The 71,521-nt window shown below is 49.3% G+C and overlaps 1 protein-coding gene and 2 pseudogenes across 1 annotated transcript; 1 reads left to right on the top strand and 2 right to left on the bottom strand.

Annotated features, from left to right (window-relative positions):
* The first annotated feature begins 37,892 nt into the window (after positions 1 to 37,892).
* LOC149356642 (uncharacterized) lies at positions 37,893 to 38,423 on the top strand. Its single transcript, XM_089576396.1, has 3 exons — positions 37,893 to 37,916; positions 37,997 to 38,170; positions 38,385 to 38,423. The coding sequence occupies exons 1-3, from the start codon at positions 37,893 to 37,895 to the stop codon at positions 38,421 to 38,423; spliced, it is 237 nt and encodes a 78-aa protein (XP_089432522.1).
* A 7,251-nt stretch (positions 38,424 to 45,674) lies between these two features.
* LOC149356641 (uncharacterized) lies at positions 45,675 to 46,676 on the bottom strand (annotated as a pseudogene).
* Positions 46,677 to 47,537: 861 nt separating this feature from the next.
* LOC149356640 (uncharacterized) lies at positions 47,538 to 48,727 on the bottom strand (annotated as a pseudogene).
* Between the last annotated feature and the right edge of the window lie 22,794 nt (positions 48,728 to 71,521).

Genomic DNA, 71,521 nt, shown 5'->3' with positions numbered 1-71,521 from the left:
CTTCCAATTAATGCATGCATGTGACAAATATACATCTTAGTGAAGTCTTCACACAGGTGCATCATTGAGGAATCCACCAATTTGTGTTTGGCGTCACTAACACCACAACCACTTTGTGTACTGCTTTTGCGATGAAAGTGTTCTCAGTGCAGTAGCCTATTGAAATGATGAATTCGCATTTCAGGGCATCCCACAATTAGGCCTTCCAATCCTTCTGTGAGGGATGAGCTGGCAACACATGCTCTCGTGTTTATGCTGGCTGGGCTGACCACACGATGGAAGCAGGCAGTTGCCTACCATTTTACATGTAAGCATGTCATTTGTTTTAGTGTTTTTATTATAGCTTTTCTGTTGATAGTGCATTAATTTAAATTTATTTCTCAGCATAGATGCCATGAAAGCTAAAAAGAAGTCTTAACACTAATGCTGTGGGCTAAATGTGGAACAGAGTACATTAGTTATGGGATTGCATTTTGGTTCAACTTATCGTTGTCGTTGTGTTTTGTGAGTTACAATGTCTGCCTTTTCTTTAACAGCTTCTTCTTTTGATGCACAACAAGTAAGAGAGTGCATCTTTGAAGTCATAAAGAAAGCAGAGGCTGCAGGCATCACCGTCAACGCTGTGGCCACTGACATGGGCCCAGGAAACACGGCGATTTGGAGGCTCTGTGGCATTCATGCTACTAAATATGGCAAGCCCCAGACGTCATGTCCCCACCCCTGTGGCAGTGGGCGAAAGCTGCATTTTTTAGCAGATTCGCCTCACCTGCTGAAGAATTTGAGAGGCCATCTTGTTAGGGGCCAGGAGATCATCCTGGATAAATTGACTGTGGCTAAACATAGACTACCCAGCAACAAGGTCAGTCTGCAGAGTGCATGTTAGGTGTTTAACTGAAAGCATGCCACTGTGAGGGATTGTCGCGGCTTCAAATTACTGCAACATGCTTGCGTGCTTCTGTGTATCCTTAGGTACCTAGTGCAGGTCTTTAAATGTTTCTTGAGCTACAAACTTTTTTTTCCATTCTTGCAGGTCTCTCTTGAACATGTACGGCTGGCCTGTGCTATAGACGATAAGCATAAACTAAAATTAATGCCCCACCTAAAGACACGTGATTTGGACCCGAACCATTTCGAGAAGATGAACGTTGCCTCTGCCCATGCACTGTTGCATCATAGCACTGATGCAGCCTTAAGGTATTTGGTGTCCAAAGCGCTGCTGCCAGATTCGGCTCTCACTACAGCATTTTTCATCGATAAAGTGTTCTTCTGGTTCACGATTATGACATCGAGGACTAGAAAGACCGCTCTGAGTGACCTTTGTCCCTAAAAAGCTGATGACGCAAAGCAGTTCCTACTAGACTTCATTGCTTTGTTCTCGGGGCTTGCGATTGTAGACAAGGTTGGCAAAGGAGCTTGGAAACCAGTGCAAACTGGTGCTGTTTTGTCTACAGTTTCAGCATTAGCTTTGAGGGCATGCTACATTGCCGAGCTAGGCTTTAAGTTTTTGATGTTGAGCAGATTAAGCCAAGATGCACTGGAGAATTTGTTCAGCTCCATCAGGTTTAAGACACCTGTGCCCCGTGCCAGAGAGTTTAAATCAACATTTAGGGTTATTGTGCTGGCCCAGTTCTCCCAACCCAGTAAGTATGGCTCTTACAGTACTGACGACGCTCAAGATCTTTTGTTATTTCTTAGAGGTAAAGGTCTCAACGCTGAGCTTAAAGAAAATGCTGACGAAGTTGTTGATGCTGATGATGACATATTCGAGCTCTGTCAGGAGGAGCAGGAATATTTCTCTGGCTATGTTGCATATGCCGTGATACACAAACACAAGTTGTGCCGAGTGTGTCAGTTGAGCGTTATTGATGCAACTAGGGAAATTCCAGAGCTGGTAGCATTGAAATGTTATGCCCAACAGGGCCGAAATCCCCTGAAAGTGCCATCTCAGCCTCTAGTGAGGTTATTGCAAGCTGGTGAGAATTTGTTTAGAGCAAATGAAGCCAATCTGCTAAACTCACGGTGCAATTCCCAAAGCTCAAGGAAGCTGTTTCGGGGAGAGCTGATCTTCTCCAAGAATTTCCTACATGCCACAGCGTTGCGGAAAAAGCTTTGTCACATTTTTTTCTTTGTCGACTAAGGTTCGCTTTGAAACAAAGGAATGCGCACCTTCTGTCTACACTTCGACAGTCTGGGAAGGGTGGCTCAAAGAGCATCGGCATGCGTGTACTGAGTCAAAATGTTGCCTAGTGTAACACTGCTAAGGTACTTGATGTATTTTAGGTCAAGGTTTCCGAGACAAGGGTCACAATGCTTCAGAAAACTCTTCCAGTTTCTGAGGCGGTAATGATCATTTTTGTATTATTTATCTAAGTCATGAGCAGAAAATATTTGAAGCACACTTAAAGGGACACCTCATCCTTACATATAATCTTTGATGTTGATGATGGATTTTTATGGCGCAAGGGCATCTGTGGCCAAAGAGCGCCATGGCACAGGGCATTTTTGTCTTCTCAAGGTGGGGTCAAAGACCCATTTCCCAAGCATTTCACCCTGAATAAGCCAAGCACCAGGCAGGGAAAGCTTGTACCCATTGTGTCACCGGTGGGCACCCGGCGGCACTGGGGATCGAACCCCTTATCCCCCGCATGCGAGGTGGATGCTCAAACGACTAGGCCGTTGCTGCGGTTCACATGTAATATTTGGTTTTCCATGTGTTTGCCGGAGCGTTATTTCTCCTTCGCACTTTGCAGTTTAGAGGTATTAGTTCACTCCAGTTCTATTACATTTGTGATGTGATCAAAATTGCCAATGACTTTGTCTTGTGTACCCTTTATAGCATATGTCTCGTTACAGCTGATATCCAATATTTTGTTGCTGTCTGCATGCTGCTCCGCACTTCACTGTTGTCTCAGTTGTTTCTATGCTGTACTTTCTGTTGTCATTTACCTTGCATTTGTTTATCAGCTTTGCCATTTCAGAGAGCTGTGCTTCATCTGTTGGATTGGAAACCTTCATATTCTGATTGTGCTAGATCATCGTCATCATCACAATCATCATCATCAGCCTGACTACGCCCACTGCAGGGCAAAGGCCTCTCCCATGTCTCTCTCCAATGAACCCTGTCCTTCGCCAGCCACGGCCACCATATTCCTGCAAATTTCTTAATCTCATCCGGCCACCTAACTTTCTGCCGCCCCTTGCTACGTTTGCCTTCTCTTGGATTCCACTTCGTTACCCGTAAGGACCAGCGGTTATCTTGCCTTCGCATTACATGCCCTGCTCAAGCCCACTTCTTCATCTTGATTTTGACTAGGATGTCATTAACCAGCGTTTGTTCCCTCACCCACTCCGCCCTCTTCCGTTCTCTTAAAGCTACACCTATCATTTTTCTTTCCATAGGTTGCTGTGTTGTCGTTAACTTAAGCAGAACTCTCTTTGCTAGCCTCCACGTTTATGCCCCATAGGTGAGCAGTGGTAGGATACAGCTGTTGTATCCTTTTCTCTTGAGGGGTATTGGTAAACTGCCATTCATGATCAGAGAGAACCTGCCATATGCGCTCCACCTCATTCTTATTCTTCAAGTTATTTCCCTCTCATGATCCGGATCTGTGTTCACTATCTGCCCTAAGTAGACATATTATCTCACTACTTCCAGTACCTTGCCACCAATTGCTAACTGCTGTTCTCTTGCTAGACTGATGCGCTAGGTAAGGTCTCTCATCTCTTGTGAGAGTTTACTGAGAGTCCTTCTCAGGTTCTTTGCCCTCTGCTTCTAATATGGATTGTCTAATTCTGGTGAAGTTCTCATTCATTGTCTCTATGTTATCTTCCATGCTTACATCTAGCTCAGCAGACTTGTTACTAAATAACAGTCTGAACTCCTGCTCTTTCTTGCTATGGCCGGGTTTTTAGGAACATGTTGATGGACTGTACTCTGTCCTTTCTCGTATCGCGCTGCGTGCAGTGAAGGCTTACAAACTTATCAGGCTTTGTGACAGCTTATAGTGGCTATTTCGGCCTTCATCACGGCTAAACTGGAACTTCTTATTGTAGCACTTGCCTCAGCTGTGGTGTGCCACAAAAAAATTACAGTGGAGCGCTAGCAGCCACCTCAAGGCATAGATACGCTAAATTGCTCCCAACCCACTTACACGCAGTAGGAGGCGGCCCTGTTCAGCTCATAGCCCCAGGGCTGGCGAGAGCGGCGGCGGTTGCCATTAAGGCACTAGACTAGGGGCTCCTACCTGATTTATTCACAAATGAAAATTGGGTCACTGACCAAGTCGAAAGATGAAAAATGACGTTTCGGGTCCCGTACGGGGCCCTTGTTCACAATAAGGCTGTCACAGAAGAAGGGATGGTTATATACGCTTCAGAATCTTCTGCAATCTTTTCACGTAAATATGATGTAGCGTGCCCTGATTCTTGTTTAGCGTGTTGGCCGTTGTCTGGATGATTATGGATTCTAGATGAAGTCTTGCAGATAGGTTTCTTTCCGTCGCCAAGATTTCCACCTCATCCCAGCCTATCTCGTGGCCAGTGGACAGCACGTGCTCTGCAACTGCATTTTTTGCTGCGCGCTTGTTTCTGACGTCGCCCTGGTGCTCCTTCATGCGCCGCTGGAAGTTCCCGGTTTCCTCAATGTAGACGGAGGGGCAGTCGCTGCAAGGGATCCTATAAACAACGCCAGGGAACTTGGCACGTGGTAGCGGGTCCTTCACGTTGACCACATCGGCTCGCAGTTTGCTGGTTGGCACGTGTGCAATGTGCACTCCGTGTTTACGGAAAATCTGTTCAATAGAATCCATTGTCAGGTTGGCAGCCGTGACTGAAATTGACGCTCCCATTGCGGTTCCGAAGATCTGCTGTTCCGAAGGTCTGTGTTGTCAGGCTCCTACCTGACAACACAAAAAGAAAAAAAAGTTTTCTCTTTCTCCTTGCACCTTTAAGCGCCTTTATCTAGATGAATAAGTGCACTATTTACTGCCTAAAAGTTCAGTCTCTAGTACTTGTGACAATTTTGTTGATGATTTGCCAAGTAACGTCTGCTTGGGGAGTTAAGCCAGCTCAAATTTCGACAGGCATTTTCCAAAAAGATTGCAGCAGTTTTGAAACAGCTGGTGTATACTTCTCTGTGTGGCCTGCTCCAGTGTGTCCTACTTCTGTCTTTTCTGAATGCTTGGTTGCCATGCGGCATAGCGTCATAAATAAATCTAAGCATACTTCTGCTGTGCCTGTTTTGTGAATTATCTTGTCTGCAATAAACATGAGATGCTGTGATGTTCTCATTCAGCTAATAGGCCTGTGTGTTGTGTTATTTTGGTATTTAACTATGCAGTCTTTTAACATGCAACACCTTACAGCAGTAACTGTTGTTCTTTGTACCATTACTGAAGGGTCTGTAGGTAAGAATACTTGAACAGACATCAATTTTCACTCAACTGCCCATTACATCAAATATGGTTCAGGTGGAATTGCTTGACTCACAGCAAGATGCTTTTGTTGGCTGTGCCTTCACGGGTGGAAGTTAAAAGGCTACTGCAAGTTTCCTGAATTTTCGCAGAAGAGTGCAAGCTGTTAAATTTATGCAAATGTCACTGGAATTGCCAGTTTTTTGCATGGAATGCATCACACTGCCTTTGCACAAAGTTTTATAGAAAAGAAAGTTGATATTATTTTCCAAATAATGCACCACTTGGGATGTCGACACATTGCAGATCACCACTAGGTAAGGATATTTAAACCAGTATTGCTTTTGTGAAGCATACAGTAGAGTAGGTAAATTTGCCATGATGTAAAATATAAGAATTTTACTGTATTTTGCTTTATTACATAGGGCAGCTATAACTCCTTTTTGAGAAATGAACCGCAGTTTGCTACCCTCTCGAAGGTTACATTTCGAATCACCACAGTTGAAAGGCACCCAAAAAAATAACATTCTTGAAAGTGTGGCTGTGATACCCTGTGCCTGCTGGAAGGTCGATGCAAGGTACGTGTCTGTAGGAAATCTGAAGGTGTACTTGAGTTTACTTACCATTGGCAGTTGGTCATTGATTCATAAGTGATATGATCTCGAAGAACCGAGATGTTGAGAGCTGGTGCACATAATTAGGTGTAGACCTCATGTATAGTACAGTTTTCTGTGTGAAAGAGAGCATTAACTAGGTACAGCTCACTAGATCAAAAATCTAGTAATATTGCGCTGTGAGCATGTTTTGTCAAAGTACCCGCACTTTATTAACATTTTTTTTTGCTAAAAGTTGCATCAAGATTTCTTTACCAAAAAGAGGCTGTACTTGCGGCTCTGCACTTCATCGTTTACACTGTTTAAGCGCTAAAATAGAGCTCCGCGCTGCTCTGCGTATTTATCTAGAGTTACTGTATATGCTACCAAATTTATCCTTGGCATAAAACTTGAATGGCAAACAATTTTCAAGCTACGGAAAACATGTTTAGGCATCCAATTGTTTACTTCAGATGCTAACATTCATCCAGTTTCGAGTAAACTATATTCTTGATTTTATACTGTCTTTTTATAGTTCGGGCTCGTAACTTTTTGTAGGAGCTTCAGATTAAATAAAGGCGACTATAAACAGGTTTTTTTTAACGCATGTCCGGCGATTAAACGTTGCCGCAAAGGTGAATGAATGCTGCATTTGTACGGCGTATCTAAAATACTGAGTCTGCGCTTTAGTTATCACGTAAAAAGTTCGGGGAACGAGTCTGTGTGAATCGCCTGCTACTGCAGCTCACGCCGCGCGCTAGAAAGAGCAGCGCTTCTTCTAACAGATTCTTTAACGCAGATCCGGCGATTAAACGTTGCCACAAAGATGAATGAATGCTGCATTTGTACGGCGTATCTAAAATACTGAGTGGGCTCTTTAGTAATCGCGTAAAAAGTTCGGGGAAGGAGGCTGTGTGAATCGTCTGCTACTGTAGCTCACGCCGCGCGCTAGAAAGTGCAGCGCTTCTTCTAACAGGTTCTTTAACGCAGATCCGGCGATTAAACGTTGCCGCAAAGATGAATGAATGCTGAATTTGTACGGCGTATCTAATGTACTGAGTCTTCTCTTTAGTTATCGCGTAAAAAGTTCGGGGAAGGAGGCTGTGTGCATCGCCTGCTACAGCAGCTCACGAAGCGCGCTAGAAAGAGCAGCGCTTCTAACAGGTTTTTTAACGCAGATCCGGCGATTAAATGTTGCCGCAAAGATGAATGAATGCTGCATTTGTACGGCGCATCTAAAATACTGAGTCTCCCCTAAATTGTCACGTAAAAAATTCGGGGAAGGATACTAGGATACTATGCATCGCCTGCTACTGGACCTCACGCCGCGCGTTAGAAAGAGCGGCGCTTCTTCTTTTCTTTACTATAATTCTTAATTGTGTTAAACAGACAGATGTTTCGATGCTCTTTGTTTGCGATCAAGCGAAAAAGTGACTTACAAACTTTGGAAAAGCGCCCACGGTCGATCGTTGATGCGCTAGGCATGTCGCCTGCGGAAACGGAGTGCGGCTTCGCCGCATAACTCGGTTGCTTGACAGGCAAGATGGCGGACCTACGCGCAACTCTGCTACCTTTGGTAGCATATACAGTAACTCTACACCCACGCAGTGGCTGCTGCTGTTAAAAGCACAAATCGCGGTAAGGAAGCATGAAGATGACCGAGGCGAAACATCTGAAGTGCATGAGAGCCAACAATTAACACGCCTCTCATGCACTTCAGATGTTTCGCCTCGGTCATCTTCATGCTTCCTTACCGCGATTTGTGCTTTTAACACTTTTAAAAACGATTTCTGCCCACTGCTTGTTACGCAGAAAAAAGGGCAAGTGAAATAATTTCTTCTCGCTGCTTCTTGTAATCTTTTTTCTTTTTTGCGGTCTTGGTCACCTGTCTACTGTATGCTTAACTCGAACATTTTTTCTTGCTTGTGGCTTGACACGTGCTGTTATTTTAGTTTTACCTTAGTGGGCGGTTCCTTGAGGGTATTTATGTAGAGGTTGGCGCCTTTCTCAAATAAAGTTGCTGTTCAGCGCTCGTGTGTGTGTTTCCTCGTCTTGTGTCCTTGTCTAGCATGCGCTGTTGAAATTATTATGAATGACCAACTAGCCCGTGAGCTCACCCTGGATGAAAGAACAGATAAAATGAAAGCTATTAAAGGGCTATTAAGCGGGAAGGTAGAGGAATTCAGAATGTCGCTGCAAAACAGATTTTCCGCTTTAACTGAAGAAGACGACCGTAGTGTTGAAACAATAAATGATAATCTTACAGCTATCGTTACAGAGTACGCCGCAGAAGTAGGTGGTAGGATTGTTCGACAGGATACCAGGAAGCTATCTCAGGAGACTAAACATCTGATTAAGAAACGTCAAAGCCTGAGGACGTCTAACTCCACAGACAGGATAGAACTAGCAGAGCTATCGAAGTTAATAAATAAGCGCAAGGTAGCCGACATAAGAAAGTTTAACATGGAGAAAATCGAGCATGCTCTACGGAACGGAGGTAGCCTAAAATCAGTGAGGAGAAAACTGGGCATAGGTAAAAACCAGATGTATGCGCTGAAAGACAAACAGGGCAATGTCATCAGCAATATGGATAAGATAGTTGAATTAGCCAAAGAGTTCTACAAAACTCTATACAGTAGCGAATCTAATCATCAAGTTACTGAGGGAGGCAGTCGAGCACAGCAATGGGACATCCTGCCAGTAACGAAGGAGGAAGTAAAGAAAGCCTTAGGAGCAATGCAAAGAGGGAAAGCAGCTGGTGAGGATCAGGTAACAGCAGATTTGTTGAAGGACGGAGGAGAGATTGTGCTACAAAAACTAGCCACCCTGTATACGCAATGCCTTGTGACTTCGAGAGTACCAGAAACTTGGAAGAACGCTAACATTATCTTAATTCATAAGAAAGGAGACGTCAACGACTTGAAGAATTACAGACCAATCAGCTTATTGTCCGTTGCCTACAAGGTATTTACTAAGGTAATCGCTAATAGAGTCAGGACAACCTTGGACTTTAGTGAACCAAATGATCAGGCTGGCTTTCGTAAAGGATACTCGACAATAGATCACATTCACACTATCAATCAGGTGATAGAAAAATGCGCAGAATATAACCAACCCCTATATATAGCCTTCATTGATTACGAGAAAGCATCTGACTCAGTGGAAACCTCAGCTGTCATGCAGGCATTGCGGAATCAGAGTGTAGAAGAGTGCTATGTGAAAATATTGGAAGATATTTATAACGATTGCACAGCTACTATAGTTCTCCATAAAGTCAGGAATAAAATTCCAATACGGGAAGGTGTCAGGCAGGGAGACACGATCTCGCCAATGCTCTTCACTGCCTGCTTACAGGAGGTATTCCGGGGACTGGAATGGGAACAGTTGGGGATAAGAGTTAATCGAGAATACCTGAGTAATTTGCGATTCGCTGATGACATTGCCTTGCTAAGCCACTCAGGACAAGAACTGCAAAGCATGATCAATCAGTTAGACAGGCAGAGCAGAACGGTGGGGCTAAGAATTAACATGCAGAAAACCAAAGTAATGTTCAACAGCCTAGCAAGGGAACAGCAGTTCGCCATTGCTAGCCAGGTACTGGAAGTAGTAAGAGAATATGTCTACTTAGGGCAGGTAGTGACTGCAGATCCGGATCATGAGAGGGAAATAACTAGAAGAATAAGAATGGGGTGGAGCGCATATGGCAGGTTCTCTCAGATCATGAATGGTAGCTTACCAATATCCCGGAAGAGAAAAGTACACAACAGCTGTATCGTGCCGTTACTCACCTATGGCGCAGAAACGTGGAGGCTAACAAAGAGGGTTCAGCTTAAGTTAAGAACAACGCAGCGAGCTATGGAAAGGAAAATGATAGGTGTAACGTTAAGAGATCGAAAGCGGGCGGAGTGGGTGAGGGAACAAACGCGGGTTAATGACATCTTAGTTGAAATCAAGAGGAAGAAATGGGCTTGGGCAGGGCATGTAATGCGAAGGCAAGATAACCGCTGGTCCTTAAGGGTAACGGAGTGGATTCCAAGAGAAAGCAAACGTAGCAGGGGGCGGCAGAAAGTTAGGTGGGCGGATGATATTAAGAAGTTTGCGGGGATACAGTGGCGGCAACTGACAAAGGACAGGGTTAATTGGAGAGACATGGGAGAGGCCTTTGCCCTGCAGTGGGTGTAGTCAGGCTGATGATGATGATGATGATTAATTTGCGCCAGTTATTTTCCTTTCAATGCGAAACCTGAGAACAACCTTCCCACCACACCCTTGCCAGCATCCCCCCCCCCACCGCCTACTTCCGCTCTACGCAGTGCCACCACCCACAAGAAGACCACTAAACAGCGGAACCAAAAAGCGGCGGCGAAGTCCAATTCAAAGAGGCAGTTCAAAAGCCACTTGCCCTCCAGTGGCACCAGCCACCTCTCCATTTCACCCCATCTAGCTAGAAGCTTGACATCCCCGACATATTCCCGCCACCTGCACATTCCAGAAGCACCACCCGCCTTCTCCCAAGAAAAATCCTGTCGCGTCTGTGATGCCTTGAGTAGAACTGTAAAAGCATCAAAGCAGCCACAGGGGGTACACCCAACTGTTATCGCCGCTTCCCTGCTTCAGGTTCATGATCGGCCCGTCAATTTTTCCTCTCGTGCTTCTTCCCATTTGCGCCGTTTTCTACCGCTATCATTAATCTACATCACCTGGTCTGAAGGTATGCGTTGCAAAGCTCTGTGTGAATTTGACGGCTCGCTTCTCAGCAAATCTGGCATCAGCCGTAATCGAAGCCACCAGATCATAAAACCACTTTCCTCTCCCAGGATTATACAAGCATTGGCAGAATTGCACGTGAGAAAGCAGCACTTGAGACGCTGCTCTGAGAGTTCACGTGCAGTCCAGACGCGACAGAAGTGAAGGGAACAAAACATTGTTTGCGAGCAGTCCTGTCGCTGGTAATATGACACGTATGCGCGTCCTGATCAATAACAGTCGCTTAATTTTGGCTCAGGTGCGCATTAATATGCCTCCGACCAGAGCTGTATAGAGAGCTACACGTAAATGTTTACTCACACCTTATGTCACAATTACAATTTTAAAATAAGATTTTTTTTGTTGTTCGAGCAAGAGATTTCGGGTGTTAATCATTTTAGGGTTTTTTAATCGTCCGTAAATAATGTCACGTAGTGGTGACTGCAGTACGGCGAACAGGAAAACAGCGAGAACGTCTTCGAAACGAAACTCTTTATTCGGGCTGACTTGCGCTCGCAAAGAACTGAATAACTCGGCGGCGGCGTATCAACAAGCCTGCTCGGCGGTCGTCGAACAGAACGCCCGCCGCTGTCGGCCGTGCTCTTTTTAAAGCTGATAGGGAACATTCGAGATAAACCTTGGGAAGTTACTAGAACATTCTGGCACAAAGTAGAATCGGCTCCGCCTGGATGCGATCAGTCGAGATAATTCTAGGCGCGTCTTGCGCCACAAACGAAGCCATAAAGCGGCGTGCCAGCAGCCTTGAAGCATCAACAAATAAACACAACAAAAAACGCTATAAAGATTCGCGGCATTACTCCCCTCTCAAAGAAGCATCGACGCGATGCTTTAGAACATAATGCGGCTATAAACATTTAAAAACGGATTGTGCAAAAATAAACACCGAATGTGGAAACACGGCGTCCTTTAGCGTGCATGATTGGGCTTTAGGCGTACCACATGGACTACTTCTGATCGTACGCGGCGTCGCTCGGATGCAGTCATTTGGTCCGGGACAATTTCATAGTCCAATTCACCTAGCCGTCGAAGAACCTGGTACGGGCCGAAATAGCGGAGCAAAAGCTTTTTACTCAATCCTCGGCGGCGAATGGGCGTCCAAACCCAGAATCGGTCTCCTGGCTTGTATTCCGCGTTGCGTCTTCGTAGGTTGTAGCGTGTGGCGTCGGACCGCTGCTGGTCTTTGATCCTTAATTGGGGCAAGTCTTCGGGCTTCTTCTCCGCGTTGTAGGTATAGCGGCGACGTCGACGTTATCTTCCTCGGTAACGTTCGGCAGCATGGCGTCTAGCGTGGTCGTAGCCTCTCTGCCATGGACGAGTCTAAAAGGCGTCATCTGGGTGGTCTTCTGCACTGCGGTGTTGTAGGCGAAATGCAAGATGACGTCCCAGGTCTTGTGTTCGGCATCGACATACATGGCGAGCATATCGGCGATGGTTTTTTTGAGGCGCTCGGTCAGTCCGTTGTTCTGCGGGTGGTATGCAGTTGTTCTCCGGTGGCTGGTTTGGCTGTAATCGGGGATGGCTTGCGTCAGTTCCGCCGTGAATGCTGTTCCTCTGTCAGTGATGAGCACATCGGGGGCGCCGTGTCGCAGAAGAATGTTCTCCACGAAAAATGTGGCGACTTCTGCTGCTGTTCCGTTCGGTAGGGCTTTTGCCTCGGTGTAGCGGGTCAGGTAGTCGGCCGCTATAATGACCCACTTATTTCCAGATGTTGATTTCGGGAAAGGGCCAAGAAGTACATGCCGATCTGCTGAAGGGGTCTTGATGGGGTTCAATGGGCTCAGAAATCCTGCTGGTCGGGTTGGAGGGGTCTTTCGTCGCTGACAATCTCGGCAGGTTTTCACATAATGTGCGACATCGGCAGACAGTCGGGGCCAGTATTACTTGTCTCTAATGCGGCGGAGGGTGCGAGAAGACCCGAGGTGTCTAGGTGTCGCCTCGTCGTGTGAGGCCTGAAGAACTTCTCCGCGCAGACTTACAGCTACAACAAGAAGGTAGGCTGTCTTGTTCGCTGCAAAGTTTTTCTTCACGAGAACATCGTTCTGTAAACAGAACGAAGACCATCCTCGCTTGAAAGAGGCGGGGGGTGAAAAAACCTTGCCTTCCAAGTATTCGATGAGGCATTTTATGTTGGGGTCCGAGCGCTGCTGTTGTACAAAAGAGCTGGAGCAGATGGGTCCCAGGAACGCGTCCTCATCGTCGTCCGGCGGCGGTGCATCTACAGGGCCTCCTGACAGGCAGTCGGCGTCAGAGTGCTTGCGTCCGGACTTGTAAACGACGGTTACATCAAGCTCCTGGATCCGCAGGCTCTATCGAGCGAGGCGGCCAGAGGGGTCCTTCAAACTGGCGAGCCAGCACAGTGCGTGGTGATCGCTGACCACCTTGAACGGTCGGCCGTAAAGGTAGGGACGGAATTTCGAAGTAGCAAAAATGATGGCAAGGCACTCCTTCTCAGTTGTCGAATAATTAGCTTAGGCTTTGGACAGGGAACGGCTAGCGTACGCGATGACCTTCTCCACTCCGTCAATTTTCTGAACGAGAACAGCGCCTAGGCCCACACAACTTGCGTCGGTATGAATTTTAGTCTCGGCGTTTTCATCGAAGTGCGCGAGGTTCGGTTGGGTCTGTAAACGAGGCTGAAGTTCCTTGAAGGCTTCCACTTGCGGCGCTTCCCATTTAAATGGCACGTCTGCCTTTTTCAGGTGGGCCAGTGGCTCGGCGATGCGCGAAAAGGTCTTCACAAATCGCCGGTAGTACTCGCACAGTCCGAGGAATCTGCGCACAGCTTTCTTATCGGCCGGTGGTGGAAACATTGCGATAGCAGCGTTTTTCTGCGGGTCTGGTTGTACTCCCTCCTTGCTAACGATGTGGCCTAGAAACAGCAGCTCTTCATTCGCAAAGTGGCACTTCTCTGCTTTTAAAGTTAGGCCGGACAATTTGATTGCGTCTAGTACTGTTCGAAGCCTTTTTAGGTGTTCCTCAAAGTTCGAGGCGAAGACAACCAGGTCATCTAAATATACCACACAAGTCTGCCACTTCACGGCTTCCAGCACTGTGTCCATTACTCTCTGAAATGTGGCTGGTGTGGAACAGAGACCAAATGGCATCACCTTGAACTCGAAGAGGCCATCTGGAGTGATGAATGCGGTCTTCTCGCGATCTCTTTCATCGACCTCAATTTACCAGTAGCCACTCTTGAGGTCCATCGATGAGAAATACCTGGCGTTGCAGAGCCGGTCCAGCGTGTCGTCGATGCGAGGGAGGGGGTAGACGTCCTTCTTTGTGATTTTGTTCATGCGCCGGTAATCAACGCAGAATCGAAGTGCACCGTGTTTCTTTCTCACTAGAACAACAGGTGCCGCCCAGGGGCTCTTTGAAGGCTGAATAACGTCGTCGCGCAGCATTTCTTCCACTTGGTCCCTGGTGGCTTGTCGTTCTCGCGGCGACACTCGGTAGGGGCTCTGGCAGAGAGGTCGGGCGTGCTGGTCGGTTATAATGCGATGGTTGGCAATCGGCGTTTGTCGGACCTTCGGCGATGACAAGAAGCACTCGCTGTAGCTTCGAAGGAGATTGCGGTCCTGGTCTTGTCTGTTCCGGGGCAGGGCTCGGTTTATGTCGAAAGTGGGCGAATTCTCTTGGTCAGGCGAATCTTCTACGGATGGGTCGGAGAGCGCGAAGAAGTCTCGTACGTCGGATATTTCGTCGAGGAATGCAATCGTGGTTCCTCTGTTAACGTGCCGGTATTCTTCGCTGAAGTTAGTCAGCAGTACTTCGGCTTGATCTTTGCAGAAATTTGCGATGCCTCTTGCGATGCCGATTCCTCGGTCGAGAAGCAACTGCATGTTCCCCTCGATAATGGCTTCAGTGTTATTCGCTTCCGTGGCAGCGACGCTGATGATGACGCTTGAGCCGGGTGGGACACTCACTTGGTCCTCCAGGACACTAAGCGCAACGTGATGTTCCGGAGTTCTCATCGACGGGATGCCCTCGTCCGTGGATAGTGTGATCATCTTGGATCGCAGGTCGCTGATCGCTTGATGCTCATTAAGGAAATTCATGCCCAAGATCACTTCGCGGGAACATTGCCGTAGCACTACGAAGGTCGCGGGATAGGTAGGTCGCGGGATAGAGCGGTGACTTTCCGGCCGTCGATAACCGCTTCTAAGTCGGATGTCCTGGTTCTGGAGTTGCACGTCGTCCTCGGTGTCGGGTTACGGCTTCGTCGGGTATGTGAATCGGCGATGGGGCGTTTGGTCGAAGCTTTTCTTGATGGCGGCGTCGTTTTGAAGGTGGTTCGCGTCGTGGTCGAGGTTGTCGTTGTATACGGCGTCGGTGTAGTGGGTGCGTCGTCTTCATGCGGCGTGGTAGCTGGAGGATCTTCGTCGTTTCCTCGGCAAGCAACATGACCTACACACGTTGCTTCATTTAGTTTTCCCTACGAGGGTTAGGGGACCTTCATCGGACAGCCGCGGCGTAGCTTCGGCCCGATGATGCAAATCGTGCAGTGGACGGCGACGAGGAGCGGGAAAAACGGCTTGAAGACACGTACTCCCCTCTACGCAGGTAGTCGTCAATTTCCCGTGGTCGCTGGCCGGGGAGCGGTCGTGGGGCGTCGATGGCAAAACCTCGCAGGCCGATGCGCCTGTAAGGGCAGTGGCTAAGTATGTGAGGTCTCGTCGGGGCGCAGGACTGCGTAGTGCGGTGGCATGGGTGATGGCTTCAGCTGCCGATGGTGTCGTTGGTGACGGGGAGCCAAGTGCATGATGTGCTTCTTCACGGATGACGTCTGTGAGCGACGCCACCTGTGTCTCCTGTGTCGGCTGTGTTGGGGATGGCAGCAGTCGGCCAAGTTCTTCGCGAACATTTTCGCGTATTATATCTCGAAGGTTATCCTCTCTTGTAGGGGTGTCTTCTGGCAGGCTTGCCGACAGCACGTCATGTCGTTGGTTGTAGTGACGGGTCCGGGCTTCCAGGGACTTTTCGATGGTTGAAGCTTCGGCTTCAAACTTGGCGACGGTTTGTGGAGCATCGCGGATCAGGCCGGCGAAAAGTTGCTCCTTCACGCCACGCATCAGGAAGGGCAGTTTCTTTTCTTCAATCATGTCGGGGTTGGCGCGCCTGAGGAGGTGTTTCATGCCTTCCACATACGCAGTCACGGTCTCGTTTGGGCGTTGAATTCTTGACTGCAGCAAGATCTCCGCTCTTTCCTTACGTACGACGCTAGTGAAGGTAGCCAGTAGTTGCTTCTTGAATGTCACGCAGGTCGTGAGGGAAGATTCGTGGTTTTGAAATCATGTTCTGGCAGGGCCGTCCAATGCAAAATAAACGTTGCGAAGCTTAGCGCTGTCGTACCAGGTGTTCTGCGCTGCCAAACGGTCGTACAAGTCCAGCCAGTCTTCTACATCCTCGTGTGGTTCTCCACGGAAAGACGGAGGCTCACGCGGCTGGCGAAGCACGACGGGCGTTGGCTGTTCACCAGGTTCCATCGTGAGGGGCATAGCTGGATAGCCTGTCAGCACCTCCACCAGATGTCACCTAGTGGTGACTGCAGTACGGCGAACAGGAAAACAGCGAGAACGTCTTCGAAACGAGACTCTTTATTCGGGCTGACTTGCGCCCTCAAAGAACTGAATCACTCGGCGGCGGCGTAGCAATAAGCGTGCTCGGCGGTCGTTGAACAGAATGCCCGCCGCTGTCGGCCGTGCTCTTTTGAAAGCTGATAGCGAACATTCCAGATAAAGCTTGGGAAGTTACTAGAACATTCTGGCACAAAGTAGAATCGGCTCCGCCTGGATGCGATCAATCGAGATAATTCTAGGCGGGTCTTGCGTCACAAACGAAGCGATAAAGCGGCGCGCCGGCACCCTTGAAGCATGAACAAATAAACACTACAAAAAACGCTACAACTATTCGCGGCAATATCCTAAGAGTTAAAGTGTTTGCCGATCGTAAGGGGAATGCTCGATTAAGGTTAGTCATTTGAATTTGAGATATATAATCGAGACCAAAACCTTGCCTGAAAAAATGCGTTGTTCTATGTTTTGCACAATGCATCGCCCGATTTCACTGCCAAACATGACAGTAAATGATTTTTTTCTTTTTGTCCTTTAGGTTCAAAGGCTAGCTCGGCCACACAGACTTCCTTTTTGTAAATATTGTTTTAATTATAAGCGATATAAAACTTCGTCTGGGCCTCTTAACTGCCTTCTTGATCATCCTTTTCACGTTCAGCACAAACTGCAATGCCCGGCCGACTGTCGTGCCCAAGTGGAACTCTCTGCATTGTCACTATTTACCTGTGTATCATTGTCGGCGGTGACAGACGTACACGCGTACAGCAAAGAAACTTGTTCGTGACAATAGGGGGAAGACAGCAAGGCATGAAAGTGTCGAGACGCGATTAGCTAGAAACCTGAACACAGCACAGAGTAGCAGAAAGCCAATGCGAATCGCTGCCAGCCATGACAGAACCAATTATTTCACTCGATACGCAAGGTCACAACCTTTCTGCCGCAGAAAGCAGTTTTAGGTTTCCACATCTAGTAACATATGTAACCTGTCAGGATGCACGCAAACTTGTGGATGCAAAGTATGTAATACACGTAATCAACTCCATAAATCCTGCCCCCACATTTTGGGATGATTACACGCTAATAACCAAGGTAGGGAGCGCAGAATTCATGAGCACTTCCGGAATTCTTTTGCTTCGCATGCAGTTCGCTCCGAGATGCTTCATTCCGCTGCATGGTCTTTCTCTTACAATACCGGCTGGCCGACCGGTGCTCATAAACAGTGCCGCTGAAATTGAAAGCAACAGAGGGGTGCTCTTTCACGAGCTACTGAGTTTAGATGCTTCTTTTGCTCTGTCCAACATTCAATCGAATATCAGGTATCACTATTTCGACACGTATCTTCTAGCTGCTGGTGCTTTTATGCACGTCGTATTAACGTAAGTCCGTTACACCTCTTCATAGGTTGTATATATAGTGCATTTCAAATGTATACACCGTGAGTGTTCGAAGGTTGAGGGGAAAATTTGTATTTTGGTGCAACGAAATTTTCTTTTTTTGGTAGGATGTGATAAGCGAACCATGCCGCAAACGAAAATATTTTACACTATAGTCCATGCTTTACAGGTAAAATGCCAGGAACAAGATTTACTTTGCAACATATGAAATTATCGCTCCTTATGTTAACTGCACTGCTCTTGCTGGTATTCATTTAACTTTGAGCAACTCTGCTCAGAGAAGTCCTGGTCGACTTCGAATTCTTCGTACACACTCCTCGGCACATACTCATGCCACCTAAATGCACCTACTAGCCTGGTCACTTAGACACACCATCCTCCTTTGGAAAAACAAACAGGCTAGTTCATAGCAAGAGAGCAGCAATTATGAGGCCTTGTCTTAAAAACGAAACGAGAATTCCGTGCCCAACTGGAGAGCATGTTGCACATTTTATTGGCCAGGGCACGGTCTCTCTCTTCTTGTGAGGCCGACTTCGCGCTTCCAGAGAGAGAAAAAGGGAATCAGCTCCAAGAGTGCTTGGAATGCGGCGGCGGGCCCCAATTCAATATTTATTTCACTAAGCTACAAGGAAATAGAAAATACATCACGGCATGCTACAGGAAGGGGAAAACCAGCGCCATGGCTTCCTCGCTATCGCGAACACCAATCCAGAGCGTGGAAGCTAGGTCACGCGGCTGACTGTACGACACCTGACGCTGACTAGAGCAAGCGCCGGAGTCCAGGTGGGATTGAGCCTGCAACGAAGTGTGTATAGATACGTCCGACGGACCCAGTCGTTTCTCATTAAACTAACCGCGGACGTCGCTGTAGGCTTTTGGCTACAGTCACGTCCAAAGTATGCCGGTCAAGTTGTGTGCTATGCGCACTTTCCGGCAGCGCTATAGTCGCTACTTTCGAGGAGCTGCAAAAATAACTTTGATCGCTCATTCGTACGTCTCCGCACTCCCACAAATTACAAAAATTCGCGTCTTCACGCCCTGCTGAGCGCGGTGATCACTACTGATCGTTGCATGCAAGTGACAGAGGCGGCTCTGGCGACGCGACGTACGCTCGGTGCCTTCCCTTCTCACTCAATAAACTGTGTCACAGTCTCTCACCCCCATCTGCTGGTAAACGAACCAAATGACAAGGTACCGCGCTACCTGCGGTTCTGCACCTACCTCTGAAGCGCAGATATTGGGGATCGAGCACTCGTACTTTCAGAGCACGCATCTGCCCGTGCAGAATTAAACCCTGTCTGAACGTAATCGTTAAGAAATGTTATACCAGGTCTTCAATACCCGCTAGCAGAGCAAATACAATGTTCATCATTAAAATATTTTTTCGACCTCACACCGGTGACAACACCATGTCGGATCTTAAGGAAAGTAATACACAGCGCAAAAAACAGCGACAGCAGAGAAGACACAAACAACAGGACTGGCCTTCTCTTCTGTCCCTCTTTTTTGCGCTATATATTACTTTCCTTAAGATGAGCCACCGGCGAGCCCATGCCGAAATTTTGATCTATTTGTGGCCTACGCTGATACGGCGGCGACGACCATGCTAGCGAGCCTGCCAAGGAGAATATGTGGTCCGTCGCAGTTTACGAGAGACCAAACGGAAAGGCAGAGGCGTGCATGATCCGCATCCGGGTCGATGATGCTCATAGGAGACGAGGTATGCTCCGAGCCCGCAGCTACGTCTCCTCGCGGAAGCTAACGAACTAGAGTTTCATGAAACGCTCATGGAGCGGAACCATCGAGGCTACGTCTGAACGGCACCCGCTCAGCCGTCGCCACGCAAGAACTGAGGTGTGGCGGGCTCTAGACTTGCACCGGAGAAAACGACTCGCCGAGAGGGAAGCCTCAACGTTCCTGCACTGGACTTCGGCAGACGGCAGAATATCCCATTTGTCCCTTACGTTGCCATGGAAATAGATTTTGCAGTTCGCATGCGGCAGCCCAACCGAAAGACATGGTGTTTGTCATTCGCGTAGCAGCACAAGCTGTTCGCCCTTGTTTGTGAAACATTTGGAAGATGTCCGGCACATAAGCGACTTTCGACGAGCTTCAATTGGTGGAGTTCGACTATCTCGTGCCTTCGCTCAGTGATGCTGCTATGACGAAATTACGTCGTCCGCTCGTTCCTTGCTACGAAAACCAGCGCGTATTGCTATTATATCCAAGCGTAGTGAAACATCCCTTGCGCTCCCAAAGAGGTCGGCGCATTCGTACGTACACCAGGTAGTGCGCGGCGAGTTCCGCAGACAGCAGTTCCGCTCATGCAAACAGCAGCGGCGGCAGCTCGCGACGCCACCAGGGATGTGTATTCGCTCGGTGCCTTATCTGCCACCTCATTCTGGTCGTAATTTAAGCAAGCTGACAGGAGCGGTGAGGTGTCGCGGCGGTAGCAGCCAGTAGCGGCATGGTAGCGGCATCGGCGGCGCTCCTCGGAAAGCGCGGCGACCCATCCGTTGTGTTCTGGCCACTTCCAATGAAATTTTAGTTTTTTGCTCGTATCGCAGTGGTCGCACTCCATGTAGTCAGCGTTCACAAGTAACGTAACAAGAAACCCGCGGCAAATATTTCCACACACTCGTCCTGGCATGTCGCTTACGCAGCATGATTTGAGTCTCACGCAGTGGAGGCGAAATTCTGGTGGCCCGTGTACTCTGCGATGTCAGCGCACGTTAAAGAACCCCAGGTGGTCGAAATTTCTGGAGCCCTTCGCCGCGGCGTCTCTCATAGCCTGACTCGCTATGGCACCTTAAACCCCATAAACCAACCAGTTTTGCTGCAAACAGTGGTAAACTTGAGGCAGGCTCAACGATAAAGTGAAAACAAAACATTTGAACTTGGTGTATGCTTAACTTCCCTATAATTTCAGCACTTTTCGGGATATGGGCTTCCGGTCAAGAAACTTGACAACGGCATTCCTGTCGGTAGCGCTGGCTGCATAGTTGGTGAACAGCGGCTTCATGAACTTTTGTACATTGAGTTCCAGGACAACCTTGCGATGGTCGCTGTCTGTGTTGCGACAGCTTAGAACAGTGAGTTCCATGAGCGCTGCCACACTTCTTTCGACGCAAACCTTCAAAGGCTTTGTGAAATGCTTTCTCTGCGGAAGCACGTAGTCTACAAGATTCCGAAGACCAATCAGCAGTTTTACGAGCTCCTGACTAGGGTAATAAAGCCCGCCCCGATCTTGGTGGGCAATAAGGCCAAGGACAGGTGCGGTGCCTTTCTGACCCTGCAGCAGTGCGACGCAGTTCGAGCAAGCTAAGTTTTCCCTTGCAGCCATCACAATGAAACCTGCAACCATAGCGACGCTGGCTTCGTCCGGACCTGTTATGCGCGGTGTCGTTGTTGTGCAGTGATTTTTTAGGTCATTCACTGCCTGGTCGAGTAACTTGTTACCAGTGGCAGGCATGGTGGGGCTCTATTGAGTTGGAAGCAGCTGCCTTGCGACGAATGATGTCGAGCTTTGAACGTTGCTCTGGTCGGAGGCAGCAACGATGCCGGTCTTTAGCATTTTTTTCACCTCCGGATATCGCGTTCTTTAAATCAAGGATGTCGTTAGTACCGGAACCTCGGCGCAAGAAGCCAAATATAGGCTCTATCGGGTCACCCGACATTTTGCGTGTGAGCCCGATGTGATTTGATGTGGTCGCAAAGACAAGAGCGTGGTAAGTTTCCTTGTTTAAAAAGCTTCCAGCCGGGCTTTCGTTCCTCAGGTCTTCTATGTAAGCAAGGAAAGAAACCTCAAGCCATTCTAATCCTGGGTCTTCTGCGTTCGTTAACTGACGGGCGTCAGCGTTATTGCAGTCGATGTGTTGTTGGCAATTGCTGACGTCCATTAGTGTCAACCACTTCTGTATAATTTGCATCAATTCAATTGTCAGCTGAAGCAAAGTCCAGATCACAGGTATGGCCGGCCTGATGTTTGAGGTAGCTAAGCGCGGCAGTTACAGGAACTGAAAAGAACTGAATCGCTGATCCCACGTTCATTTTTTCTATGTTAGATAGATACACGTGCTTGCGGGTTAAGAACCTAACTGGCTTCACTGTCGAGTTTTTCTGCATTTTGTAGTGACTTCTGACATACCTTGATGTTATCTGTTTTGTTTTGCCGAAGTCCTGCGCCTAGAAGTGTGACCTCACATTTTTATGATGTGACTTCGGTCAAAAGAAAGAAAAAGCTCCGTAGAGGGATCGCCAGGGTGCGATGTCTGTATGTTCGCCTTGCCTCCGCCCCAGAATATCCACTGCCGCGACATTCACCTTGTGGTTGTCAGTCACCAGCCGGACGATGTCGAATCCTACATCGGCCGTCTTCTGGAGCACGTGGCGTTTAATTACGGCCAGTTGTTCTCCTGTGCAGCCTCTCTTAGAAAAAATACCCCACGGGAATCTTAAACCTTGCGTGAAGACCACACCGCAAAAAACACAAAAGGGAGTCCGCTAGGACCTCGTCTTCTCAGCTGGGACAAATATCTTGAACTTCGAGGCCCATGTCGACATCTCCTACAAATGCATCTTTTGCCTGTTGTAGATCAGCTTCTCCCCAATCCTCATCTCGTCTACTTCTGAGGCGTGTCCAGATTTGCTAGTTCTCCTTCCAGGCGGCAACGTCGAGGCTGTTAAACCCAACTTCTCCAGCGACTGTTCCAATATATTTCTGTAGAGTGCTTCGACGACATGGTAGTCGGAGGAGTCCCTCGGACCTGATATGTTCGTAAGTCTTGCCGATAGCTGTCGAATAGCGATACAGTGTCTGATTGTGGTTTCAGGCCACTGCAGGTTTCTTCTTTTTATAATTCTTCACTTGGTCTCGAAGTAGCACTGCTTTGGCACTACCGTCTTCTGCATCGGCGACAACTTCAAAAAATGCACTGACCAAGCAGCTTTCCTTAGTTTCTGAAGGTCTTGCTTGTATGCGTCCAATGTTCTGCTCAGTCTGTCAATTTTCGCTCTCAGGGCGCGGTCTTTTTGTCGCCACCGTTTGCGCTGGAAGAAAAAAACTTGAAGAAGAGGGTGTTGGCGCTGTTTGTGTTTTAAATGACCTCTTAGCATGGGCTTTGGTTCTTCATTTCTTGTTCCTCACAGCTGTGAACGTTTCTTCGCCATGTAGCGGAGGTTCATGCGATGCGCCACTCGGTGCATTCACGTCACATTCAATGTGATGTGCGCTGCTTCTACCATCTGTATATTGCCCGTTGGTTGGCCCAGCAGCATTTGATGATGTCGATAGCTCACCGGGTAGTTCAACTGGAGGGGCTGCCTTGTGTTCTGCAATCGTATTGTTGCCTTGCTCATCTTCACGCTCACCTAACACGCAATGCACACTTGGCGAAGGCTCGCTCTTACGTTTTTCTGCTCCTCCACCTGGTTTTTCTGGAACGGTGGACTTCTCCGGGTGCGGTGTTCTAGCAATGAATACACTAGGCCCTGCACCTGGCTTCAGTAGACGTCGCTTGCAGTCGTCTCGGAAATCAGGTGGTTGGAAGGGCAGGCTGCACACAACAGTGTAATCAGATGTTGGCACCCAATCCTTTCGTGCTATTACTCCTATCCATTGCTCCCGCGTAGCGCTGTCGGATGGTAGCTCATGTAGTGAGACTCCGGGCTCCTTCATTGGTTTGCTTGAGGTGCAGCGTGGGACGCAACAATAGCGCATCGCGCTTACAATACCGAACTCTTTTCAAAACGCACAATGCACAAAACTGCTTCTGAAGTGCCAAAAGACAGAAACAGGTGCGAGCAGCGAGCGGCAGCAGTCATCAGACGTATTAAAGAGTTCTTCTGCTAATAAGTCTGCCGCCGTAGTTTTCACAAAAGATTCAAATGTCGTTCAAAGAGTGCTTAAATAACCTATGAGAGAACAAAATAAATTTATTTGCGACTTTTTTCCTTCGCCTCTGCATGGTTATGTTCTCGTCTGCGTAAACAGTCGAAAACGTGCGGAAGGTGGCATCTGCCGCAGACACGTCGTCTGTTACAGCAACGGCACGCGCGCGCCGCGACTGCGCGGCAGTGTGCGCATGCGCGCGTTTGTTGCAAGCGGCCGCCGCAAGGAACGCTAGCTATCACCTCAACTGGAAAGGAGGAATAAGAGAAAGGTAAGGGCAGCAGGTTTTTGTCCCACACGGCAGGCATCTTTCTAGACGAGGCAGTGTTAGAACCTTCACGTACGTAAACGTCAGCAGTCAGCGTAGCGTACGCTCGTGTCGCTTCGTACAGTTTCAGCTACACGTACGGTACGCAAACTGTGTACCATATATACTCGCATAATGCTCGCACTCACATAATGCTCGCACCCCCCACATTGCCTATCGAAAATTGGAATTTTTTTATCGCCTGGTTAACCTCCCTGCCTTTTCGTCCTTTTCTATCTCTCTCTCTCTCTTTTTCCTCGCATAATCATCGCATCCCCAACATCACTCGACAGAACTAAGGAAAAGTGCATGCACTATCAAAATATAGCATTACCAAACTAATGATAAAAGGACTAACAGATACAAAGGAGCGGATGACTCAGCTACAGCCTAAGACAACTACAGCTCAGATAGGAAAGAGAATGATTACTTCAAAGCAAAGCGGAATCTTTGGGCTACATAAAAACATTCAAGAGAGCGAGAAGGCGAGAAGGTGTTTCGTCAGTTTTGTTCCGCTGGTAGCCGCACGTTCTTCCGAGTTCCGCGCATAGTTCTGCCATTTTGCGAAGACTTTCGTAGGCCTCGCTCAGTGCGTGCTACTTTTGTCACCGTGCTCTCGGTGCCGCTTCGCCATGGGGCGATACGCAAGCTACACCGCTGCCTTTAAGCTAAAAGCTGTCGAGTACGCTTTGGAGCACGGCAACCGCGCTGCCAGCAGACACTTCGGAGTCAACGAGTTTTGTGTCCGCTACTGGAGACGGCAGCACGACAAGCTCAAGGCAACCAGCAAGACTCGGCGTGCCTTCCGTGGTCCGAAGACGGGAAAGTTTCCTGGGGTTGAAACTGCACTCCTGGACTACATTAAGGCTCTACGGGCGGATGGTTGCGCCGTGTCAATAGAGCTGATGCGGAACCAGGCGCGCGTAATTGCAAGGAAAGAAGGCATCTCGGCGCAAGATTTCCGGGCAAGTAACGGGTGGGCCACGCGGTTCATGCGGCGCAATGGACTTTCGCTCAGGAGGCGGACGACGCTTTGCCAGCGGCTACCTGCAGCCTATGAAGACAAGATTGTGGACTTCCATCGCTTCGTGATACGAATTCGGCAGGAAAAAAACTTCTTGCTCTCCCATATCGGAAACGCGGACCAAACGCCCCTCAATTTTGATATGCCGAGCAGCACTACAGTGGAGCAGACAGGTGCTCGGTCTGTGCACATAAGGACGACTGGTGCCGAAAAACAACGATGCACGGTCATGCTAGGCGTGACTGCGGACGGGCGGAAGCTGCCACCATATGTGATTTTTAAGCGGAAAACCCTGCCAAAAGGAAAGCTGCCCTCCGGAATACACGTGCGGGTGCAAGAGAAAGGTTGGATGACGGCAGAATTGATGATCGACTGGTTGAAGACGGTGTGGGCACGGCGACCGGGAGCACTTCTTTGTTCGTCGCTTCTCGTTCTTGATAGCTTCCGCGGTCACCTCATGGACTCTGTTCTCGCGAAGTAGACGGAATTGCATACGGACATCGCAGTAATACCAGGTGGCCTCACATCGATGCTGCAGCCTCTGGACGTGTCTTTGAACAAGCCGTTCAAAGATAACGTTCGGAGGCTGTATGCAGAATGGATGGCCGAAGGCCAACACGCTCTTACGCCGGGTGGCAAGATAAAGAGGCCATCTGTGGAGCTGCTGTGCAGCTGGGTAGCAGATGCATGGGGCATGATTGGCGCTGACGTGGTCGTGAAGAGTTTCAAGAAAACTGGCATTTCCAACGCCCTGGACGCGACAGAAGACCACTTGGTGTGGGACGAAGATGAAGAGGGTGAAGCTGAGGAAGCCGACGAAGCAGCGACCAGCGATAGCGATGGCAATGTCGACGTGGACTCCGCGGACTCTGAGTGATGGTGATGTTGCGGGCGGCCACCCTTCGCAAATAAAGTGTTTCTGCAGCTAGTGTTTGTCGTCTCTGTGGTTTTATTACAAACGTAAGTCCTGCTTGCAATTGAAGTTTTGGTTAAATTTACAATAGCTGGCTTGAGAACCCCGGTTCACAGCCTATTTACATTTGCTTCCAGCACTCCAAAGCATTGTTCAAAAATTTTCCCCGCGTAATTATCGCACCCCCTAACTTCGCACCGATTTTCTGCGAAAAAAAGTGCGAGGATTATGCGAGTAAATACGGTATATCTGCCTAGAACTACAAAATGCGCTAGCATGTTATGCCGCGCCGTCTAGTAGAGATAAACAAAACTAATTTTCTTTAGTCGAGCTGCTTGGAGCCGAGCCAAGTCAATCCACAGCGCGCTTGTAGCAAGACTTGCGGTCGCGTACAGTGTGGGCGGTAAATACTTTCCCCCTTTATTCTGACAAACGTCGAGTGATTTCAATCCACCGCCCTGCATGTTATCTTCAAAGGGATTGAATTCCCTCTCGTCCCGCAGCATATCTAAATCATCGCTTTTCGAGAAGCGAAGGCGCGCTGGTGTCCCACTCGTGTTGACAACGTGTGTGTACGGAGCGAAAACGTGCAACGTTTTGCTTTGACTGTGCCGAGGGTCTCGCGATATCCCGCGAGGTTTCGAGCCTCGCGTGGTCTCGCGAGACCCTCAGCCTCCGTTGCTATGATGACTAGAAAACACTTCTCCGTCAGTCTTAGGAGCTGCTGAAACGGGCTTCTATCTGGAAATCAAAAGCTAGTACTCACCTAAAACTTCATGCAAGAGAAAGAACGGGCCAACTGAAGGCAAATACAACAGTTGACAGCACGATACCACGTTGAGGGATTAGCGACAAAGCTGTATTCACTCTGAAGCGGTCGGGCAGGGCGCCGCCATCTTCCCTACGCCACGTACGCAACCAACGTGAAGACCGCAAAGCAAAGATCCGAATCTCACGTACGTCCGTGAGACCCACGCTGACGCTTCACGTTATGCGCATGCGCACTGGTGACTCGTAAGCGCTCTACGTCAGGGGGGGGGGGGGGGCACTTCGTTGACCTAAAGTGCGGTGAGTCGAAAGCCTTAAGCGCGGTGTTGCTGCTTGTGTCACTGATGTGTGGATAAGATGTTAAGCTTCGCCTCTAAAGAGCAGAACGCGGCAACGTCTTGCAACGCTGCCAGAGAGTCCACAGAACGCCATCGCCCGTTCGGCTGTACGCCTTGCTCGTCGGTAAACTGGTTTTTGAGGAAGGGAAATGTATCTGTCTCGCATATGTCGGTGGACACCTGAACCTCGCCGAAAGGGAAGGGAGGAATATGGTAGTGAACGAAGACATCGTATTCCCTAGACGCACCTTTATTCATTCCAAACCATCGTGCTGGCATGGCGGAGAGGTTAGCGTGCTCGACTCCCACTCCGGATACCGTGGTTCGATTCCCCAACTCGACCGATTTCCTACTCGGTTTTATTTATCTTTCTGGTCTGACTAGAAAGGGTAAATAGGTTACCTGGTTAATTGACTAATTAAGTAAACTCAATCCCACTTACTTGGAGCATCACTACACCATCCCTTTAATTTGTTACATGATTACTAGCCAAAGAACAATTGGCCCCGTTTGAAATTCGCGCACTGTGATGTTACGACAATTTTGACCAATTGAAAATCGTGACATTTCTGTGGACAACTCCTGCTTACAACGATGATGCATTAAAGGCTTCCGCCTTAAAACTGTCTATTAAAAAGCTCATTTCGTCTACTTTTGCGATTGGCCAGCGGAGTAATACAGAACGCCGCGGACCGCAGCCCAGTGTGAGCAACTGGTTTTTTTTAACTTGTATTATACTGTAGTAATAACCATAAATAGTATTAAACATAACACCGGCAACATGTAATGCATCACTGGGGAAATTCTGGCTAATTATGTAAAACCAATTAGACATATTAATAACAGTAATTATTAAGCCTTGAAGATACGAAAAGCGAATTTCCACCGCCAATGTTACTACCAACGACCTGGGCCGGCTTGCACGAAACAAATAAGACCTGGGCCGGCTTGCACGAACCAAATAAGACCGGCTTATTTCCAGTCTAATCTTATTCGCGGTCTAAAAGCTCTCTCGGTTTTGAAGAAAGGAAAGGCGCATAGCTGGTTCATTTTGTCAGTGGACACCTCAAATGCACCACGAACTCCGACTGAAAGTTCGGTAACTCAATGTTTTAGTCGGCGTTCGAGCGCATATGAGGTGTCCACTGACAAAATGAACCAGCTATGCGCCTTTCCTTTCTTCAAAACCGAGAGAGCTTTTAGACCGCGAATAAGATTAGACTGGAAATAAACCGGTCTTATTTGTTTCGTGCAAGCCGACCCAGCTTATTTCCTGTCTAATCTTATTCGGCGTCTAAAAGCTCTCTCAGTTTTGAAGAAAGGAAAGGCGCATAGATGGTTCACTTTGTCGGTGAGCGCCTCAAATGCGCACGAACGCCGACTAAAACATTGAGTTACCGAACTTTCAGTCGGAGTTCGTGGTGCATTTGAGGTGTCCAGTGACAAAATGAACCAGCTATGCGCCTTTCCTTTCTTCAAAACCAAGAGAGCTTTTAGACCGCGAATAAGATTAGACTGGAAATAAGCCGGTCTTATTTGTTTCGTGCAAGCCGGCCCTGGTAAAAGAAGAAGTTCCAAAGAATACAGGAAGAAAACGAAGCCAGCGCGAGACTTTTCGAGTCTTCTCTCTTAGCTCCGAGGCCCAAGGATGTCTTGCATGGAGCACGGTGGTGGCGGTCGAGGTCGAGGCCGAGGTCGTGGCCGGGCGTCAGGAACAACAGCGCCCGTCTTCGGTGTGCAACCGCTCGGCCAGAAGCTGGGGCCACTGTCAGCGCAAGATTCTGCTGCTGCGACAGCACCCCCGGTAAGCCAATCATCAGTCGAAACACTAAGCAAAGAAGGTTATTGCCGAGCTTTTTGAAGCAGTTTCATGGACAGAATTTTACAGTCACTTTCTGTACTGCAGCTGTATATGACGCTGCTGAATTGTAGAATTTGTAAAGCAGGGAAAGGACCAATGCATGATTTTACTTTGTCAGCAAATACGGCGGTGAGGCGGAACCAGTGGATTTCGGAAGTTAGGCTCTACTTGGCGTTACCCAGAGATGTCGGACCAACGTTACTAGCACCAACTAAGTTTCACAGCTCTGCCCGGAGAGCTCTCCCAAGTGGCGGTCGCGTGAACTAGTGGCGCTGCGAATGAGTCTTGCTTCCTCGACGCCGCTCGGTGCGGCTCGCTGGCCCTGCTGCGCCCTTTTTAAAGAGCGCTCGCGAAAGCCGTTTTGTGTTGTCTTTAGTTAATTTTAAGGAGAAGCCTTTAATGCCTCATACTGTCGTTAGCAGCCGTGTCGATAGATGTGTCCGCGTGTCGGCGTCACTACCTAAAAAAAGACCTGTCGAGGCTAAGAATCGAACCATGGCCTTTGGCATTCATTGTGAAAAATCCAGGCTCTAACAAAAAACAAAATGCCTTTGGCATTTGAATTCACTAACTACTCATTTGGCATTTCAACTAATCATTAACAACTCTTGACTAGTTAGCCATAACTGGTTAGTCATGACTAGTTATTCATTAACCAGTCATTACTTGTCATGACTGGTTAGTCGTTAGTCATGGTTAGTCATGACTGGTTAGCCATGACTAACCATGGCTAATGACACATTAGTCATGACTGGTTAGTCATTAAGCAGTCGACTAGTTCGTCATTAACCAGTCATGGCTAGTTATGACTGATTAGTCATGATTACTCATGGCTGGTTAGTCATGACTGTTTTGTCATGAGTGGTTTGTCATGACCAACGTTACTAGAACCAAGTTCTAGTAATGTTGGTCATGACTGGCTAGTCATTAGCCAGACATGACTAGTTCGTCAGTAACCAATCATGACTAGTTGGTCATTAACCAGTCATGAATTAACTAGTGATGACTAGTTAGTCAATCACCAATCATGACTAGTAAGTCAATAACCAATCATGACTAGTAAGTCATGGGGCAGGTCATGACTGGTTAGTCATGACTGACCATGACCAATGACTGATTAGTCATGACTGGTTAGTCATTAAGCAATCGTGACTAGTTAGTCATTAACCAGTCATTACTAGTTACGACTGGTTAATGACTGATTAGTCATGACTAGTCAAGACTGGTTTGTCATCGCTGGTTAGTCGTGACTAGCTAGTCATTAACCAGACATGACTAGTTCGTCATTAATCAATCATGACTGGTTTCTCATCGCTGGTTTGTCATGGCTAGCTAGTCATTAACTAGACATGACTAGTTCGTTTATAACCAGACATGACTAGTTAGTTTATAACCAATCATGACTAGTAAGTCATGGGTCAGGTCATGACCCAATTAGTCATGACTAGTTAGTAATTAACCAGTCATGGCTACTCATGACTGGTTAGCCGTTAGTCATGGTTAGTCATGACTGGTTAATCATGACTAACCGTGAATAATGACTGTTTAATCATGACTGGTTAGTTATTAAGGAATCGTGACTAGTTAGTCATTTAGGTGGCGGTCCCACTCTGACAATGAGCGGGAACCATTTTTGGTGATATTTGTACGTCGACTGTACCTCGCTCGTTCGCTTCATAAATATGGTTCAGATATCTTCTAAAAGCTAGTTTTCTGTGCTTTCAAAAGATGCATTTGGTTTAACCGTAGCTGCCAATTTGTTTCAACTGTAAAAGAAAACGCAAAGATGAAAACTGGCAGTTGAGCTCAACTTGTCTCAGGAAATCCAAATTGTGAAAAACCTCTTGCACCTAGAGAAATATCTTTCGAGATACTTTGAGATCTGATGATAGTGAGCATATTTAAGCATTTAGAAGTACGTGTATAGATTAGTTTATTAGCCACGCATGTTTGAATAGCATAGAAAACAGAACAATGTAATCTGCAAAAACTTTTGGGATATGCATTGCACTACGGCGACTTTTTGTACAGTTTGAGATCGTCTAATCCCTCTTCCATTATGAAAATTTCATCCATCTGCCTTGTTTAGTTCAAAAGTTATTCCTGATCACAGTTAGCGTTTTTTTCTAAATAGTTAGAAACGGAATGCAATACTCTTCAGGTAACCAGCGCGTGGCAGTTCTGAGATTTTGCGTAAAGAAACTTACTAGTTCGCTCTACGCGGTTAAGCATCGCGTTTAATGTACGGCTTTTGGGGAATGCGCAATGTCTAGTGGATTTTAGCTACCTTTTTTGTTCTCCTTATGAAGGACACAAGCTCTTGAAACGTTCCGCGGCTTCTTTTTTTTGGAAAATATACTCTTAAAAAGTCGGTCTCTCATTCATTTAATCAACTTGTAACAATTGCCAACAACAAAGTCCACAGAATACCAACAATAATAGCAATAACGCAGCGGCATGCGATAAATGTAGATAAATGTAGTAAGTAGCGCCATCTACACACATGCACGTGTACTAAATAATCACAGTTCAAAAAAATAACGAGTGTGGCGCTGCTAAACATTTACAATGAGGAGGTGTTCACGAGAGGGAACGATATCTTTACGATGTTTGCACGTTTCCCACGATTTTGTCCTATGTATGTGTGTCGAACTTCCAAGCAGATTTCCGCCATATTGCTTTGCTGGATTGTTTTGTAGCGCAAAGCTAGTAAAGCCACACTACCCGGGTCAGAGCCGAGTTTTGCGCGACTGTGCGCCGCCTGTTATGCGCATGCGCGAGAACCGCGTGACGTCACGAGAGGCGCAGGTGCGTCGCCTCCTCGCCACAGCCGGTGCTGCCGGCGCCGGCGGCGTGCGCTCCTCTCCGACGCGTGACCTCGTGTTTACGACAGTTGCGCCGCGCGCCACTGCGCATGCGCGAGGAGGGTGCGCGGAGAAATGACGGTCGCGCTCAACATGTAAGCTCTGGTAAGCTAAGGAGAGTCGAGCCGCTGCCGAACGGCGCAGAAGACTGGAAAATGTAAATTCTGCCGATCCGGAGGTTGTCGCCTGGCAGTTCGCCGTCGAGCAGCCAAGGCAAAACGTGCGGCCGAAACACCGGAGCGCTTTACGCTACGTATATCCAGGCATAGTAGAGCTAAGCCACTGCCAAATTTTTTCACCTGACCCTACGAAACGTATTCTGGGCGTCGTATTATTTTTCGAGGACAGCTTTGGCATTGCTAAAGCGACAGGAAAAATAAGAGACAGGCTTTCGCTTCGTGCTGCCGGTTGTTCGTTGTTCCGGCTAGCGTTGTAGAGGGAAAGTTGGAGAGCGCTCGATTCGCCTGCACTCAATACACCAGTTCGGCAAACTTCTGCGGCGGCGGCGTTGCGGCGGGTGTGTACCACTAGTTCCGGCACTTTGAGCGCAGTTTGGCACTGTCTGCTTCCAAAACGGATGGTCGACTGCAGGCCTGGTCGTCGCTAGCCTTTGCGATGCCAATGAATTGCAGCCAGCTGTTTACAGCCTACATCAGCGACAGCCAACATCTCGTATCTCATGAAGAAATGTGTAAACAGCACATCACAATAACATGTTGCCACGAACCAGCGTCGATCCGTTTCTTTGGAGAACTCGAGCAGCGTTCTAGCTTGCCGACGAGTGAAAGTCACTTGAGTCTCCGCCGTTTATCACAACCCGCAAACCATCACCTGCTTCCATGGCGGCTGCAGCTGCACTATTTCAGCACTAACCATGGAGCAGGTGCAGTTTTCTTGAACTAGACTCGCACTTCTTTCAAACGAATGCCGTGGTTCAGAGGGCGCCATGTTCCAACGCTGAAATGAATCCATGTGGTATATAAGCCGGGTAAAACTCAAGAACGAAGCAGCACATGCCCATCAAAGGAGACCGCCCAGCCAAGCGCGTCGACCGAACAGTTTTCTGTTCGGTCTCCACAAGTGGGCCGCGACAGCACCGGTGGAGACTGAGGCCGCCACGACCGTCTGTTGCCGAATATGACCCCACCTGTAACATTCAGCGCTTTTGCGCAAAAGACGCTCTCGCGCGGACATATGCGAAAGGTGAGCACCCCAGCCCTCTAGCCCCCCCCCCACTTCCCCTTTAGTGGCCAGTGCAGCTGAGACAATAAACGGGGGCACCACACATACTAGTACCTTCGCCTTTCTCCCTGTCTTTTCCCCTGCTCCAACTCAGGTGCTCCTAGAGACGATGGCGGATGCCGGGGCTGCAAAATCTTTTCCTTTCTTTTTGAGTTATTATTCTTTTAGCCTTATCCCGAACAAAGGACATCCACCCTCAGCGACACGGAGACAAAGGGCCAACTCCTTCGCTCTCTTTCGCAGGCTTGGTTGCATGCACAGCCACACAAATCGACGTGATTGGCTGGAGAGCTCCCTCGTAGTTGCGTGTGCCGCTTCGTTCTTTAGTTGTAACCGACTATAGTGCTGAGAAGTCCCCTTTTCGGACACTGGCACAAAGGTCCGCCCCCTCCCCTTGCTGCGCGCCCCTCCTGCAGGCGGGGTAGACTAGCGCCGCAGGAAAAGGAATTCTTGGAAAATGATTACAAGCACGTTATAAGCGGTGTTTACATGACTGGTTGAGTTGAGGATTTGAGCTGAGAACCGGTTACTGGGTTCATGTAAACACCTAAGAGTCGGGTCCGGGAGTCGAGGGAGCGAGTCCAGTCAACTCCGCTGCAGGGGGTGGGTTGACTCACTCGATCCCAACAGCAGATAGCACGTAAACCGGTCTGAGTCGGGTTAGTGGAAGGGGAGGTGATAAATGCGAACCTGTTATTCGCTTGCGCCGTAGCGCCTCCGAGGCAGCCGTGCATGCCGCAATCTTCCCGGCTGCCATGGCCTTTCCCGCTGCGCCGCTCGACGCTTGGTGCCGCTGCTATTGAACCGGTCGCGACTCGCTAAAATCAAGTTCATGTAAGCATGCAGTCAATTTGGGCTGACCTTCCTCATCTCGATTTCCTGGTTCAACCCGCCGAAGTCGGGTTCATGTAAACGAGGCTATAGTTGCCTGACAATAGACTGTGTGAAAATAGCAGCTGTTCCTTCAGTTTCCGGGTACGCGCGTGTGGACACGCACGCATACACACACACATACGCGGGCGCACTTTTTTAATCCTTGATCCAACCAAATCGAGGCAAATCGACGCAAGGCAAGAAAGATATACATTTCAGCACGCGATGGAAAATTCTGGAGGGAATAAGCAACCTAATGATGCAAACTGGATGCAAGAAAGACGTACGTCTAAAATCACGCCGTAAGTCATGGTTAGTCATGACTGGTTAATCATGACTAACCATGACTAACGGCTAATCAGTCGTCACTAGCCAAGAGTGGTGAATTACGAACTAGTCATGACTAACCATTCATGACTAGTTAGTACATGTTGACCTGCTTTGCACCGGGATGCAATGGCGGTTATCCCAACGTTGGACTCCACGGACAGTCATTTCTTCGGGCCACCGAAAGACAGCTGAGCCACCACCGCTGCCACGTGCAGAAAGAAGAGAGTTGAAAGATATGACAGCAATACATGGTAAATGGAAGGAAAAAGATTGTTACTAGCTTCGGCATCTGCCATCGCTGCTGAAAGCACCTGAGCTGAGGCAGCAGAAATGAAGGATAGCAGGTAGCGTGTATGAGTGAAAACAAAGAGTTGAGGGGATAGTAGAAAGGACAGGGGGAGAGGTACACTGGTAATAAAACTATTTACATATTAACATAACAGCAAGAGAGAAAGAAAAGACGCGCGTCGCAGTAACCGCGTCCGCCGAAGCGGAGACGCTGGTTGCTGGCCCTTCTGCGCCCTTGAAAAGACGCTCGTCGCAGTAACCAAAGTTACTAGTTTGTTCTAGTAACGTTGGCAGTAACCGCTTCCGCCGAAGCGGAGACGCTGGTTGCCGGCCCTTCTGCGCCCTTGAGAAGACGCGCGTCGCAGGAACCAACGTTACTAGTTTGTTCTAGTAACGTTGGCAGTAACCGCGTCCGCCGAAGCGGAGACACTGGTTGCCAGCCCTTCTGCGCCCTTGAAAAGACGCTCGTCGCAGTAACCAACGTTACCAGTTTGTTCTAGTAACGTTGGCAGTAACCGCGTCAGCCGAAGCAGAGACGCTGGTTGCCGGCCCTTCTGCGCCCTTGAAAAGACGCTCGTCGCAGTAACCAACGTTACTAGTTTGTTCTAGTAATGTTGGCAGTAACTGCGTCTGCCGAAGCGGAGACGTTGGTTGCCGGCCCTTCTGCGCCCTTGAAAAGACGCTCGTCGCAGTAATCAACGTTACTAGTTTGTTCTAGTAACGTTGGCAGTAACCGCGTCAACCGAAGTGGAGACGCTGGTTGCCAGCCCTTCTGCGCCCTTGAAAAGACGCTCGTCGCAGTAACCAACGTTACTAGTTTGTTCTAGTAACGTTGGCAGTAACCGCGTCCGCCGAAGCGGAGACGCTGGTTGCCGGCCCTTCTGCGCCCTTGAAAAGACGCGCGTCGCAGGAACCAACGTTACTAGTTTGTTCTAGTAACGTTAGCAGTAACCGCGTCCGCCCAAGCGGAGACGCTGGTTGCCAGCCCTTCTGCGCCCTTGAAAAGACGCTCGTCGCAGTAACCAACGTTACTAGTTTGTTCTTTTAACGTTGGCAGTAACCGCGTCCGCCGAAGCGGAGACGCTGGTTGCCGACCCTTCTGCGCCCTTGAAAAGACGCTCGTCGCAGTAACCAACGTTACTAGTTTGTTCTAGTAATGTTGGCAGTAACCGCGTCAGCCGAAGTGGAGACGCTGGTTGCCGGCCCATCTGCGCCCTTGAAAAGACGCTCGTCGCAGTAACCAACGTTACTAGTTTGTTCTAGTAACGTTGGCAGTAACCGCGTCCGCCGAAGCGGAGACGCTGGTTGCCGGCCCTTCTGCGCCCTTGAAAAGACGCGCGTCGCAGTAACCGCGTCCGCCGAAGCGGAGACGTTGGTTGCTGGCCCTGCTGCGCCCTTTTTAAAGCGCGCTCGCGACAGCCGCTTTGTGTCGTCTGCTTCTCGGTTAATTTTTGTTTGTATCTTATTACATCGTGCCTCTTCATGCCAACCTGCTTTGCACCGGGGTGCAATAGCGGGTATCGCAACGATGACTCGACGGACTGTCATTTCTTCGGGCCGCCGAAAGACCCCATCGAGTTTAAAAGGTGGGAGCGTGCACTTCACAGAAAAGATCGCGAACTGACTTCGAAATGCAAAGTTTGTGATCTCCATTTCGAAGAAGAAGACCTTCTAAAGCACTATTGTCATGTAGTGCAAGTTAAGGAAGTGCTTTTGGAGAGAGGGAAATGAATGCTGGCACCAGGCGCTCTCCCGAGGCTGTTTCGTTCATTGCCGGCGCATATTTCAAAGCCAAAATGCACTAGCCGAAGAGAAAGCCTCCAGTGGATCGCGGTGCCTATTGTGTCGCGACAGCACTGCAAAGAGGTAACTTGGAGGATTCCGAAAGCGCATCAATGCATCCCGAACCGGACAGCTGCGCTGCAGAAAGTGATTTTAATCTTTACCGTCTGGAGTCCGCAGCATTACCGACAACGCAGTGGAAATTCGAATATTTTCGTGATGACACAACCGACGAAAGATGCGGCATATTTTACACTCGCCGTCTAGTGCAGGGGAACTTGCTTGTTGGGAAGACCATTCTGATTGCTGAGCGGATATCATGTACTGTGAACGCGTATAGCAAGCTGCACAAGAAGATCTCATATCACATTGAGAGTGTTTCTGACGTAGAAGCTCTGATGAAGCAGATCGATGAAATGAAATTGTGTGAGGGAGCCACATCTCAAAGCTCATGCGGAGGAACGAGATATCACAAGAACTGCTCTGTCATAACGTCGCGGCGAGTTTGTCCTTATTGCTTGAGGCTGCGTAGACAAATTCGGCAAGCAAAAAATTCTGAAAAAATAAAACATCTGCAACAACGAAAGGCACGACGTCTTAGAAAAGCCCTGCTGCGAGCTGCGGCAGCTAACAAGAAACGGAAGGTAGAAATATCGGAGTTAAAAGATAAGCTCGAGAAGAGCTCAGAAGAGCAACTAGAACGGCAGCTAGAAGGTCTTCCAAACCTGCAACGGCTGGCTTTAATCACGGCATTTAGGCAAATAAAAGCCAAAGCACTATCTGGAATCAGATACGATGCCGAATGGCTTCTTAACAGCATGCTTGTGAGACTGGCAAGTCCGAGAGCATACAAGCTTCTGAATGACCTCAAGATGCTACCACTATCAAGCATGAGTCGCCTAACTCAAATACTGAAGGGCATTCCCTGCAAATATGGATTTAATGCTGTTGCTCTTGAAGCAATCCAAAAGCAGATGGAAACAAAAGATGGCGTATGAAATTCGGCACTCTAATCTTGGACAAAATTAAGTTGAAACAATGTTATGACTTCAACAAATCTACATACACAGTCGACGGTTTCATCGACTACGGTGGTGTCGTCAGCGGAAATGTTAGCGAGCAGGCAGACCATGCGTTAGTTCTCATGTTCGTGCCAATGTTTGAAGGATGGGTGCAGTCAATTGCAAGCTTCGCAACCAAAATCGCAGCGCCTGGGCGCGTCTTGGCGGAACTGGTGCTTGAGGCCGTGGTGAGGCTTCACAAGTACGGAGCAACTGTCCTCAGCATTGTAAGCGATGGAGCGGGAAGCAACAAGTCCATGTGGCAGCATTTTGGTGTGAACGGCAGCATGGCTGGTACCAGCCACAAGATGCCACATCTATGCTTACCTGACGGCAAGTTCATATACTTTGTCTGCAATGTGCTACACATCATCAAGTGTGTGAGAAATCATCTTCTAAAGCACCAAAGGGGCCAAGTAAGTATAGCCATGACTAAATAATTTTCATTGTTTTGAGGAAAGTCGAACTGCTACCTTTTTTATTCACGTTTCAGTCTGGAACGCAAAACATAAATTTTGGTCACTATAAGTCTCTGTACGAAACGGAAAAGGACAAGCACCTCAAGGTGGTGCCGAAGTTGAAAGCAGCGCCCGTGCAGCCGAATAATCTTCAAAGAATGAATGTACGACTTGCTACGCAGGTAACCGTAAAAACCCGTGCTTAGGACCTTTGTTTATCACGCCACGTTAGTGTAAACATCATCCAACTGACCTTTTCCAGTTGTTCAGCCGGAGCACAGCAATTGCACTGAAGGTGTACCGAGACGCTGGCGTCACAGAGCTACGAGATTCCTCCGGCACCGAAGCCTTTACCAGGAGCACGAACGACCTTTTCGATGCTCTGAACGCAAGGCATCCTGCTGAAGGCATCAGGAAGGGTTCTCCTCGAATTCAGGTATGAGTCTAGGCTGCTTTTCTCTAATTTATTAACTGTACCGTATTCTGATAAAGGCACAAAGAGGCAGCAGGTATACAGTGAAGGCACAAAAAAAAAGTGGCAAACTGTTTTATGTGCTTTCTCTGTCCTTGTTACCGTCGTCTGCACCGTCTTCAGAATACGTTGTTTTATCTTCCCACTAGTACAACCGTTTATTTCTCTTCATACTTAGGTCATCAAGGACCACCTGGATATGTTAAATGAAACATAACGCAACCACTGCAACAAGAACATGCTTTTGTTTGCCTCATGTCAGACAACAGAATCGTTGTGGGTAACACTGCTATCCATTTTGGATATTATCGACGAGTTGCATAAGGCCGGCGTCCCGTACGTTTTGACAGCTTAGCTGAACCAGGACCCACTTGAGGTAAGAAACGCAAGGTATATTAACAGTATTAACAAGCGTAGACATTTCTGGGGCAGGGCATAGCAAAATCGCCTCAGTTTTCTTCACCGCTGCATCCTAGACAGACATAAATGTTATATTACGAAATGAGCCAATTCTTTCGGAGTTCAGTAACGAAGTTTTTTGTGTTTGTGTGTGTGAGCGGAGTTATACCTTCAGGCCGGTTTTGGGATGCGATCGAGACTTGAGCGTCGGTATTACTTTTTGATTGCAAGCACCTTGGATTTACAGAGATTTTTCGGCCTGGTTCGCTCCTTCAACGGTGACGAGGACCATCCAACCATCACCCAGTTCAGCCAAATCTACAGATTGCTGTCGCTGTATACTCCCGTCAAAACTGCCATCAAAGGGAACTGCTCTGGCACCTGCGAGTCAGTTCTAGTTTCCCTGCACGACAGCTTGACCTAGAAAGCCAAGGCTGCAGCTGAGATGAAATCAGCTGTCGAGTTAAAGCTTTCTAAAAACTGCAGTATGTAGTTCTCTCTGGGGACTACCATGAGGACGACCATGGCTACCACAAAGCCGACACTCAAGATATAGTTGTCTATTACCTGTGTGGATGTATCCATAAAAAGATGGAAAAAGTAATGTCTTGCACTGAGTGCAAGAGAGAGAGAGAGAGAAAACTTTTATTTAAAAAGAAGAAGGTTGCTCGAGCAACTTGGGTGGCACCCCTAGTCCAAGGCGCCACTGGCTTTAGCTGACTGACGGACTTGCTGAACCAACTTAAGTTGCTGATCCAGGGTCTCGCTGGTCAGGGCCACCTCCCACTGCTCATATGTCGGGATGGATACAGTTAAGTGTTTTGGTTTCGTTGTACATTCCCACGATATGTGGTAGAGCGTAAGGCAAGCTCCACACCAAGGGCATGTATTCTGATATTGAGTGGGGCTAATCTTGTGTAGGATGAACAAGTTAGGGAAAGTGTTGGTCTGAATTTTCCTCCAGTCTATGGCTGCGGAGGAGTCTAGTTTTATGTGAGGGGGTGGGTATTTTCTGCGCTCCAGCCGAATATGTTCTAATCTGTCACCATAGGTGCTAGGCATGGGCGAGGGGTAGGGATGAGGATCCGCCCGGTGGTTTAAATATCGGGCTAGATCGTTGGCTACCTCATTTCCAGCTAGTCCTTCGTGACCAGGTGTCCATGTTAGTCTGTGTGTTAGGCTGAGATTGCCAAGTAGCTGTGTTGCTCTTGAGGGAAGCCTGCCATTAAGAAAGTCTCGGCAGGCTTGTTGGGAGTCTGTTATACCGTGGGAGGACTCTCCTCTTTGGTCTTTATGTTTGATGGCAATAGCTATTGCCAGAGCCTCTGCAGAGGAGGGGTTTTCTGCATATATAGAACCTTGGAGAGCCGGTTTTAGTTGGTCGTCAATCGCAGTGACTGAGAACTTTCCCGGCGTGGGGTAGGCCCCAATGTCTACGTAAACGGCTTTACGGTCGCTTTCTAGGTGTTTCTCAAGTGCCTTTGCTCGCGCTTGTCGTCTGCCTTGCTGATGAGCATGATGCATGTGACGTGGGATTGGACTAACGGTGATCTTTTCTCGGGTTTTTAGTGGAAGAGAGGTTTTACTGCCTCTTGTCCCCAGCCCCGGCCATGTCCCTAATTTAGTCAGGATCGTCCTTCCCGCATTGGTTTTTAGAAGGCGTTCTTTTTGGCTTTCCAAGAGGGCTTCTTGGAGCTCGGTAAAAGTGTTGTGCAGACCAAGCTCTAGGAGTCGTTCTGTAGAAGTGGCTATTGGAAGATTGAGGGCAGTTTTGTAAGCCCCTCTTATGATTGTATCGATAGCTCTGGTTTCCACAGTGCCCAGTTTTTGGTAAGGGAGGCCGTATGTTATCCTGCTCAGAACTATTGCCTGGACGAGTCTAAGGGTGTCCTCTTCTCTCATACCCTTGCGGTGCCAGGTAATGCGGCGGATCATTCTTGAGATTTGATTAACTGTTGTTTTGATGGTTCTGATCATATGGTCGGATCTGAGGTTACTTTGAAGGCAGAGCCCCAGTATCCGGATCTTGTCCACTTCATTAATCTTGCGTCCACCCAGGAAAAGCTCAACTTCTCCTGGGGATGTGTAAGGGAGTTTGTGGAGTCTAATGACCTCAGACTTCTCCGGGGCACACTCCAGACCACTTTCCGCAGCAAATTCTTCAACCCTGTGTATGGCTTCTTGTAGGGCTTCTTCTTTTTGGGCTAAGGAGCCGTGTGTGGCCCATAGAGATATATCATCGGCATAGACCGTGTAGCCTATGTCGGGCTGCGTTTGAAGCTTTCTTGCTAGCTTTAGCATGGCAATATTGAAGAGGAGGGGGGATATTATAGCCCCTTGAGGAGTACCCTTGTTAGGCATGGGGATGGGATGAGAACGGACTTCACCAATGCCTATGGTGGCGGTTCTGTTGGAGAGGAATGCCTTCATGTAGTTAAATATCCTCTCTCCACAGTTTAGACGACTCAGCTCCTCTAGGATAGACTGATGGGAGACGTTGTCAAAGGCTCCTTTTAAATCCAGGGCTAACAGAAGGTTTTCTCCGTGGGTGGGTATTGTATTAAGCACTTCTTCGCTAATCCTTAGGAAGGCATCTTGTGTACAGAGACCTTTTCGGAATCCCACCATAGTGTAGGGGTAGAAGTTGTTATCTTCTATATAGTTCTCGAATCTGGTGTGTATGATTCTTTCATACAGTTTGCCCAGACATGAGGTTAAGGAGATTGGGCGGAGGGACTCTCCTGCCGGGGGTTTCCCGGCCTTTGGAATCATAATGATGTCCGCATGGCGCCACTCAGCTGGAACCTGGCCTTTCTCCCATAACTCCTTGTTATTGTATTTTGTTAGGTCTTTCAGATGGTCGTTGCTGAGGTTTCGAATTATAGCGTTGGTAACCTTGTCTCCGCCCGGTGCTGTGTTCCGCTGAGCTATTCTTGCTGCAGCATAAACTTCAGATACCGTTATGGAGGCGTCTAAGCCTGGATTTTGTTGTCCTTCATAGGTCAGGGTGCATGGAGGGGTGTGGTCTCCTATGTACTTGCGATGCATGGCTGTTATGAGGTCTTGGTCTGTGCCTTGAAACTTATGGGCAACTGTTTGGAGAGTTCGGCTGGTAACTGATTTGGCCTTATTCTGGTCGAGCATGCATCTTAAGATGGTCCATGTCTGGGCTGTGCTTAGAGTGCCTTTCAGGGAAGCACAAAACTCAGACCAGTTTTGTCTACACAGTTGTATAGCATATGCTTGCGCTTGCTGTGTAATCTTAGCAATTCGTAGTTTTAGTTTTCTATTGAGACGCTGCTTTTTCCAGCGTTTAGTGAGGCCTTTTCGAGCCTCCCATAGATGCAATAGGTGGCGATCTACGTCCGGTGCTTCTGCGGTCCGTTGGATGGTTCGAGTGTTGCTTGAGTGGGCATCTTTGATTAGTTGAGTCCACTCTTGAATATTTTTTAATGCCTCCTTCTGGCGGCGGGCAGTCTCTGAATTTTGTTCAGTCCGTGATGTGTACATTTCCCAGAGCTCTTCTGATTCTGACAGTTGGTATAGAGAGACTTATGATGTTGTGGTCGCTGCCCAAGGATTCCCCTAGGTTAGTCCAGGTTGCGTGATTAATGTTCTTAATGAAGGTGAGGTCTGGGCAGGTATCTCGGCTAATACTGTTCCCTGTTCTGGTAGGAGAGGTAATATCAGTGACGAGTTCTAAACCTAGCATTTCCACGGCTTCAAGTAGATTAGCACCTTTTTGAGAGTCGCTTATGTAGCCCCAGGAGCTGTGTCTTGCATTCATGTCTCCCAGAACTACCAAGGGGTTGTCCTGGGCTATTCTGGTGCATTCTGTTAGTATAGGCAGAAAATCTTCCTCCTTGCGGCTTGGAGGGCTGTAGATATTTAGGATAAAGATGCTCTGCTTTCCCCTCTTTTCCGGCAAAACTTCAACTAGGACATGGTTAATATCTATGAAGGGGTTGATATCTATGAGTGCAAGAAAGCTTTGACAGCTAGCCCTGAATATCATGCACTTGAGCCCAGACCACTTAGCTCACAGATTTGCGCGCGTTTAAGCAAGGGTGCTTGCGGCATCCTTCGCGGAAGTTTTTAAGGATGAAATGCTTTTAGCCCCCGTTGTCGGCAGTGTGGTGACGTCACGCCGAGACCGAGAGCCATCATCCGGGCACTGAAATCCACTCATCCGGGCACTGAAATCCACTCATCCGGGCACTGAAATCTACTCATCCGGGCACTGAATTCCAGTCATCCGGGCACTGAATTCCAGTCATCCGGGCACTGAATTCCAGTCATCCGGGCTCTGACTAGAAGGGAAGTTTATTCAACAGTGCAAACAAACAAATCATTGGAAACACACTCATGACTGAGGGCAAAACAAATGTATACAAAGTGGGTGGCCACCCAGAAACACCATGACCTTATTTTAACACACCGTACATATCACAAATTACCGCCTATAGTGCATAGAACGAACATTGGACAAAGAAGAATCAGCTTCCCGTAGCAACGAAGCACGGGGGGGGGGGGGGGCAAGGATCGTTCTCCGGGTGATTGGCCCTTTCAAAATTATACACCACCATCCTCGAACGAACCAGCATAGTCGGTAAAGAGAGGGGGGGGGGGTCGGCCCGGCTAATACCGCAGCGCCGGCATAACCAGCCGGCCTTCGTGCACGACAAAGAAGCGTGTGTGCCACCGTCGCAGAAACCGCGCCTCCCCATCCGCTGCAAGCCTTTCAGACAGGTATTGCCAGATAAGGAGACGCAGGCTCTGCAAAGCGGGGTACATAGCCGTCGCCGGTTGACGCCGGGCTTCGGCCTGACAGCGGCGACGCCACAAAACAAACATAGCGGACATAAACACTAGTTTGCCAAAATAATCCCGTGGTTGCCGGATGCCTGGCCCGGCACGAACTGAAAACATCCGATACACCTGCCACCACATTATCCGGGCAACACGGCACTCAAAAGAAAGTGTGTCGCGCTGTCTCGCGCTCCACATTGCGCGCACTGGGCGTTGGGCACAAGGCCCCATGATAAGAGGCGTTCGCGCGTGGGGAGGACTCTCCATCTCCTCCTCCACTCAAAGTCGCGGACCTGCGGAGGCAGACGACTTGTGCATCACGCGCGCCACTTGCGTACCGCGGTGCGCCGCTGGTCGTCGGCGCCAAGGCGCACGCACGCGATCATCTCGCTCAGCCGAGACGCGGGCGTCTCAGTCAGGTCGACTCCTGGCAAGTCAGTACAAACAGACTGCTTAAAACCAGCAGCCGCTCTATAGAAGCGCAGAGGCCTCTCGGCCTGTGGACCTATATGGCGCTCAGTGGTGAAGAAGCGCCTCACTGTGCTCATCCAATAAAACATGAGCGAACGCCCAAGGTATGCGTCGCTCTCCACCAGCGTGGTTACGAGCTTGGCGCTGAGCGCACGCGCCATGGTGGCTTCACAGGGCAGCCCGAGTCCTCCTCTAGAAGGCTGCAGCTGGCAAAGGCGTCGAGCGACCTGCGCCGTGCCACCGTCCCAGACAAAGGCGCCCACAAGGGACGCGAGCCGACCCGCCGTACGACGCGGCATCACTGCTACGCGGGCCACATAGTGGGCAAAAGCGCACGCGCGGCCCTTGATGACGCTCACCCTGGCCTCCATGGAGAGGCCGAACTGCGCTGCCATCCTTAGCGCGCTCGTCGTGCGCGCAACAACTTCATCCCATGTCCGGGACGACACACCGCTCTGCTCAAAAAGGACTCCTAGCACTCGGACCCCGTCCACGAAAGGAATGGGCACCGGGAGGGGATCGCTGAAAGTCCCAAAACGAAGCGCCCTGCTCTTGCTGGCGTTGAGCTCGGCACCAGACAGCGCCGCGTAAGTAGTAAATACGGCCAGGAAGGCCTCAAAACTCCGGGTGTCTCGGACGAAGATTGAAATATCGTCGGCATAGGCCGAGACGACGATTGTTTCCTGTCCTGTCAATGGAAAGCCGCGGATGCGTTCGTTGGAGGCGACGCTGCGCAGCAGGGGGTCCAAAGACAGGACGAACAGAGCTGGAGAAAGAGGGCATCCCTGGCGCACGCCACGTGTTACGGGGAAAGGAGCGGTGACTGACCCGTTCACCAAGAGTTCGGCCGTGAGGCCCGAGTACAACGATTTGATGCGCTCAATGAACCTGGCAGGCAGCCCAAAGCACCGCAAAACGGAGTATAAGTAGCGATGCTCTACTCTTTCAAAGGCCTTAGCTTGGTCTAAGGAAACAAAAACCCCGCTAGTCCCTTTCGCATGTGCGTATGCGAACACATCGCGCGTGAGCGTGAGCGACGCAAATACCGAACGGCCAGGAACAGCGCAAGCCTGGAAGGGGCTAACGAGGTTTGGCAAAAGAAGACGCAAGCGAGCGACGAGAATCGAGGCGACCAGTTTGTAGTCAGTATTGAGCAGGGTTATCGGCCGCCACGCCGCCGGGCATGACGACGTTGTTCCCTGCTTTGGTATCAACACGATTCGGCCCGCACCGAAAGACGGTGGCTTAGCTCCTTCCTCGAGGAAGGCGTTCACCAAATGCGTGAGGAAGTCCCCGAGCACATCAAAGAAGGTGTAGTAAAACCCGGAGACTAGACCATCTGGTCCGGGTGCAGAGGCGCGATTCATGTCGCTTAAGACTGCGTAGACCTCCTCCCGCGTGGCGCGAGCGCAAAGAGCCGATTCCGCGTCGTCGGGCGCGTGGGGAAGGGCGGCGCAAAAGGCGTCTACAGCAGCGTCAAACCCATCCCACTCGCACAGGCCTTGCGACGCAAAGAGATGGGCAAAGTGATCACGGAAGACGTGCTCGATGTCTTGGACCTGCTCGGAAATCGTGCTATCTGGCATAGTTACGCTTCCATTACGGGCCGGTCGGTCGCTCTTGTGGCGGCAGCTGTTCGCGTGAAAGAGGTCAGCGCGTTCCTGTGACAGCATGCGGAGATTCGCTGCGGTACAGGAGGCCTGGGATTCCTCATCCAGGATGCGGTGGTACCGGACGCGAAGAGTGTCCAGGTACTCTCGCATCGCAAAGGTGAGCTCACCCCCTTGCTTCACGATACGCATGCGGCGTAGCACGTCGTTGAGCGCCGCAGTCTTCCGCGCGTGCTTTGCTCTGCCAGCCCGAATGAGAACTTCTCGCCATCGTGTTTTCAGGGCGTCCCAAATCAAGGGACTGAACTCAAAGAGGGCAACAGAGTCCACCAAATCTGCACGGATGTCGCGAATGCTCTGGTCGTCCACCAAGAGTGAGATGTCCATTCTCCATGTAGAGAACGTCGCAATTCGGCCCGAAGCGCACCTCAAGGATACCGCGACAGGTAAGTGGTCGCCGAGTGCTCGGGCGCCTGGTGGAAATGGCACTACCTCGCAGGATACTAGTTGCGGCACGAGGGCTGGAGGTAGGTACACCCGGTCGATTCGACTGGCGCTACGGCCCCTAGCACGTGTGGCCACGAAAAGGTTCCCGTGCAGTTCGACCCACGCGTCCGTAAGGTGCAGCTGGCGAACCAGTTTGCCTAGCTCCTTGGCGTAATAATTGGACGCACCTTGACCGGGGCCCTGAATGTCACGCCACGAGTCTAGGACGCAATTAAAATCCCCCAGCAGGACATATGACACGGATTCAAGCAGGTGGGATGTAAGAGAGCGGAAAAACTCGCCTGTCAGAGATCGCGTGACGGGCGCGTACAGGTTTACAAAGCAAGTCCTCCGCCCGTCGAGGAAAATGTCCACCACCAGTACTCGACCATTGTAACCAAAGGTACAATGCGCACCTGCGCGGAAAGCCGGCGTGAGGAAAACAACGCCCACACCGCAAGACCGTGAGTCCGTCAAGGAAAAAAAAGCATCGACATGAAAGCGTGAACGGAAAGAAATAACGTCTGCAGGGGTGCGAAAATTACACTCCTGCAAAAACAAAACATCAATTTGGTACGAACGCGCAAGGTGAAGCACCTCCCGTTGCTTATCGGGAGAGCGAAAACCCTGCGCGTTAAAGGAGGCGAAACGAAAAACAGCCATCATGAAAATAAAGGAAGCAATCTAACAAAAATAAACAACGAAACAAGTAAACAAAACAAAACGTTGACGGACTCACAGTACAGTTCTGCGGATAGAGTCTGCGAGTGCGTTGATACACCGGCGCTGGGGGGGCGTCGAGGCGCTTGGGAGGCGTCCCGGGTCCCTGCTGGCGTCCTGGCTGGCGGCCCCGCGGCGGCGGGACGACGATGCCAAGCGGTGCTAATGGTTGCGCGGTGGAAAGGTCCGGCCGATGCGCGCGGCTGCGCCAGCAACACACAGTCACACACGCACCAACACACTCCACCGCGCAAACACCGTCCATCGTTCGCCAAACGCGCCGACGGAGCCAGCGCGCCGAAAAGATAACGGCGCCGTAGAGCGTCGAAAGAACGGCGCTCGGGCGGCCGCCGAGCAGGGAGGGGAGGAGGAAAAGGCCCAGCAGGGCCTGAAGTCCGGCGAGGAGGCGCCATGGCGGAAACTATTCGTTTCCCTCGACGTCCATGTGACGCCGTCGCCGTCGTCGTCTGCCGTCCTCGGTTTCTTCTTCGGCGCCTGGGTGGCCGAAGAGCAGGTCGCGCCGCCGTCCGACGACGAGGAGAGCTGGCGCTTGGGGTCGTCGAGCTCGAGAGCCTTGCGCGCCCCCCGCACCAACTTAGCTGCGCACGGGCCCTGCGGCGGCAGGGCGACCGGGATGTGCGGCGGCTTCGGTCGCGACTCGCTTGAGCCGTCGCTGCTCGGGGCGTCCTTCACGGGTGTGCGCAGGGCGTCACTGGGGGAGGGCGAGCCAGGCGACGTGGTGTCCGTGCCCGTGCCCTCGAGCTGCGCCGCCCCGCCATGGGCGCGTCAAGCAGCGAAACCTCCAAACTCGGAGGTTCCACAAAAGAGGACTCGCCCTACGAGTCGTCAGACTCGGACGAGGTCGATTCCGCGACGTCGGAGTTGCCCGTGGACAGCTCCGTCGCGGATTGGCCGGACGAGGTGCCCGCCGTCTCCGTGCCCGCCTGGTCGTCATCGGGCTTGGTCGCCGCGTCGTCCCGCACGTCAGCCCCCTCGAGAGGGCTCGCCGCCGCCTCCTGTGCCGCGCCGCTCGAACCGGCGCCAGCCCCCTCAGGTGTCGCCTTCGGCCCGGGTTGCACACCAGGCTCCTGGGAAGGTCTGGCTGCCGCAGCAGCCGCGGCCGCCGCGTAGGACCTCGGCACGACGCAGTCGGAGGACGGGTGGTCGCCTCCGCACCTCTTGCATACCGGCTTGCAGTTGGCGCCGATGTGTCCGTACGCGCCGCACCGGCCGCAGCGCACCGCCTTACACGTAGCGCCAAAGTGGCCCTCGGCGCCGCACCGGGAACAGACGCGTTTCATGCCTCGGTATTCAATCATGGCCCGTACACCGGCCACCGTCAGGAAGTTCGGCGGAGCCCGGGTCATCTCGAGCTTCACCAGGCGCGTCCCGTTCCCGATGCGGTTCCTGGACTGGAAGGCGACCTCGGTGATGGCGCGCACCTTCCCGTACGGTTGGAACGCCGCGGCGAGGTCCTCGTCGCTGACGCACGGGGGAGACGGAAAACCGTCACGTGCACCACTGGAACCCCCATCTGCTCCAGTGGCACCTCCTTTCCGGCGATGAGCAGCGAGCCCAACGCCACCATTTTCGCTGCCTGCTCCATGGAAGCCACGGCCGCCAGGAAACGTAAACCACCAAGGTTCTGCAAATATGTCAGCCCCCCGACTCCGAGCACCTCCTCGAGCAGGTCGATGAGGCGATCGGCCGGAACAGGTTCCGGCACAGTAAACAAAAAGCATTGCGCCTTTGTGGGGCGCACTGCAGGGCAGGGTCTCTCCATCGCGACGGGGCCCGGGTCACCACGGCAGGAGCGCGGCGCCGGGCAGCAGGACGGCAGGCAGGACCTCCGGGACGCTGGATCCGGGGGCCCGCCTGGACAGGAAAAGCTCGATGATCCGCTGGCTCGACGGGCAGCGTAACGGCATCCGGGCACCGTACGAGACTTAACGAGATTTAACGAGACTCTCTAAGCCCTCCTACGCGACCGGCATACAAGCGCCGGTTGGTCTCCAAAGGAGTCACAAAAAATAACTGCTGCCAGTGCCTTCTCAATGTTTATCAAGATATCAGTCGCTGTGCGTTTGATAATGCACGGAATTATAACTTCCGATTACTAATAACGCGTGCAAAAAGCACATAAATGCCACGATACACTTCGTTGTCATAAGTGATCTCTTAGGGGCTTCGCGCATCGAAGCAAAGCCCCGCAGGCGCACAGGGGCCCGGGGGAGAAGCGCTGCGTTGAAAGGGCAAGGCATCGCGCCGAACGGGTGGTGGCGTTCCTCCCTTCCATTACGGTGCGGTTCGGGTGTCCACCGAGATGGCAGAGAATTACTGCGCCATTTCCTTTCCTCAAAAAACCTTGCGTTCAAATGGCAAAGCATCGCGCTGAGCGGGTGGTGGCGTTCCTCCCTTTCTGTACGGTGCGGGTGTCCACCGAGATGACATTAGGCCCGTAAACATTTCATGCTTACTCTACTCTCGGTTACGGGAGAGGCAGAGATTTTTTTTTTACGATAAAGGAAATAGAGAAAACTGCACAGCATACACTTGAGAATGGCCAAATGGTCGGGGATCTTTTCTGGGAGGTTTTAGATAACCTGGAGGAATCGGGTGTCGTCCATTGGGGTGCTCCGATCACTACGAAGAGGTGACAGCCAGAGTTGTGAACTTTTATGTTGTGATGCGAATGCACTTCTATTGCAGAAAAAAGAACCGCGACGCGGAGCTTACAGAAAAAGTCAGAGTTGCAAGGAAAAAGGCCAAGTTACTTTGATCGATTTCATTTCCTCCTGCTGTGCAGTTTTGATCATCAATTTTGGTTTTAACTATTAGTTATTTCTGTGTATAGATTGTCTTGCATATGCGAATTATATTGCTTAAATGCTTCTGTCACATGTGCAATCATGGCATAATACATGCCCTACATATATGCACTTTGCAATGTTTATATGTAGATAAGCATGTAACAAATTGTTAGATTCTGCTGCGTAATCAAATATTTACCGAAGAGGAAGTAGCAATGTCATTTGCGTTGCTGTCGATTCTTGTAAATTTTTGTACACGTTGATGAAGTTCTCGAAGTTGGTTGGTGCATCTCATTTATTTTCGCATATGCCACCAGTATCTTTGACAATACTGCATTTTTGCTTGTTTTTCGTTGTTGCGTTCATGAATTCCTGATATTAACTTCTCTGAAAGTAGTGCCCTTCCAACACATATATATGCCTTCAATATCGTGTGTCTACCATTGCTGTCCAGTGCTAGTTTGCGAATGCATTAATTTCCCCTACAGACAATAAAAGTGTTTTTTTTTTTCGAGGAGGGGGACGTGGAGGAGATAGATGACATTTCTCAAGGTCGTAAAGCGAATCGAAGGACGACTTCCTGTCATTACGTGCAATAAATTTATTTTTCTTCTTCAAGAGGCTCGCTCTTGCTCTATTTTCACTGTGCGTGCGTTCCTTCCCACTGATTTCTCTTGCAGTCAGTTCATTAAAGAACTCCGCCTACACGACGTTCAGAAAACATAATAGTAAAACTTTTTTGACAATGATATCAGAGGTAGTGCAGCTGAGTCAAAAGCAGGACACTAAGAGAAACGCTTTTATTATAAGACGACGGAGGCCGTTTGCTTGTGTTCTGTGTTCACTGTCTCGTTTCACGCGAGTAGCAGACTTCAAGCACTCAGTGAATAGACTGCACAGGCTAAGCTGCAGCTTTCTGCACGCAATGCAGGCAATCTGCTCTGTACCGCAGCAAACATGACATTCACTACGGTCCCTCCTAAGGTAGAGTGCACGCACGCACTGAAACTTTGTCCGATCTGTTTACATTATAGGAACTATGCACTACGGTACGCGGAACAAAACACAAGCCATTGAGCAAAGCAAGAAACAATGCTCGCGAGCGTGTTGACAGCGTTTTTTCACTTTTTTCACAACATTAACAGCCTAATTTCGCATCACACAAACGTGTTCTCCACGATCACACGCAGCTTCGAAGCAAAAGCTGCCGTGATGGAAGTATTATTTTACTGCAGCCACGTAGAGCGCGAACGCAGCCCGCCAAAACCTCATATATGCCGGCCGCTCCACGCTTCCGCGCTGCGTGTAGCAGACGACGCGCCCGGCAGGGAGCAAGACTCGACTGCAGCGCCGTTAGTTCTCGTGACCGCCGCTTGGGACACTCTCCTCCGATGGGCGGTATGGGGAGCTGTGAAACTGAGTTGGTTCTAGTAACGTTGTGTCGGACCTCAGCCAGCACCTAGCAAATAACGCGTGTTGCGGAAATAAACGCGCCCCGTAAAATGCTTCTTTCAGCTAAACGGGCGCATTGTTCGAGCTCAAATTTCGCATAGTAATGGCATTTGGTCGGCAGAATTGTTTAATACCACGTTTGCTTGGGTTAATTACTTAATTCGAACAGAATAAGCCGGATGTTGACATCGTCTGCGGCGACGACGAAGGAAATTAAGCTGCTCTGTCAGCTATCGCACCGGTGGCGCTATCTCGTTTGTTAGTCTTGAAGAATCAGCAAAGGAGGGGGTTCGGGGGTTTGAAGACGCTCTTTCAACTGGTTTTTAAGCGAAGCATATTACTAGAGCTACACTACAGCCCGTCGAGCGCGGCGGTGGAGCTACCATTGACTACGTGACCACGGGACGTTTAGCGTGACCACGTGACACGACGTGACAACATGACGTCACAGCAGAGGAGAGATGGGCTGCCGGCTCGCGCGGTCGGCCACTGCGGTGGAGGCTCCACATCAGAGGCGCTGCAGCTTACCACGTGACGCTACAGCAGCGGTATAAAGCTGAGCTTGCCTCGCTCTCCGGGCACTTACGAGGCGGCCAGGTGTTGGGATGCCGCCTAGAAGCAGGGCTGATTTGAACGAGAAGCGAAAGCTTCAGCGTGCCGCAGAGACCGATGAAGAGCGGGATGAACGTCTGGCTAAGCGGCGTGCTCAATATGCGGCTCGGCGACAATGTTCTACAACAACTGAAGAACAAAGCGAGGAACTTTACCAAGTCTAGCCATCAATATGCTTCGCATCTGACTAGGCTTAACCTTAGTTAAGCCTCAGCCATTTTTTAATGGTCACAGAAAACTTAGCTTGGCAAAACTAAGTTTTCAGCAAGGTAAATTTTTTGTGAGCATTAAAAAACCAGTTGAAAGAGCGTCTTCAAACCACCCGAACCTCGCTCTATTGCTGATTGTTCACGACCAACAAACGAGATGGCGCCACCGGTGCGATAGCTGACAGAGCAGGTTAATTTCCTTCGTCGTCGCTGCAGACGATGTGAATATCCGACTTATTCTGTTCGAATCAGGTAAGTAGCCCAAGCAAACTTGGTATTAAACAATTCTGCCGACCAAATGCCATTTCTATGCGAAATATGAGCCCGAACAATGCGCCCGTTTAGCTGAAGGAAGCATTTTACGGGGCGCGTTTATTTCCGCAACACGCATTCTCAAACAGCTCTTTGAAAACTTTGAAGTGTGAACAGCTAGGTTATCCACACAGGTGTGAGGGCGAGATAAAAGTAAGTTTGAGCGGATAAGTTTGAGCGGATAAAAGGACCGCGACTGGCACAGGGCACGCTTGATAGATCAGCGCTCGTATTGTCTTATTGCATCTGTTTTCTTCTTATTTGAGATGCCCCGCCGCGGTGGCTCAGTGGTTACGGCGCTCGGCTGCTGACCCGAAAGACGCGGGTTCGATCCCGGCCGCGGCGGCCGAATTTCGATGAAGGCGAAATTCTGACAATGTTCTGTTCTGCCGCAGTCTTTGATGCGACAAACGTTTTTGCCATGGTTTATGCCGCATCAATTCATCATTTCCGTCTCCTAGCCCTATTTCTCATTTCTGCATGCTGCTTTCTGCTATCAGCCGTCACTATGCATCCATCAGACAATAGTTTGGGCGTTGATAGGCCATGCAAGCTCCGCCTCCTCAGGAACCCTTTAGATGCGCACCGCGCCGTCAAGAGCATGACCACTGCCTGCGGTGAGTGGTAAGGACCGTAGTTTCTCGCGATTCCGCAAAAAAATAAAAAATCGGAGATTTTAGCCCGCACCCCGCCATCTTTCACAAAGAAAAAAAAGGGGAAAGGGGCACGCTGAAATACAGACTAAACGGATAGGTCCAAGTTATTTAAAAGGCAACGCTTCAAACGAGCGCGCCACAGTCTAGCGAAGCAAATCCTCCTTTAGGGTTATGCACGCACATCACCCAGCAGCAGCCGCGCCGTCATGATCTGTGCCGCCGGTGCTCGACGTTTCGAGCTGTCCAGCTCCAGCACCCGTTTGCCCTTCTTTGCTGTCCTTACTTCGCACAACTCCTGCAGTGCCTTTTATTTCGTAACGACCCGTACCGACTTTCTGCATCCACTTCCTCGCCCCGCGTAATGCTTCAAAATCACTGAAAAGCGGGCATCTCCTGGCAGCTGGCAAGCCTAATGGCAAAGGTTGCTTTTGCAACGTTGCACAGCTCGGAAAGAAAAAAAATAACACTTGCGGATTCTTTATCAGTTCACGGAATGTAAAACTTTTCGCCGCAGAAAGTCAATGGGCCCTAGCATATGACGTAAATAAGTCGGTGAATTACCGGCGGTGCTTGAGACGCTGCAGCGGATTCCTTTTGCAGCCGGCTCCATGTCGTCTGCCGCGGAATTTTCGGTGATAGCGCATCTGGCTCCAAATACGCGCGGTAGCGCTTTTTGGGAGGCATGATGGAGCACCTCCTTTGCACGCTTGTAGCAGGCTTGTACAAGTACAGGAGGCGTTGGCTTGTATAAGGTGCAAGAACGAGCACACTGAAGGCAGACGGAACGCACAACCAAGGAGACGACGACAGATTGCGCGGGAAATTCCACGCACCCGCCTCTCATTTTTTTTTATAGCGTGCCTCGATGCGCGCCCGCCTCTCCCAGCAAGGCAAACGCTTCAAGCTAGCCAAAAAGAAAGTAACGTTTACAAAGTTCACTACTACATTCACAGCATATAATACAGATAATAGCTCAATCTGTTTCAGAGCAACGCGCTAAAGCTGTGTGCAGTCTTCTCAGCATGTAATTTTTTTTACAAGACTACAGCAACCGCACGCACCATTACGTTGTTAAAATATCATGTAGAGAGTTTGTTCTTACTACGCGAGGTTGGTGACGCAGTGACGCTTGTTCACGAGTAACTATCAGCTGTTTCTCTGTTACTCCCTGAGCAGTACCAAAAAATCGCGGTTCAGCAATAGTTTTTTACGTCTATGTGAAGTTTCTTCTCGACAGCGTGAAAAATGTGACGTCGTCGGTGCTGATGAGAGGTTTTCATCCGAAGAGCATAAATGATTTTGTGGCGGGACAGATATCATGTGTATCGAGAAATCAAAGGGCGGCTATTACGACGCAGAAATCCTTCAGATGACAGGTAAGAACACCTTTATTATTCTCTGAGTACTTTTGTAATTTCTACTTTGCGGTAGCTGTAGCTACGCGTGTTTTGTCAGTTCCTTTAATGTACACGTAGAGCGTTGGCTGATATTGAAACCTCCTTCATTCAGCCTCTATGTATGTACTACCGCCGTGAGCACGCTTAACACGAGCGCTCGAGCGATTGTCTTTCACTGACATTAGTGCCGCTGGGCGTCGGCCGCTGCGTCTGAGACAAAATTAAAGTGCAAGCAGTGCACGAGCTGTCTCCAACCTCCGCAAACATACCGTGCAGCGTGGTGTCGGACTCAGCGCCCATCGCTCAGAGGCTGTAATATCAGCGCAGGATGCGCACTCGAGCGTTCCTCTTAAGTGTGCTGACGGCGGTAGAGCACTTGAATTTGCTTGTCAGGGCTATAGGAATGTGTTCTTGAGCTTTTCGTAACGCGCACCGCTGTTGTGCAGTTCTGACGTTCAACTTACAGCTTTGCGAATTCCGTCCTGCTTGCAGCATGTTGCATGTTGATGGATGTAACGAAATTAATCTGGCAGTGTCCGGTAGATGGTAGAGTCGCCCGGCTGAAATTCTCCCGGCACCTCCATCAACTGGGCTCCGTGAATGCGTTTGTTTTTTGTTTTTGTTTTTTTTTTCACTGGCGGCACTCTAGGCACCCTTCAATTGTAGTATTAAACTGTCTTATGTACAAGTGATGAGTGGCTGGTCTTCCCAGGGTGAACCCTTTGCGTTTGAGGGGGGGGGGGGGGGTTGTGTGTATCACGTGGGACTAGTTCGGAAGCATAAAATGTATAGTTCACTGCTCTCGGTTCAAGCTCAGTTAATGACTACGTCCTAGCTACGTGTATCGAATATTAAACTGAGAAGGCCTCCGTAGCCGAGGAAGCTGCCAAATGTGACAGAGGCTCTCACGCCACACTAGGTAGGAAGTGTCGAGTCTGCATTGTTTCTTGAAAACTTGGTATGGATGCGAAATTCTAGAGACCCCGTGTACTTTGCGGTCAGTGCACATTAAAGGATGCAACGAATTTAAAGTCGCTTGCAAATGTTTTCAGTGCTTAGAAATGATGCTAAGAAGCATTTACACCAAGTATGAGTCTTCTGAGCTGAGCCGGCAATTTATTATGAATTTTTAAATACAGTGTTTTTTAAAATTCACGGGTCGATTGGTGTTTTCGTAGTGATCGATCTTGAAACTCACACTGGGAAAATAGACATCACTAGTCCCGTGACGTCGGAAGGCCACCACATGCCGTCATTCGCTGGAGCTACAGCAGCCACGACGTCACGGGCACACTTCCGATAGCTGTGAAAATCGTCTGCTTGTGCCGCCACGCGACCCGCTCGGGCAAGCGCGAGCCAGGGCATTGCCTTCACGCATATATTTTCAATTTACCTCTGCCACCTCTTTCTGTCGGGAGCCCGGCAGCCACTCGCAGTGCCTTTGTCGCAGTGACAAGCAGAGAAATCCGACGCGCGCCACAATCCAGGAAGGCAAAGAGAGACCGGAGAGACGCTGCTGACGCTGCTGCTGGGGTGCTGGGTGCAACAGCCGGAAGTCACAAACCGAACGTCAGCAGATGACGTTGTGAAGAACTGTGTACGGGAGGCCTATAGGCATGGCCCAAAAGAACTCTCTCCACCGACTAGCACCAGAGACACTGTGTCTGCCTTCCAAATTATCGCCCTGCCCCGTCAGCGAGGGCGGTTGTGTGGAATGCGGCGGGCGCAACAGAAAGAGGTGCGAAGTAGCCAGAGGGCTAGGGAGGACAGGCCGCGCGGGGAGCCCTGCGCGACCACACGCGTCCCTGCGGCCCATTTTGCAGCGCGTCCCCAACTTCCCCCCCTTTGGCGCAGAGACAGGCACGTTTGTGCGTTTGTTTGTGCGCGCATGCACGCCTGCAGACGGCCTTGTTGCGAGGTACGGGCTGTGGACTCGGAGAAGACTAGGAGTTGGGTCTTTATTAAGGGAAGTTAACTCAAAACAAAAGAGGGCCCCAGGCCCTTGGAAAGTACAGACTGGCTCCCCGAGCAGCTGCTGTCTTCCGCTGCTAGGGGAGGACTCTCTTTGTCCGTTGACGGCCAAGTTTTCGAATGCCGTGGTCGCGTGACCAAGCCGCGGTTCTTGAAAGAGACCACCCCGAGTTCCGATGCGAGAAGAGAGAGGACAGCCGTGATCCTCATAAACATGTCAATTTCGAGAGGAGTGCGTCTTCGGCTGAACATGAGCCCCGTGTTCGTGAAGAGGCCGGCACCCTGCGGCGCCGAGGGTAGGCCGGAACGCTCGCGGCACAGTTTCCCGGAGTTCGCGGGCCCACAGGCCAGCAGTGTCTTGCAACGCAACGGCCATACTAACGGCTCGAGGTGACGAGGCAGGCCGGCAAGCTAGCACCAGAAGGGCTCCCAGCGGAGGAGGCGAGAGGCTGGTTTAGGGGAACCGTTGCCCTCCGAGGGACACCTGATCCCCTTCGACACATCCCCAACTGGCCGCCGGCCTCCGCGTCCTAACGGCCGCGGCTTCGTGGAAAAATCGGCGGGCGCCCTTGGTAGCCTGCGTGAGCAGCGACGACGAAAAACCATTGGGCGAGGGAGGACACCGAAGGAAAGAAAGAGAGTCCTCAGAGAGACGCGTCGGGGACAGAAGAGACAAAGGAGAGAACGAGCAGGGACGGGCGAAGTGGACGGAAGGAGATCGCGCTGGTCTGTAGTCGGTGAGGCCGGACCCGAGGGCATCCGCAGCAAACTGACCGCCAGCCGAGACGCCCGAGAAGCCTGACGCCACCACCCGTCATAGTCACCGAAACGTGGGACCATCACCAGGCTGAGCGCCACCCCCGCCAGAGCAGCCAAGCAGCGAGGCACCTGTTGGCCGGACCGCACCGACGCCTAATACAAGACAGCGGTGAGCGGAACTCCCAGTTACACCTTCAGGCAGAGAGTGTGAATAAATTAGGTTGAATCGGAGGCGTTGTGTGTTGGCTCAATTCTCCTCGCTTCAGCAGAACCCGTAGATAGCAACAAACAACTGTGTTGCATTGTGACTGACCCCCGACAGGCGGGAACGTCACAAGTGGTGGCAGCGGTGGGATGCTGCTGAAGTTTTGGTGCGAGACTATTAACCCTCGTACCCGAGGAGAAAGGGGCCAACATGTCGCTACAGGAATCACCGAGTCTTCATGAGGGGGCGATAAGAGCAAATGAGATGCTGTTGGGAGCTGTGATTCCATCATTCACGGGGGGTGATAACGGTCCCAAAATAAGGGACTTTCTGAAAATTTTAGAGCAGGTCGGTAATCTGGGCGGATGGCAGGAGAAACAGTTAGTCGGGATGGCGAGATGTAAGATGGTCGGGGCTGCTCTGGACTTTGCATGGTTGGACGAGGAGGTGGCAGGCGTGACTTCGTATAAATCGTTCAAAGCGCTCGCACTGAAACGATATGATACTGAGCCGGCGTGCAGGAAGTTTAAACAGTTTCTAAGAGGAAGGCAGATCATTGGTGAGAATGTACGCTCGTTCGCGAGCCGGCTGCGTAGGCTCGGAACGGAGGCTTTTGAGGATGTCGATGGCGATGACGCGTCGAAGAGAGAAGCGAGGCGCGAAATCCTTAGGGAGCAGCTGACCTCTAATTTTCTGAATTGGCTCCGTGATCCGGTAAGGAGATTTGCTCTGTCACACGATCCCAAGACATTCGAAGAGGCAGTAGAGGTAGCGTCTAGAGAAGAGCAGTTAGAGGAAGTGAAGAGCACGATCACCGCGAATGTCCGACTTGTAGAAAGCAGAGGGGAGACGGGTGATTATCGTGAACGTCTGGATCGGCTGGAGAAGATGCTCGAAGAGGTCCTTCGGATACGTGAGGGCCCTCCATCTGGGCAGGCGCGAGAATTGAATCGACGCGTCAAATCAATCGCCTGCTTCTCGTGCGGCAGGTTAGGGCACATCTCGCGTTTTTGTCGTCTTCGTCAGATATCGCACGGGCACATTTCAGGGCGCTTGGACCACTCCGAGCAGCGTAAGAAGGAAGGCGAGGGGAGCCCTGAAGGTATCAAGGAGCTAGATAAAACATCAACTGAGAGCCGTCACGAGCGAGGGTGTTCAGAGGTGGTAGTGAGCCTATGCACGGACAAAGCAGAAGGAGTTCGCGAGCCAAGGGAGGCCAATCGCCATTCAGACGCGCTCAGCAGCGCAGCGGACGCAAGGCTAACCGAGGTTCCCCCTGTGATTAAGCAGACCCGCCTGTACGAGGAGCAAAGGAAAGATTTGTCTGTGCTAAAATTGATAAACGAGTGCGACAGCTCCGAAGGAAAAGAGTCCGGACTGTATAATTTGGACTCTTGTGGTATACTGCGTTTCAGAGACAAAGCGCACGGCGCCTCCGACCGAGTAGTTGTCCCTTTGCTAATGAGGAGTGAAGTTGTGAGGTTATCCCACGATATCGAAGGCGGAGGACATTTAGGATTTCAAAAGACCCGCCGGGCGGTTAGCAAAGGCTATTTCTTGCATGGACTGAGACAAGATGTTGCAGAACACTGCAGAAACGGCCAGTGGAGAAAGAAACCGAGGGTCAGCGAATTGCACGGACCACCTCCTGATCTTAGTGTGACTTAGGGGAAGTCTGGGAGTTGCCACGACCATTGAACTGTGCTCATGATTTCTGTGGTTACGTGTTTTACTTACAGGGCGGAATTGTCCGCCGTGGGAAATTTACTCCTCTGCCTGGGGGGACTGAGGGTCCGCCCACATTGTGCCGTGTTGTGAAACCAGTACTTGTGCGCGTGGACGATGTTTAGCGGCTTTGACATACTCGAAATCTCACTGCTGCCATAAGATTGAGTTGCGAACTTTGCTAAGTACTGTTGGTGGTGAAAGTGCGGTGACCACGAAATTTTCATAGAAAACTTCTTTATAAGAAGATGGGGTTGTGAAGAACTGTGTACGGGAGGCCTATAGGCATGGCCCAAAAGAACTCTCTCCACCGACTAGCATCAGAGACACTGTGTCTGCCTTCAAAATTATCGCCCTGCCCCGTCAGCGAAGGCGGTTGTGTGGAATGCGGCGGGCGCAACAGAAATACGTGCGAAGTAGCCAGAGGGCAAAAGAGGAGAGGCCGCGCGGGGAGCTCAGCGCGACCACACGCATCCCTGCGGCCCGTTTTGCAGCGCGTCCCCAACTTCCCCCCTTTGGCGCAGAGACAGGCACGTTTGTGCGTTTGTGTGTGCGCCCATGCACGCCTGCAGACGGCCTTGCTGCGAGGTACGGGCTGTGGACTCGGAGAAGACAAGGAGTTGGGTCTTTATTAAGGGAAGTTAACCCAAAAGAAAACAGGGCCCCAGGCACTTGGAAAGTACAGACTGGCTCCCCGAGCAGCTGCTCTCTTCCGCTGCTAGGGGAGGACTCTCTTTGTCAGGTGAAGGCCAAGTTTTCGAATGCCGTGGTCGCGTGACCAAGCCGCGGTTCTTGGAAGAGACCACCCCGAGTTCCGATGCGAGAAGAGAGAGGACAGCCGTGACCCGCATAAACATGTCAATTTCGAGAGGAGTGCGTCTTCGGCTGAACATGAGCCCCGCGTTCGTGAAGAGGCCGGCACCCTGCGGCGCCGAGGGTAGGCCGGAACGCTCGCGGCACAGTTTCCCGGAGTTCGCGGGCCCACAGGCCAGCAGTGTCTTGCAACGCAACGGCCATACTAACGGCTCGAGGTGGCGAGGGAGGCCGGCAAGCTAGCACCAGGAGGGCTCCCAGCGGAGGAGGCGAGAGGCTGGTTTAGGGGAACCGTTGCCCTCCGAGGGACACCTGATCCCATTCGACACATCCCCAACTGGCCGCCGGCCTCCGCGTCCTAACGGCCGCGGCTTCGTGGAAAAATCGGCGGGCGCCCTTGGTCGCCTGCGTGAGCAGCGACGACGAAAAACCGTTGGGCGAGGAGGACACCGAAGGAAAGAGAGTCCTGAGAGAGACGCGTTGGGGACAGAAGAGACAAAGGAGAGAACGAGCAAGGACAGGCAAAGTGGACGGAAGGAGGTCGCGCTGGGCTGTAGTCGGTGAGGCCGGACCCGAGGGCATCCGCAGCAAACTGACCGCCAGCCGAGACGCCCGAGAAGCCTGACGCCACCACCCGTCATAGTCACCGAAACGTGGGACTGTCACCAGGCTGAGCGCCACCCCCGCCAGAGCAGCCAAGCAGTGAGGCACCTGTTGGCCGGACCGCACCGACGCCTAATACAAGACAGCGGTGAGCGGAACTCCCAGTTACACCTTCAGGCAGAGAGTGTGAATAAATTAGGTTGACTCGGAGGCGTTGTGTGTTGGCTCAATTCTCCTCGCTTCAGCAGAACCCGTAGATAGCAACAAGCAACTGTGTTGCATTGTGACTGACCCCCGACAGGCGGGAACGTCACAACGTAATCACGGGCGGGGCCCAGTCCCAGAGCTGGTTTCTTTATTTTCTTCAGGTGCCCTGCATGTACGAGTTGAGGGTGGAGAGGAGAAGCGTAATTTTTAATCGTTTATAACTTCGTTGTTATTGATGCTAGCTCAAAAATTCTTGCGCTGGGATGACGAGTGATGGAATACCTACCAGCCATCTGCTTTACATAATCTCAATTAATTTATTGCATAGTCCCTTTAAAGAACCCCAGGAGGTCCAAATTTCCGGAGCCTTTCACTATGGCGTCCCTCATAGCCCGAATCGCTTTGGGATGTTGAACCACCATAAACCGAAAACCTGGGGCTGCACTTTCACATACCAAAGTTCGTTACTGCTTCTGAACAGTGGCGAAAGTGATGCATTCTGAAAAAAAAAATATTACTCAATTGAGCAGCCAGTCTGTGGTGAGTGTTGGGGGAATTGTGGCTGACAGCAGAATGGGCACGGTCAATTAAATAATTTAGAATAGAAGGTGCTGTAAAAGGCTTGGTGAAGGAAATATAATAAAGCATTATCTTGCATTTTATCATCACAATCAATGTACGAAAAATTGCGCGAACGCAGTCTTAAGAGACACTTCTTTTCTTCCCAGAATCCAAAGAAGAAATGGACGATTATATTTCAGCTCGCAGACATCGCAGGCTAGTCGTGCACCCACCAAAACGTCCAACAGACGTGGCACGGGATAAAGTATGTATGCGCAATTGAAATATGAGCCTTGTAATGAAATGTGATGTTTAATAGGTTTTCAGCAACGTTGTGTCACATGCAGGCAGTTTGCATCCAAAGAAATTTATTTTTTTGTAATGCCAAGCACAACATGAGTGAATGTGTTCTGACACTGTGTTAACTGCTCCAAATGTAGCTCAGGCAAATTAACTAGTGCGGAGATCCAGATGTGGGTCATTCTAGCACTCATGGTGTGTTACTTTATTTTTCTACGCAGTGTTTTTCAAGCATTACGCAACACAGAAGGGCTGCACGGAGGAGGACATGACGCAGGCCTCAAAAAATATCACGATGTGGCTTTTGCAGAAAGCGTACAAGCTGCGGCGACAGAGGCCTTCAAAATAAATGTGTCGCAGCTTTCGTGAGCATAGCAAATTGCATTTTTTTCATCCGAGAAGTGGCATGGGATTTTTTTTCCATGCAACTTTCACCATATCATGCACCATTATGCCTCACCATACACACCGTATGCATCTGGCAACAGCATAAAGGCAGCAGGGCATATGCCAGGCTCGTGAGGCGAGCCTGTATGCCTGTATGCATGGAAACACCAGCCATGTCTTCTGGTGTTAACGCCAGACGCGGCCTGGTGGATTTTAAGCCCAGAAACACCAGCCTGGAAACACCAGGCACAACCTGGTCGGTTTCTAAACTCCAAAAACACCAGCCCGGAAACACCAGAACCGTTTCTGAATTTCAACCCTGGTGTTAACACCTCATACGGTCTGGCGGAATTTACAAAACAGAAGGAAAAATTTGGAAGAACACAAAAGAAACAAGAGAAAACGAATGACGTGCAATCTTCGTTCACAGTGAGGAGATACATTCCGAATTAAGAGTAGTTGGCAAACAGTATTTTTACACTTGACGCCCATAATTTGTTCGGGTGCGAGGAACTGCCCAGCGGTCAGTGCTGCATGGGTTGTACACATTGGTTCACAATGCTAATGAAGCAAGATCTTAGAGGTATGTGTCATTTTTGGATGTGCAGCGGCAGTAGCGTGAACTAAGCACTGAATTGCGGTGACGGGCAGAATCTGCAATTTATCAAAGATTGGTTTTGTCTGTATGTTAAAGTTGGCATATTTAATGATACGTATTGCTTTTTTCTGTAACCTAGACAGAATGTTAATATTAGTTTGTGTGGCAGTGCCCCAGATAAAAAAAAACAGTAGCTCAACGTGGAAAAGAAACAATGAATTATAAAGTAGCAATTTAATGTTTTGTGGCAAAAGAAACTAGTCACGACAACAAGCCGACTGAGCGATCGAGTTTAGAACAAATATGGGTGACCTGCGAGTTCCAACACTTGTTCTCGTGGAAAATGACGCCCAGGCTCTCTACTTGTGACTTTTTCTCTATGTTATCAGAGCCAATATACAGGTTTATATCAATTAGTAAAACACGTTGCGGGGCTAGTTGGTTATGCATTTTCTTTTCTTCAAATTCAAGCAGCACTAACGAATACTCAGCACCCGTCCTTTCATGTCGTCTCTGTATTCGTCTTAAAAGTAAGTGCTGCTTAAATTTGAAGGTTGATATCGGTATCTATTTTCTTGTTGCGAGGACGGAATACTAAGGCTTTTGTCTTGGAGGTGTGAAGAATCAGTGAATTTGAAATGCTCCTGTTGTTTGTCAAATCGAGTACCTTATTAGCTTTGACTTGCAGTTCGGGTAAAGACGGGCTGGGCAAAAGTAAGGTAGTGTCATCGGCGTAAATTATGGAGTGGCTATTTGAGTCTATGTTAACTATGTCATTCATGTAGATGTTAAAAAATAGGGGTCCCAGAATACTGCACTGCAGGACACCGCGACGGACCGTTCTCAGTTCAGATTTAAGATCACTAATTTGGACCTGTTCCTGGCGATTCCGCAGGTGGCTCTTCAGAAGGACTGTAAAGATTCCAGGAAAGGCATCGTGCAGACCGCAACTGAAGGTACGGGCTTTTAAAATCATATGAGCTATTTGGAGATCTCTCGCTTCGATGCGTATTTGTGCTGCGTGTTCAATAATGACACGTGCAGCGCATGCTACTCTGGAATAATTGCTGCGCTTACCGCGACACAATATATCAAGAGCTGGATTTTTAGGCCTCCGCAAAATAGAAATGTTACGTTGCTGGAAGGCTTCTCAGTGTAAAGCAACGCCTCAGTAGGTATTACTGTTTCCACTGCGATATTTTCAAGCCTGATTCGTGCCGGGCAAGTGCTTCAGCCCAGTACCTACATGCCACCTGAAGATGCAGTCGGGACAATAGTTAGCAAATTAACGGTATGAAAGCACAGTGCTCTCCAAACCAGCATTATTTCTCTCCACCTTCATGCCATGGTGGAGTAGTAAACATGGTGAACCCGTGCATGACTTGCAACACCGCCCGATAATGTGTGTCGCTGTTGACAAAAAGTTGAACACTTAACATGAGGGAAACTGTTGTATTTTGGTTCAGTGCGAAGAGTCAGCGTGCGTATTTAGAAAAAAATTCAGGGGCAACTTTGACTGTCTAAAGTGCGCGGAGGCGAAAGCGTTTTCGCACTACTTTGCCTATGTGGCACTGGTGATGTCACCACTGGATGACGTCACACATAATTGATGACGAAATAATGAAAATTACCAATTAATGACTAATTACTGATTAATCACTCAGCACTAATTGACTGCTAATTAATGGCGCTTAAGCTTCGCCTTTAGGAGTGGAATGCGACAGCGTGTTGTAGCGCTGCCAGGGAGTCCACGGAACGCCACCATCCGTTCGGCCCGATGCCTTGCCCTTTGAACGCAACGCTTTTTGAGGAAAGGAAATGGCGCTGTAATTCTCAGTCGCCTCGGTCGACACCTTAACCGCACCGTACAAGAAAGGAGGAAGTGGCAGTGAAAGGCCGTGAAAGGCAGTGAAGAAGGGCCGGGCCGTAATGAACAAACTCAAAATTGTATTTGAGGAAAGGAAATTACGCAGTAGCTGTCTCACATATCTCAGTGGACACCCGTCAAAAAGCGGACACATCTGTCGAAACGGCTGCCGACACGGCTGTCGACACGGCTGCCGACATGGACGCAAACACGGCTGCCGACACGGATTGCGAACGTCAGCATAAGGCATTAAAGGCTTTCGCCTTAATATATATTTTTGTGCGGAGATTGACAGGTAATCCAGTATAATAAGTTGGCACAGTTATTCCTGGGTATTGTCCAGTCAATTTGCACACTTTACGTGTGAACTAGACCCACAAAAAACATGTAATATTTAGTAATTGATTGGATATGCTTAGAATTCAGATTTAAATCATTTATACGTCTAACTTGTCGGCTCGATGCATAGAAATTTCAAAATTAAAATAACAGTGTTCAGGGCAGATTGATGAAAGTTCGCTGGTGTGTTCAGGCCCGGCAGCGCCGATTTAGATCACGATGAGGCACTGCATCGGTTGCCTATCTTTCTGCGTTTTTTTTTCTCGCTCAGAACTCGCATTTACGTTCCTCATAATAATAATAATAAATACTTTATTCACACCAAAGAAACAATACAAGACGCGGACGCGCCAAAGCCTCAATTGGGCTTGTAGGGCGCCGTCCGGCAGCAGCAACAACCTGTGTTACCAAATCAATTCATTGTTTTGTGTACTACATTAAAACATATGCACTAGAGCTGTTCAAGCTCGGCAATAGCATCACGTAACTGTCTGCGAGTGTTCAAGTTGAAAACATTATCAGGCATCTCATTGAATATACATGGGATATAATATGACCTCATAGACATACCAAAATGAGTTCGCACTGCAGGGACAATATATCGAGAAACTTTTCTTAATGGGATTGGTTTAACGTTGTGGAACCGAAATTCAGAGTTCCAGAAATATCTGAGTACAGTGACTTGTTTGAACACAATGTCAAAGGAAGGCAGACCTGAAGAAAGGAATACACTTTGCTGTTTATGGGGTATTGAATAGATGACACTCTTAGCCATATTCTTGAGAATACGGTTTATCCTATTTTTCCATGTTGCAGAACAGTTGAAGAAACAGCACATGCCATATCTCAGCAGAGAATACCCCAAAGACTGTGCAATTAAACGTCTTATGGCAAATGGCAGGTAGGCCCTTAGAGCATAGAGCAAGCATGCGACGCCTCTAAGCTTCTTACTGAGGTGTGCCATGTGCGTGTTCCAGGATAAATCACTGTCAAAGTAAATGCCAAGGTATTTCACGGACGGAACACATGTAATGGGGTAGCAAGAACATGCAGTGCAACTGGAGCTGTGCAAAAAAACCGCAGCGTTTTTCGGGATTGGCTTGTGTGCATTTTTAAAGCACACTAGATGAGTTTTTTGGGGGTTTATATCAATCAGGTTACATTGAAACCAATCATATAGATTAGTAGCGTCCTGTTGAAGTTGACGGAGTGCGCAAGAAAAATCTGTATTAGATGAGATGAGGAGGGTGTCATCTGCATATTGATAAATCTGTGATGAAGTTATAATGCTGGGGAGGTCATTAACATAGAGATTAAATAAGAGGGGTGATAAGATGGATCCCTGGGGAACACCACTATATAAGTCTATAGTTCTGCTTTGCACAGGTCCAAGTTCCACCATTTGAGATCGCTGAGACACATAATTTCTTAGTAACATTTGAAAAGGACCACGAAAACCATAGCAAAACAACTTTTCACAGAGAATATCATGGTGAACAGTATTAAATGCCTTCCTGACATCAAGAAAGAGACCAAATGCCACTTCATTTTGATCAAAACTAGAATGAACGGAATCCGACATCTTTTCTAATAACGTTTGGGTACCAGAACCAGCAACAAATCCGTATTGATGTGGGCTAAGCACGTTATGCCTCAGCAAAAATGCTGACATTGTACATAAGACGTGTTTTTCTAAAATTTGTGATATACACGACACGATAGATATTGGGCGATAATTCGTGATATCATTTCTTTTGCCACCCTTGTAAAGTGGTATAACACGCGCTTGTTTAAGAGAGCATGGTAAGAAGCCACTTTCAATCATATCATTTAGCATAAAAAGAAGGACACACTTCAAGCTTTGGAAGTTTCTGGAAAGGTCGCTGATAAATATTCCATCAATTCCAGCCGATTTGTTATGCCGTAGACTGGAGATTATGCTGAAAAGATCTGGCTCTGTTATGTGTGGAAGAAATGCTGAGTCAATCACAGAAGAAGGAAGTAACGGCGAACGTGATGTGGCACGGGCAATGCGCTGTTCTTTAGAAAAAAAGTTATTAAAATCATTTGCCAAAGAGGATGTCAAGTGACCAAAACTATGCTCTATTGCGTCCTTGACCGGTCTACGCTGACGCCCGCGCAGTTCGTTCACGATAGCCCAAGTTTTGGCCACGTCATGGTGGCAATTGCGAAACTGGCTAGCATAGTAACGCCTTTTAGAGGACCGAAGAAGAGCGGTTACTTTGTTCCTAGCAGCCCGAAATTCATTTCGTAAGTTTGCATTTTTTGGTGAAGCGCGACATTTTGACCACAGCGCTTCTTTGCATCTAATGGCTGCGAGAATGTCAGCTGTAAGCCAGAAGCAATTATTATTTCGTTTTTTGGCAATGATACTTTTTTTGCAGGATTCTTTTAAATTTTTAAGAACCAAAACAAAGTTATCGTAGGCGGTATCTTTGTTATTTCGTGATATAAATGAGTTCCAGTCGAAGGATGACACCTTACTGTCAAATAGTTTTCGATCTAGTATAGTCATAACACACCTGCTATCATTAGGTTTCTGTGCAGAATCGACCTTAGCAAAGTGGCATAGCGTAAAGTAATGATCCGCTAATTTCTTTCGAATGACAGCTGCCATAACATAAGACAAGTCCGACGCGCGTACGTTAACGTGGTCTATGCAAGTTTTACACAAACTGTTGTTTACGATCTCTTCTCTAGTAGGATCTGAAAGTAGTGTTTCTATACCATGATCCGCAAGGGCATTTAGGTAGCTTTGTGCAGATGCTCTCTCAGGCTTTAACAGATCAATATTCAAGTCACCCATTATGCATAGGTTACCTTGGCTAAACCTTTGCTTACAAACGTCATGCAATGCTGTGATAAAATTAGCCACGTTTCCAGACGGTGGTCGGTATATGATAAGGAGATGACTCGAAATGTTGCTGTACGAAATTTCAAATCCCATTGCCTCTGCAGCGTTGATGGAGATGTTGATATTGGAAACCGATAATGAATCCTTGAAGAAAACAGCAATTCCTCCACCCTTACCCATTTGGCGGGTAAGGAAATGCTCCGTATAACCCGGAAGCTTGAACATGCAGGTAATATTGTCAGCAATATTTACCTCTGTGAAAGCAAATACGTCTACTACTTGGTAAAGGTCTTGTGCGATTACCAGAAATTGATTCCAATGTTTTCGAATGCTTCTAATGTTAATGTGAAGAATAGTAAGAGAACTCAAAGAAACTGGATGGAATGATTGGAAACAGACGTCAAAACTTGAAAAAGAAGCCATAGCAGTAATAGTGAATTTCCCTACGTCATTTTGTCAATGTCTGAAAGAGACGCGATTTTGATAACGGAAGCCCCCACTTCTTTTCTGGCGAAAACTTTGCCATTCTTGACCCAGACAAATTTGAAAGATTTTTCCTTTCCTCGGATTCGAGCTTTCCAGAACAGCTCACTGTTCATACGGGTCAAGTTTTCATTGAAGAAAACGGAGGAGAGCTTGTGGGACTCATTTAGCGTCCTAAGTTTGCTTTTTACCTGCAGCCATTTCTCCCGTAAGCTCGGGGACGAAAACCTGACCATTACGACCGGAATCTTCCCTTGTCTCGATGATAGACGGTGCAAGGAGGCTATCTCAGATTGGTTGAAGTCACGTACTTCAAGTGTTTCAGCCATCTGCGCAACTTCAGCCCGCAGGTCTTCCTGTGGCTGAACTGGCAGTCCGCTTATCTCTAGATTGGACAGACGGCTGTACTGTTCACTTTCATTGAGTTCCCACTGAATTCGGTGAATCATCGAAGCCTGTTCGTCAATAGTCCCTTCTAGAAATGCAACCTTTTGCTCAAGCGTCTTTGTTGCCTGCACGGCATCGTTGCAAGTCGCAAGGAGTCGCATGGCCTCAAGTGCCCTAAAATGGACCGATGTGGGCGTTATGCCAGCACGCCCGCTTTCCTGCTGTGTTTTAAGCGCATGCGAGCTCTGTCAGAGGCCATACAGCAGCTTTCTGTGGGCAACACGATGAGGGTCAGCACAGTTTTTTTTGTACATATATCCTGCATTTTTGTTGTATTCTACCTCAAGTACCGAACAAGAAACTGCTGTCGGCAGCGAGCTGCCACGTTCGCTTTCTACTCCTGCCGTGGTCATGTGGGACATCAGTAGTGTGCGGGCAGGCCCATTTAGGCTTGCCCACCTTATACCTGTGTAGAGCCCGCATATGATTGCATCTGCCCTCATGTGCCCGGCGGAGAACCCATGTGAGCAGCAGCAGTCGTTCCCACTTTCCAAGCCCCCGTCGGCCCTTCTGATAACTTCAGTGGTTTCTACGGGCAGCACCATTCGGGATAGCCCAGGTTTGCTTGTTTAAAGGACACATTTGCGTTCTATTCACCTTCAAGTACGCATGAAACTATATTGATGTCAGCGGGTCTTGGAACTGTGGGAATGGTTAGCGCTTGCCTCATCGATATGCGATCCATATAGGATGAACTTCCCTAAAGGGGTCCGACGAAGGTTTCCGAGTCGTGTTCCCAGCCCCACTAGCCGGTTTGGGAACACAGGGGCCCCACGTTTTGTAAGACTTGGGTAGGGTATGCTTGATGCACGTATTTTTGTAATAAGCGAGTTTTCGCCACTGCGTGAACAAAGAAAACAAAGTGTGTTTATACATTCCCGCTGCGGGAATTCCAACCAGACGGAGCGTGTGTAGGGCTGCCAAGTGTAGTGCGCTTCTCTTTTACAGTATCGGCTCTAGGAGTCTAGGTTGGCCGACATATTCTTGCAGCAGACTGGTCTGCGGCCTGAGTATGCTATCAGGGAATCTCAGGCTTGGTTAAGGTGCGCCAAGAGTGGATGAAAGTTGGTTTTTGAGCCCAGAGCCGGTTGCACAAAGCCAGCCGCCCTTCCGCCGCACAATCAAACAAGTGGAAAGGAATCCTCCCCTTGTCACGCAGCTCTTTTCTTTCTCGCCCTTGTGACACCCGTTAGAAAACTGTGACTACCATGGGGCACTCTAATGTGCAGAGAGGGTGGCGTTTTAACGACCACACAGCTAAGCTTATCTCTCGATAACAAGAGAAACTGCTCCCAAACGTTCGATCCTGACCGCGGCGGCCGAATTTCGATGGAGGCGAAATTCTAGAGGCCCGTATACTGTACGACGTCAGTGCACGTTAAAGAATCCCAGATGGTCGAGATTTCCGGAGCCATTCACTACGGCGTCCGTCATAGCCTGAGTGTCATTTTGGAACGTTGAATCCTAATAAAGCAAACCAATTTTGTTATGGAAGGAACATTAAATACAACATCCAGCTCCTACTCTCAGTCTTAACCATAAGGTTGCTTCGTAGTGGGAGAAAACACTACCTGAAATTTTAACGCCCATCATTTCATGAGGCGCCGTGACATTCGTGCTGAACCAGCTAAATCACAAAGTAAATACGTAATACTAGAAATATGGCAGTTCCAACAGCACAAAGTAGTCAATAAATAGGTGCCACTGAGGCTGTTTACTTGTTTTCAGCAATTAACCTCTCTTTTTTCATAGCAATGGTTTGATCATTACTTCAATTGCCTTCAAGGCTGCTGTTCACAAAACATTTGCTTTTAATTTCTGTGGTAGATATACTGTCTCAGCAGTAGTAAATGCAAGAAATCGATGTAATTGGTTAGTTACGCACACGATTGAGCACATCGTTACTAACTCTGGCTTTTGGGAGTGCGTGCATTTAATGCGCCCAGTCTCGACATGTCTCATAACCAAGTGTTATGTTGGGCCAGTTGGTATCGTATTCTGGAAATTACAAGCACCGGAGAAGAAATGAAACGAGGAGACAAGACAGGAGAGACGCTGTAGGCAGCACTTTTTCTGTCCACTATTGGCGTCGCTTTTCTTGCATTGCAAGTTGAATTTTCAGGCGTAAGCTGTAATCACACCGTACACTGCTTTCCACAGATCCGGATACATTGAAAGATCGGGAGATGTACTTACTAGTCCAAGTGTTGTGGTCGAAGATCAAGCGTGATCCCCGTATCCACGTACCTGCAGCTTCTTTCTGCTATCACGTCATGATGGTAAGTGACGAATGGACGCAATGCGCATGTATCTCGCATGACTCAGGTCGTACTCAAACGCTGGAACCTTACTGCTAGGCCTCACTTGGTGCGACTGCTCTCTAGTTCGAAGTGAGGACATAGTCTCTGAAGTGAAGAATTGTGAGCAGACTATGTCCGTCGCAGTGCACCACGCCACTTCGCCAAGATGAGTGGCGTGAAGACGCTACAGGAATGTCCAGTGCATAGGCAGAAGCAAACAAAGGTAGTTTTAAGCGCAAGGGATGGTTGATAGAATATGACCTCCCACGTGTCCTGGTGTTTACAACCCGCAAGAGGCTGCAATACCCCTGCGGGGTTTTGATAAAGAATCCGTGCCGCGTCACTGGACAGCCAAAAACAAGCTGACGGGATGGTCCTTGAACGGCGGCAGGAGCAGAGTATAAAAATGCGCGCAAAAAACGGAGTGGTCCACACCGGTTTTTATTTCATGATGACTTCAATGAGGAGAGCGCTGCAGTTCGGAAGTAGAAGGAAAGCATTGCGTTGAGAACAAAAACCAAACAAGGCACGTATTTCAGTGGCAAATTGTTGCTCAAAGATGAGACGATTGTCGGCTGAGTTCAGGCGCAAGATGATTGTGGTCAAAAACATGTGGTGTTCAAAACGTGACGCATGCAGCTTTGATGCAACGCCGTTCTGAAGTTATACACAGGCTATTTCGCTTAGGAGTTTGCACTATTTTTAAAAATAGGTTTTTTGAGTTGAAAGAGCGCTTTCTTCAGCATAGCATTGCCACCGGTGTAGTACATCAGAATACAGATAACACGTGCTAACTAGCAGGGTTGTTAACCAATGTTGAATCGTTAACTTTTCACTGTTATGCTTCATAATTACTGACGGGTGTGTAGCCCACCGTAAGTAATGTCCATATCAGTTCATGGAATTTCTAAAGCGCGGTTACCCTCGGCGCT

The sequence above is a fragment of the Amblyomma mixtum genome, chromosome 3, assembly GCF_055824585.1.
Source record: "Amblyomma mixtum isolate Tamu chromosome 3, ASM5582458v1, whole genome shotgun sequence".
Taxonomy (NCBI): domain Eukaryota; kingdom Metazoa; phylum Arthropoda; class Arachnida; order Ixodida; family Ixodidae; genus Amblyomma; species Amblyomma mixtum.
Note: the sequence above shows the minus strand (reverse complement) of the source record. Positions and strands in the feature narration are given on the sequence as shown.

What these genes read in the sequence shown, in the direction of transcription:
- LOC149356642 (XM_089576396.1), top strand. Translation starts at nt 37,893, where the DNA reads ATGAATGTACGACTTGCTACGCAG. An exon ending in ATGTACGACTTGCTACGCAG is followed by an intron (nt 37,917 to 37,996) that starts GTAACCGTAAAA and finishes GACCTTTTCCAG; the next exon opens with TTGTTCAGCCGGAGCACAGC. An exon ending in AGGGTTCTCCTCGAATTCAG is followed by an intron (nt 38,171 to 38,384) that starts GTATGAGTCTAG and finishes CTTCATACTTAG; the next exon opens with GTCATCAAGGACCACCTGGA.